Source organism: Urocitellus parryii, chromosome 10 (genome assembly GCF_045843805.1).
Source record: "Urocitellus parryii isolate mUroPar1 chromosome 10, mUroPar1.hap1, whole genome shotgun sequence".
Taxonomy (NCBI): domain Eukaryota; kingdom Metazoa; phylum Chordata; class Mammalia; order Rodentia; family Sciuridae; genus Urocitellus; species Urocitellus parryii.
In genome coordinates this window covers 84,878,128-84,949,451 of record NC_135540.1, presented here as the reverse complement: position 1 = coordinate 84,949,451, position 71,324 = coordinate 84,878,128, and the positions used below count along the sequence as shown (strand labels likewise).

Genomic DNA, 71,324 nt, shown 5'->3' with positions numbered 1-71,324 from the left:
TTGTAAAACTCTGCTGTATACCCATCCGGTCCTGGGCTTTTCTTAGTTGGTAGTCTTTTGATGGTTTCTTCTATTTCCTCTATTGTTATTGGTCTGTTTAGGTTGTCTATATCCTCGTGGCTCAATCTGGGCAGATCATAAGACTCAAGGAATTTATCTATGCCTTCACTATCTTCTATTTTATTGGAGTATAAGGATTCAAAGTAATTTCTGATTATCTTCTGTATTTCTGAAGTGTCAGTTGTGATATTGCCTTTTTCATCCCGTATGCTAGAAGATCCTGGAATAACATATTTCAAACACTGAAAGAAAATGGGCTCCAACCAAGAATCGTGTATCCGGCGAAATTAAGCTTCAGGTTAGAAGATGAAATTAAAACCTTCCACAATAAACAAAAGTTAAAAGAATTTGCAGCTAGAAAACCATCTCTTCAAAAAATCCTTGGCAAAACATTACAGGAAGAGGAAATGGAAAACAACATTGAAAACCAACAATGGGAGGTAGGACAGTAAAGGGGGGAAAGTAGTCAAAGAGGATAACAAATCAGGTTTAGTAACATCAATAAACAAATATGGATAGAAGAACAAACCATATCTCAATAATAACCCTAAATGTTAATGGCTTAAACTCACCAATTAAGAGACACAGGCTAGTAGAATGGATCAAAAAACAAGACCCAACAATATGCTGTCTACAGGAGACGCATTTGATAGGAAAAGATATACATAGACTGAAGGTGAAAGGTTGGGAAAAATCATATCACTCATATGGACCGCGGAAACAAGCAGGAGTGTCCATACTCATATCTAATAAAATAGATTTCAAGCCAAAGCTAATCAAAAGGGATATAGAAGGACACTTCATACTGCTCAAGGGAACCATACACCAACAAGACATAACAATCATAAATTTATATGCCCCAAATAATGGTGCAGCTGTATTCATCAAGCAAACTCTTCTCAAGTTCAAGAGTCTAATAGACCAACATACAATAATCATGGGAGACTTCAACACACCTCTCTCACCACTGGACAGATCTTCCAAACAAAAGTTAAATAAGGAAACTATAGAACTCAATAACACAATTAACAACCTAGACTTAATTGACATATATAGACTATACCACCCAACATCAAGTAGCTACACTTTTTTCTCAGCAGCACATGGAACCTTCTCAAAAATAGACCATATACTATGTCACAGGGCAACTCTTAGACAATACAAAGGGGTAGAGATAATACCATGCATCTTATCTGATCATAATGGAATGAAACTGAAAATCAATGATAAAAGAAGAAAGGAAAAAGCAAGCATCACCTGGAGAATGAACAATAGGTTGCTGAGTGATCAATGGCTTATAGAAGACATCAAGGAGGAAATTAAAAAATTCCTAGAGTTAAATGAAAACACAGACACAACATATCGGAATCTATGGGACACATTGAAAGCAGTTCTAAGAGGAAAATTCATTGCTTGGAGTTCATTCCTCAAAAAAAGAAAAAACCAACAAATAAATGATCTCATACTTCATCTCAAAATCCTAGAAAAAGAAGAGCAAAACAACAGCAAAAGAAGTAGAAGGCAAGAAATAATTAAAATCAGAGCTGAAATTAATGAAATTGAAACAAAAGAAACAATTGAAAAAATTGACAAAACTAAAAGCTGGTTCTTTGAAAAAATAAATAAAATTGACAGACCCTTAGCCATGCTAACGAAGAGAAGAAGAGAGAGAACCCAAATTACCAGCTCAGGTTTAATCTTTATTATTATTATTTCTAAAAATATTCTCTCTCCCTTTAATGTCTTTGCCACACCAAAGTAATTAAAATTATTTTTCCTGGGGTTCTAGTGGCCTAGGGTTGTGATGTTGCTTTCATTGGTTGAGAAAGGAGAACTCTGGATAGATTACACTGTGGTTATTTTCTGCTCTCCCAATTTTATAACTCAAACATTATAATTAACATGATACAATGGAGCACAATAATATTGCTGATTTACAGTAACAATATTTTCTTGTTTTTTTTCAAATCTAGTTGTAATTATGGGAGCTGGAAACAGTCAAACTCTATTGACACAGGCTATTCTGGTGTAGAGTAGTTCACTAAAGCCAATATGGTTCTTTGTTTCTCTTCTAACTTTCCTTTTGATATCAACTATAAATATAATTATATGGTTGTTTCTCTTCTAATTTTCCTTTTGATATGAACTATAAATTCAAATCCCCATCCTCTCATTTATTTCCTTAAATAATTAAATCACAACTTGCTCATCATCATTAGTTAATCTTTCCATGTTACTATAATATTTCTCAACAACTTTCCTCTTTCTCAAACAATGAGTGACTGGGGGAAACCCCCCATGACTCCAGGAACATGTGCTAACTGACATTAACAGTAGAGTTTCATTCATTGCTCTTGAAAGGAGAGTCCCAAATGGGGGACATTCACAGATCATGGCTGGGGAAATGAGCCAATCAGGTTTATTTTGATTTTGTCACAGATTGGGAACCCACTTACCGTAACAAATGAATACAATTTACCATATGCCCATCATGAAGGATACTGATGTACTCAAGCCATGAGAGCCAAGGCAGAATAGGAATGGAATTCAGTAACATAATACATAAACCCTACAAAAGGCAAAAATACATGAATCAAAATCCAACAAGTGATTTTAAGATGATTTCTAGATAAGACCCTTTTCAAGAACCCTACAACTTTCCAAACATTTCTGCTAGGAACAATTCTCTTCAAATTCCTTCCAGTTACTCTAAACAATAATCTTCATTCTTTGAATATGTATACCTCTGAATATCTAACATTGTTTGTGGTATGGAAGGAAGGACCACATACTTATATCTATATTATATATTTTTAATTATTTAGAAGATCCCAAATGATTAAGACCATCTCCTCAACATTCTCTATAACTGCACACAATGGAAGTTTAAAAAGTAGTAATCTGTTGGTATGCAAGGGACATTGGTTGCAGAACCCCAGTCCATAGATACAAAATCTGAAGTTACTCAAGTCCCTTCTTTTTAAATGGTATAGTATTTGCACAAATGTAACTTATGTACTTCCTTTTTGCTTTAAAATCATATCTTGTATATTTCAAATCATTTCTCTATTTCTTAACAATACTTACTACAATGTAAATGCAATATAAATAGTTTATATTGAATACTTTATGGCACAATGACCAAAAAATGACATTAAGAATAATTTGGAGTTCAAAATGCAGGCTTAAATGACCCAAAGTCTAGAACTGATAAACAGAATAATATAATGAAATATAGTAGAAAATGTGGTTAATCCTCCCAATTCAAGCTACTAGAAATAAGTGTCACAATGGAGATGCCAGGAAGGACTTCTCAGAACACAAGGGACAGCTAAATGATATAGTCCTAAGTGATACCAAGTGCACTAGGATAACAAAACAATGACAATGTTATGTGTCTGCACACATTTAGACTTGACCTAACCAAGTCAAGCCTAAAACATACCATCTCTGAGTAAAATGTGGTTTCTTGACTGTGGTTTTAAGGTTCTACAAAGAAACCCTTACCTAATAATCAGCCTAAGCATCCAATAAATCAAAGAAATCATCTGTATTTATTAAAAGATATTTTATTTATTAGATGAAATATAAACAAGGACATCACTTTCCCAATGCAATACATTGTAGTTGACAAAGTCAGAAATGCAAGAATTAAACTATGACAAGAGCTTATGCTAATTATGTATCACTGAAAGATATTTATTATAGAAGAGATGACATGTGCATTGATTGCCTAAGCACTCCTGTTTAGTCCAAGATATGGGGCAAAAATGAGGGAACTCTTTCTGCTCATCTGTTGATTCACCATGTACGTACAAACATTAGGGCCTTGTGAGATTAGAACTAAGTAACCATTATAAAGAAAAGATAAGCAGAAATATTTTATATAAGAGATTCTTAGGAACACAGAAAGGAAGTGGCCTAGTACTATGGACTTTGGAATTTTACAGTATACTTAAAAAACTGCTTTTCAAAATACATGGAGGACCCAGATAAGAAACTCTTTCTCCATGCCACACACTATAACACTTCTCAGGGAGCTTCATGTTTACCTTGGAGAGCAATGAATCCAATTGTTAAACAGCTGGCAGTTCTATATAATGCCAGCATGAAAAGTAGGCAGAAAAACTACTGTTCTTGTTACAAGGCTTTTAAAGTTCAAGATTTTATTATTATCAAGAAGTATCTTTTAAAAATGCATTAGTAAAGAAATTTATACTAACTACATTAGAATAGTGGCAAAATAAGGTTGGATAAATTTGAGAAGGTGAGCTAGAATATTCTCTAGACTGTAGCAATCTATGTCCTCATGAAGCATCCAAATTCCATGTTTAGAATCCTCAAAGTATGTTTTAAATGACAGGAAACGGTGCAGGAAGAACAAGGGGAAATTTCCTTCTCAGAGAAGCACAGTTCTTACTCACCAGTATTAACAGATAATAGGGCTCCATAATTTCTGCTATGGACAAATGTTCATGTGCTCCTATATCTAGTATCAGAAAACTAGTTGAATAGCATACCATCAAAAGAGTAAGCATCATGATTGAGAAAGCTCTTGCCTCCAAGTTCAATCCTTAGAAAGTAAAATATTGTTCAGCCCTGCTACCTGGACAATATGTATTTAAGATCATTTACCATGCAAATGTTAATAATTCAGAGAAATATATACCTGATTGAAAAAAGTTATCCATATCCAACTACTATGGGCCAGCAATTTCAATGTTCACCTGTATATAACTGCATAGAGTTATCATATAGATTTTTTTGGTACACTTAAATACCAAATTACTTTTCCATATAGCACCTGTGTTTGTCTATGTGGAATTATGACTAACTTCAGAACTGCTAAGATGGAGAGATACAGGCAACATAATTGTCCAAATTATATTGATTTTTCCTGTACTTAGACACATTGCTCATGGTTTGTTGTCACTGCATTAGTGAAGAAACAGGGATCAGGTTCCACAACCTTAGTGGATTAATACCTGGGGGAAGGAAAGGTATCTCCATAACCTAAGTCTCCCAGACAAACCATCATATGGCTCTGTGATAGAGAATGGAATAAGATAAGCATCACAAACTACTTTAAAAACTGTAATGAGCTAACACTAGGGTCATACAGTCTAAGGATTTTGGAACAGCTGCAAGAACAGGAGTCTGGGGGTATATATTCCATGACCAATTTTTATAACATCTCTTATTTATAAAATGGAAATTTTACTCTTTATAAGTGGTTCTTATCCTATGGTGTGTTTTCATAAATATATATTTCTGGTGCATGTAAAAGAGAGAGAAACATAAAAATTCAGAAACAATGACCCTGTGGTGAAGGCTGAGAATAATGTAATAATTATCTATGAAACCAATAAACCCCAAAGTCACCATCTTTCTCTCATTAATAAGGAGAGAAGAAAAGAATACATGTGTACACAGATTTCTTATCATTCTGTATATCTCTGTATATGTTATTGATAAGCTTACCAATCAAATTTTATCTGTATATAGAAATATCTGTTGAGAGATAATAGAAAAAATATGAATAGATAGGAAATAAATATCACAGCTCCTCTAGCATAGTCTCAAAGTGTTTTATAAATTCTTTCCATGTTTGAATATGATACATGGCATCTCTGTAAAACATAGTTTTATAATATTGAAAGTTTTGTTTATCAGGGCAAAGGGCACATGTGTACAGCCCCAGTTATTGGTGTGATAAGGCAAGATGATTTAAGACCAGCCTGAGAAGCTTAGAAAGACCCTGTCTGAAGATAAAATCTTAAAAAAACTGCTGGGGTATAGCACAAGGGTAGAGCTTTTTTTTCCTTCTTCTATCATCCATTACACCCACAACAGCATCAAAAATGAAAACAAAAATCTTCACTTGGAAAAGTCTTGCCAATAAAGCTCAAATGAATGGCTATTTTACAGAGTGCACAGTGCATACACACTTTCCTAGATGAGAGAAAGCTCAAATGCTGGGTAAGAAGAAAAACTAAGTATGGTAGCATTCTTTGAAGATAGGAAAAATTTTTGAATTTTTATGGTCAACTTTTGTCTTATGTTTTTCTTATTCAATGAACAGAAAAGCAAAAATCAAAGAGAATCAAAATGGTTTGAAATGTTGTCACCATTTTCAATGATGGTAGGTTATCAAACACAAATCAAATGTATAATGAGAGCAACTCTTCACAAACCAGAGACTGTTTGAAGCCAACAGACAAGAGAAAATTTGGAAACACTTCAGCCAGAAAAATAATTACCTTCTCATGAATACCTAAACCAGAAATGTAAGTAACCAATAAAACCAATCCTTGCTGTCATTTAAAGTAAAAAAAAAAATAATAAAATAAATTTTTAAAAATTAAAAAACTTCAATACTTACTACATTTTATAAAGCTAACAAAGCATAAAACAATGACCTTCTCCTTTGCTGAGATGCACACCACTGAGTCATAGACTCAATGTAAAGTCTTGAGTAGAGGAAACAGTATATTGAGTCTGGAGTCTACTAGATAGAAAAGATAAGCAAGTGGGATTCGGAGCATAGCTCAGTGGCAGAATAATGGCCCAGTGTGCACGAAGCCCTGTGTTTGATCTGTAATACACATTGGAAAAAAAAGAAAGATTGAGAGAAAGAGAGAGGAGGAGGGTGAATTAAACAATAAGGACATAGTACATATACATTCCCACAGTATGTTTGTATATCTATTCAACATGCATGTGGTCAAATCACATTATTTCTACACAAAAATCTTGTCAGCAATTCATGAGTCAGTTTTACTGATGGAATAATTTTTGTCCTAGTTTAGTCAAAAAGAATGAAAGTAGGTGTCAATACATCAGCACAAAGACTAAAACACAAATGCTCACAGTAACTTATTGGTATTAGGCAAAGTCTGTGACGCCTGAGATAGGTCATTAAAGTGGTCTTTTAAAAAGTTCATATACATACTTGATATTTGATAGTAATTTTTTCTCAACTGTTTTCTGCCCAAATAGAAAGCCACTCTTTACTTTTTCCCGATATCAGAGGTTATGGAAACTTAACACAGCCCCTTCAGGAAATGTCTTCAGGTCACTGAAGGTCATCTCAGGGAGGTCAGTGGTATTTCTTTGTAAAAATGGGATAAAGTCCTGGTCATTACTGGAAAACATCTTGACGTATTCTACCTTTCTGTAGAGGGGGAAACAGTAGTAAGTTGATAGTCCATATAAATGTGATTGTAAACACTTGAAAATACATTTAAATCAAGTCTGTTTAAAACTGTGCTGCAGTCGATTCTTTTCTAATGATCAGCCCACATCACTGTGATGAGAACACTTAGAACTTATAATGGGAGGAAAGACAACTTTGAATTCTTGTGCTCAAATTAGATGCCAAATATTTTCCTGATAATTAAAGAGTATACAAGATACTTGAATCTCATACAGGAGGAAAAAAGCAGGGGAGCCTTAGACTTGCCTGGTATAGTACTTGATGTATAGTATGACACAACTTAAGTTTAGGGATGGTCTACAGGATCCTCATGATCATGTGCCACCTGTTTTATTTTTCTTTTCTTTTTTTAGAGAGTATAACATTGTTGTTACAAATACAAGCTTAGTCAAGCAGTCAAGCACATAAAAATTTCTCTGAATTTATAATTTTAGACTTTATATTTCTGGTTGTTATGCACTTTCAGTCGGTTTTAGAAAGTAAACTCCAACATAATTTTTCACAATGGCAAATCATTTCCTTAATGGCCATTTAAATTCAGCAAAATTTTAAATTACATATGAAAATTATTAAGTAAATCAAGCCAATAGTTAAGAAGCTCCATACTTTAAAGCAAAAACTGAATATTACATTCACAAAGTAGATTTAAAACATTTCACTAAAAAATTTGCAAAAGGCTCATTAAAATATTTAATTGGAGTAAGACATTAATGTGAACTAATTTTGTGCAAGAGGTTTGAAATGTTACCTGCAACAAACCTAGCTTCTTTTTTGAAAAGCCAATGTCATCCATGAAAAAATTTCTCTCTGCCCCTGTTTTTTCAAAAATAACAAAATGCTAAAAAAGAAATGAATCAGAAAGTGAGGTAGTACACTCAGTCCTCAAGACAATGGGGTCAGCAAACATTAGGAAACACAGACTGAGAAAAGCAAAATTATAAAGCTCACTATCAGTGATGCACAGGCATATATATTAATATTGTACTTTCCTCTAAAACAGTGGTAAGGCTTATAGAGGATAAAGGCATGTGAAAATTAGTCACTACAATAAACCATGATAACATTTACTTTACTAGCATATTAAAATTATATCACAGAACAGAGACCTAATATGATAATGAGACAGGTAGCCCATGAAGACTACTTCTTCTATGATGAAAAGAGCCCAAGTGGACTCTACCTGTGATGACACCAATGAGTGTCTGGGTGCCATGAACAGGAGCTGAGCACAAAGAAGATTAGAATGACACTTACCCTTGAGCAATGGAGATATGCCACCAGCTTCTGCTTGCAGCGCAGGAGGAGTGGACCCAACCTCTGCTCCACAGGGGAATTACAGCTCTGGGAGTGGGTGTCACCCAATGAGATTGGACTACACCTCCATGAAACCCCATCCCTTGCCTCATTTGGATGGAACTTTATGGTGGGCCTTCCCCTTAATAAATAGGGCTTCAGGCGAGGTCTCTTTTTTGTCTGCCTCTCTTGCTTCTTTTGTGGGAGCTGGGGACAAGGAGCCATCACTGAACCCCAAGAAAAAGGTATTTTCTCTGCCTCTGTGTGATTATTTTGTGCCAACACAATTCACTGGAGTGACTCTGACTGATTTGGTTGTGTCCACCAACAGAAACCATGCCTGCCCTATATATGATATAAAAAAAAATAAAACAAAACAAAAACAACAAACAAAAAATGTATTTCTCTCTTATGGAATTGGCCTGTGAATCCCATTCCCACATGCTGCCTTCTTTATATTACAGCTTAAGAATAAAAGACTCGTTCATGCCAAACAGTATTTCTGCCTGATTTTAGTTTGGGGAAACAAAGGAAACTGCAGTAATGATAACAAAAATGCTGTATACATCAGTTTGAAAATAATAAACATATAACATTAGCAAGTGTTGCAATGCTCCTGTTGTTTCAGAACTGTCTTCTATTAACTAAATGCAATACTTTTCTTCAAGGAAAATAAATGAAATAAATCCCAAAGAATTATATCTGATTTCTAAATAGAATTCATATTATTTTTATTCCTGAACTGAGTTTCATATTTTTGTTTTCAAAATTTCCAATAACAACAGGCCAAAAAAAAAGAGAAAACATAACAAGAACAATTTCAGTAACTAGAACATCTCAGGAAGCCTTAAACCCAGGGCTTTCCTAGAAAAGTCCTAAATACTCCCAAGCATTTATTCCAGTGTTTATATTATGACTCCAACAATTTAGCATTAAAGTGTTCTTCAACTCACGTCACAAGTAAGAACTTATCTTTTGCTTTGGTCTCACCTGTCTCCTCTATGTAAATAAAAGAATAATATTCATAGAAGCATCTCTTTTAGCCTTTTCTTGCAAACAACAATTCTGAAGATCATATTTGCATTTGAAAATTAAATGTAACATTTAATGTTATAATGTCTAGTTATTTCAGTCCTTCAGATCTTCCCATACACTATTTTCAAAGATTCCTATTGAATAAAAGACTGAATCACAATGAAACACAAATCTTACAATCCCTAACAAGAAGTCACTAGCAATAATGTTAAGAATTAGATTTGCAGAACTTCACTAGGGATGTTAGATTCTTGTAGAGTTATTCATCCCAAGTTAAAACAGTATCCAGGAGATGATTTTATTCAGAGGTCAAAGAATGGAGAAGGGAAATATTTACTCACAAATCAGTTTCTCAACTCCCAGGGAGTTGAGAGGTTACAAATGTACATTACAAATAATGAGAAAAGAAGATAGTTTATTAAAAAGAATGAATATGCATGTCTTTATTTTTATGGGAATAGGTAGAGATCTTCAACAAACTCAAGTGCTCCCCATTTTTACTCCTTTTATGAAAACCTCAGGGAAAGTCATTGTTAGAGATCAAGGCCATCTTTGGAGTCAAAGCCACCCTAGATGTCCTTGGTCACTGTTTTTTTTTTTTTTTTTTTTTTGTGTGATCATTCTCTGGAAAGATTTCAGATGAGGTTCTCAGAATAGCTCAGGCATGAGTTTAATAGAAGCAACGGGAAAAAGGAAGACTCTCGAGGGAGACAATGGATTCTCTCAAAGAAGAGAGAGAGGGTGCAGCCCTCCTGACCTCTAAGTTTATTTGGGATCCCAGGGAAGTTTTCAGAGAGTCATACAAGGTCCACCTTTTGACTTTTCGCTGAGAGAAGGATTGCATTCGACTTTCAAGTCGCCACTGCACAGGGTCTTTCCCCATGAGGAGAGATTTCAATATTATAATGACATATTAAAAATTCAAAGCAACTCTGGATCACCTTGGCCCATGCTAATCACTTCTAAATAGAACTTGTTCTATAGATTTTATGGTAGTATACTTTGCTTTTAATTACTCTATCTCATTGGTTTTTGGAATCTGGACTAAATGGACGTCACAAAAGCCCTCCTTCAGAGAACTTGTGTTCTTCTTACCAGCAGGCAGGAGTCTTTGGCCCTGCATTTCTCCTGCAGATAACAGGTTGTTAACTGAGGAATCTTATTACACTTAGGCTAGACAGAACTGCAGGTAAATTGCTTCTAAAAAGAAATCATGTGGAGGTCAGCACAGTTTATAGAATTGCCCCCTGAACCCTATGTTTCCACCACTCACATCTATTATCAATCATCTCGCCCATTCTCTTCTGCTTTCCCAAGTCTGGCCTCACTAATCTGGCAGTGTGACCAGATGACCAACAGCAGAGAGGGGTGGTTACAAAATTTTAGAATCTGGAGATCCAAGGGGAAAACAAGAGGAACAGTCTAAGGTCAATCTGAGTGCTTGAGTTAGAATTTACCAGTAACTTTACAGCATAGGATGTAAAACCCAGTCCTTCTGAAATAGAGAACTCCTGAATTTCACCTGAGAACAAAAACTCCCACAGGCTGAAGATAGATGTCAAGGAAACTAAGACTGACAGATTCTTTGGCTATGTACAGCCTAGGTATATGTACATATGTATATTGCTTACCTCTCTTTTCTATAAATTGTACCCCTTTTTACCTCTCTTTTCTATAAATTGTACACCTTTTGTGGCACCAGCAGAAAAGCCAGCAACCTAGCTCCTTCTCCCCAGTTTTATCAGTTTCTCAACTCCAGGGGAGTAGAGAGGTACAAATATAGTATACAAATAATGAGGAAGTGAAATAGGATAATAAAAAGGAGGACTATCTCTCTCTCTCTCTCTCTCTCTCTCTCTCTCTCTCTCTCTCTCCCTCCCTCTTTTCCTCTCTCTCTCTCTATTTATGGGAATAGGCAGAGATCTTCAACAAACTCAAGAAACAGGCATTTTTCATTCCTTTCATGAAAACCCCAGGGAAGTCATTGTTAGAGACTACAATCTGGAGATCCAAGGGGAAAACAAGAGATTCGGGCTAGTGTACATAAAATTCATTTTTTCATCATTCACTTTTATGTGGGTGAGCAGCCTAATCTGTTCAGCAGAGATCCAGGGAAAATCCCTGGATTGGCTGATTGGTAACATTTCCACACATGTCTCCACATTAAGGTCAACATTCCTGTTTCCTTCCAGTTTATAATTCAATTATCATCATAACCACCACTTATTGTGAACAGAAACTCAGGAGAGAACAACAGCACTATTATCTCAAAATTCTGAGCAGAACTGCAGCAACAAATGTATTTGAACTGAGGGCAGTGATGCACAACTATGAGCCCAGGTGCTTAGGAATGTGAGACAGGAAGCCAGCCTCGGGGATTTAACAAGACCCATACTGAAAATAAAAAAAAAATTGCCCCCCCCAAAAAAAGACTTGATAAAATAACTAACACTTTTTTTATTTCTTAAAATATATGAAACAAGCCTCAGCAATTTAGCAAGATCTAGTCTCAAAACTGAAAATAATAATTTTTTTTAAAAAAAAGAGTGTGGGTAGAACTCAGTGGTAGAGTTGTTTCCTAATATGAATGATGTCCTGGATTGAATCCCTAGCACCACAAAATATTGAAATAATGAAGGAATTCCCATTATAACCCAGTAAACAAAAGTACAAAAGTGTGTGTACACGTGTTTTCTGTGTCTGTATGTGTCTATTGTTCAAGTGCATAAACTCCAGAAAACCGCAGATTGGTCTAAATTATTATATAAGACCCTATAATCTATGAGCAGTGGCATTGTCTCAAATCAAATGGTGTCTCAGTATGTATGCAGGAGTATAGAATTGATAGCATCACTAACATCAATGTATTATGCCTAAGATAAATATGGATTTGAAGTTTAACTGAATTTATTTAGCACTATGCATTCAATCAGCAGATACTAAAATTAAAACTAAAATAGAGGTAGTACTCTAAATATTTTGGATATGAAGGGATATTTTAAGTATGCAAGAAAAGCACAGGAACAAAACCATTGCCTAAAGCTTTTATTTCCAGAATGAGGACGCAGGCTCACAGACTTGCCCTAAGATGACAGGGCTGGGTGGCTGTGGGGTCCAGACATCATAATTCATTTGAGAATTCTTTAAACATTTCAAGGACAGAATGTTTTTTATATTTTCCCTTTAAATACAATTATTTATTAGTCAGCATATAGTTTAATCCAGCTACTAATTAATAAAATATTCTGGCTTTATTACCAGTGACTAATAAGCTGCTCGTGTGTACACTGTTTGTTCTGTAAACACTTAGAAGTCATCATTTGGGATAAACATGGAACTTTTAAAAATTCTTTTTAAGTCCTGCCAAATTTATCTCCTTAACCTTAAAAGACTGAATGTAAATTGCTAATTACAATCAGGTCCTCTCTAGGATATGAAATTTGAGGTAATACCATTCTGTAGAGATATACTTATTAGGTTACAAATCTATTAAACACAAATGTCACAGGGCACAGTCTGAAAGAAGAGATTTTGGTGGAACAATGTGAACAGTGAATCAGATAATATTAATAGTTGATTGTATTCCATATAATAAAATAATCTTCCATGAATCAATACTAGTATAACAGTTTAATAAATGAAGGAGAAGGGAAAAATCTTTCTTCCAGGAAAATTTAAAACTGCATAAAAAATTAACCATTTTTAAAACACCCATCCTTAGATTGACATAACACCAATTACAACATGTTCCAAATGTGGATGTCAAAATTCATCAATACAAATTTAAGAACAAACAGGATATTTGCATAACCCAAGTTTGTCTCCCAAGATATGTCTTAATTACAAAGGGAAAATGATAACTCTACATTGACATCCTGGCAAATATCACCTCCGCCAAGGCTGACATCATTAGCAATGAAATGCACCAACATCACACACCCCTGATACCATGCACTGAATAGGCCCTTTACTGCTGTGATATTTTTCTCAGAAGGCAGGACTTCAATGTAATCAGGAGAAAACACCAAACAAATATAATGAGATGCATTACACAAATAAACTGATTGGTATCTTCAATGGTGTCAAGATTATGAGGAAAAAAAGTCCAATAATAATATTACAGGAAGGAGGAAACTAGATATACAGCAGTGAATTGCAATGTGAGAACCTGGATTGGACCCGAACAGAAAAAAGGTAGTGGAAAAACTATAATCTTGGAATAAAGTAGGTAACTAATAGTATTTCAAATAATTTAATTAGTAATATTAATCTAATAATAATACTATAGTAGTCTGCAATATGTTTTATTAGTTTTGATGGTTGTACTCGAATTATGCAAGATATTATGTAGCCTCTCAACTTTTTTTAAACCTTTTCATTAAGTCAACAATTGTTTCAAAACTAAATAAAGACAAGGGAAGAAATAACCCAAACAACATATGGGGCAAGGACCTCAGTAGACACTTCTCAGGAGCCTGAGGATGAGAGGTCCTGAAGTTGGGACCTAATGAGCACAGAAGGGGAGGGTTTAGTGACTAAAGAGAGAAAAACCCAGAGCAAATCAGAGAGACCAGGATTGGGAAGCTCCAGGCAGGAGAGGGAGAGGATACTGGGGGGCTCAAGTCTTCTCACCCTGGTTAAGACAACTCCACCTTCTGGAAGAGAAGAGAAGCAGAAAAGAAATGGAATTCTAAGAGCTTTTGGTTTTTTTTGTTGTTGTTGTTATTTTCCTCCTTATTCTTCCTCCTCTACCCTTCTATCCTCTGGTCCTCATAACCCCAACATATGTGAAACCAAGAACTTTACTTGGAATAGAACTATGAGAACTGAGTCACATGAATAATATAATATAGATGAATTGAATAAGGCCCCTCTTTTTTTAATTCTCTTTTCTTTTTTTCTCTTTCTCCTCTCCCTTTTTTCTTTCGCTCTCTCTCTCTCTCTTTCTTTCCCTTTTTTCTTCTTTCTTCTTTTTGTATCCTCCAAATTATACTATTTTAACAGTCTGTAATTTTCTAAATACACATGTGTGTCTATTTTTATGTACTCTACTGTCCTCCCAAGTACTTGTCTACTCTTAATTACCTCCTGTCTATTCCTTTGCTTCTAACCCTCTTCATTGGAGTTCTCCTTTAAATTTCCTAAGTTATATTAACCCCATACCCTCACATCTTTCCCCCTTAGCATATAGTCCTATGCCTGACCCCAGTTTCATTGTCCACCACCAGAAACTGTACACCTTTTATGAAACTATTGATTATATTTTAAATAATAATTGAACCCAACATTTCTGGACATTGAGACCACTATAAATGTCTTAATAACAATAATTTGTTCATAGGTGATGTACTGTTGATACTAGGATCTGTTAACATTGTCCTTTCCTACAAAGGGAGGATCTTGGAACCATATAAGAGCACTACAAATCTATAGGGTAAAAACAATAACACATCAGTCTAATAGAATTGGAAAAAAACACACACACAACATGAAAAGACAAGGGAAGAAATAACCCAAACAACTTATGGGCCAAGGACCTCAGTGGACACTTCTCAGAAGACGGTATACAATCAATCAATAAATATATGAAAAAATGCTCATCATCTCCAGCAATCAGAGAAATGCAAATCAAAACCACTCTAAGATATCATCTCACTCCAGTCAGAATGGCAGCTATTAAGAAGACAAACAACTATAAGTGTTGGTGAGGGTGTGGGGGAAAAGGTACACTCATATATTGCTGGTGAAACTGCAAGTTGGTGCTGCCAATTTGGAAAGCAGTATGGAGATTCTTTGGAAAACTGGGTACAAAGGGGAGACCGCTCCAACCTAGGTGCGGGGGCGGCCATATACCACCGCTTGCAGGGTAGAGGAGACTCCCACCTCCAGGAAGGAGACCCTTCCAACTTGGATATTGGGGGGAGCACCCAGGGTAGAGGGGAGTCCCCCTTCCAGGGGGGAGACCCCTCCAACTTATGTGTAAGGGGGAGCTCTGAATACCACCACACCCAGGATAGAGGGGACCCCCTCCAGAAAGGAGACCTTCCTACCTGGGTCTCAGGGGGAGCTCCTTATACCATCGCACCTAGGGTAGAGGGGAGTCCCTCTCCAGGGGGGAGTCCCCCCAACCTGTGTATAATGGGGAATTCCATATACCATTGCACCCAGAGTAGAGGGGACTCACCCCAACAGGGGGAATACCCCTACAACTTGGGTGTCAGGTGGAGCACCATATATCATAGCACCCAGGGTAGAGTGGGTTCCCCCCTCTAGGGGGAGACCCTTCCAGCCTGGATGTCTAAGGGAGCTCTGTATACCATCGCACCAAGGGTAAAGTGGATTTCCTATTCCAGGGGAGAGATCCCTCTACCCTGGTTTTTCGAGGGAGCTCCAAACCACACCAAGGGTAGAAGGGACTCAGCTTCTGGGTGGAGGCCCCTCTATCCTGCGTGTCAGGGGGAGATCCCCACTGCACCCAGGGTAGAGGGCACTCCGCCCTTCAGAGAAGGACCGCTCCAACCTGGGTATCAGGAGGAGCTCCTTATACAACCATACCAGGGTAGAGGGAACTCTGCTCTGTAGAGGGAGACCTCTCCAACCTGAGTACCTGGAGAGATCCAGATACCACCTGACCCAAGGTAGAAGGGACTCTGCCCTCTAGTGGGGAGAACCCTCAAACCTGGGTGCCAGGGGAGCTCCATGTACCACTGCACCCAGAGTAGAGGTGAATCCCTGTTCCAGGCGGGGGACTCCTGCAATCTGGGAGGTGGGGGGGAGATCTCCAAATATCACTGAACCCAGGGTAGAAGGAACTCCCCACTCTATTGGGGAGAACCATGCAACCTGAGTGCGGGGGGCGGGGGGGGGGAGCTCCGAATACCACAGCAAAAACCAGAGAGGGAACTCCCCCCCTCCAGAGGGAAGACCCCTCTAACCACCAGCGTGTTGGGGGAGCTCTGTATACCACCGCACCCAGGGTGGGGAGCCTCCGCCCTCCAGGTGGAAGACCCCTCTAACCTGGGTATCAGGGGGAGCTCCATATACCATTGCACCTAGGGTAGAAGGGAGTCCCCCCTCCAGAGAGAAGACTCCTCCACCCAGTGTGTAAGGGGGAGCTCCATATACCATGGCACCCAGGGTAGAGGGGACTCCCCTATAAAGGGGGGAGACCTCTTCAACCTGGGTGTCTAGGGGAGCTCTGTATACTATAGCACCAAGGGTTGAGGGGACTTCCTCTTCCAGAGGAGAGATCTCTCTACCCTGGGTCTCTGGGAAGCGCCCACCACAACAAGGGTAGAAGGGAATCTGCCTTCCAGGGGGAGACCTCTCCAAACTGGGGGACAGGAAAAGCTCCTTATACCACCATACCCAGAGTAGAAAGGACTCCCCCCTCCAGGGGGAAGACCCCTCCAACCTGGGCTCCAGGGTGGTCTCCGCATGCTGCCACAGCCAGGGTGGAGGGTAATCCCCCTCCAGGGGGGAGACCCCTCAACCCTGGGAGTGGGGAGGGGGAGCTCCAAACTCCACAGCAGCCAGAGTCGAGGGCACTCCCTTCTCCAGGGGTGAGTCCCCAAAAATCTGGGTGCCCGAGGAGCTCCCAATGCCAGAGCAGCCAGGGTGGAGGGCACTCTCTTCTCCATGGGCCAGCTCCACAAGCCTCCATAGCCAAAGTCAAGGGCACTTTCCCCTCCAGGGGTGAGACCCCTCCAACCTGGTGCCAGGGTGAGCTCTGCACTTCACCTCAGCCAGGGTCAAAGGCACTTTCCCCTCTAGGGGGGAGACCCCTCCAACCTGGGTTCCCAGGGAAGCAAGCCACTGCACCCTGGGTCGAGGGCACTCCCCCCTCCAGGGTCCAGACTCCTCCACCCTGGGTGCTGGGAGAAGCTCCTTACTCCTCCCCAGCCAGGGTTAAGGGCATGCCCCCCTCCAGAGGAGAGACTCATCCATCCTGGGTGCCTGGGGGAGCTCCACACACTGCTGCACCCAGACTCAAGGGGACTCCCCCCTCCTCCGGGTGCAAGATCATTCCACCCTGAGTGTCAGGGGGAGCTCCACATGCTGCTGCAGCAAGGGTACAGGGTACTCCCTTCTCCAGGGGCAAGACACCTCCAATTTCCATGCCATCTGGAGTTCCCCACGCTGCAGCAGGCAAACTCTAGGGGACTCCCATTACTAGTGGAGAGACCCTTCCACCCTGGGTGCCAGGGTGAGCTCTGCACACTGCTGCAGCCAGGGTCCAGGGCACTCCCTTCTCCAGGGGCGAGACCTTTCCAACTTGGGTACCTGGGGGAGCTACAACCTGCCTCAACCAGGGTCTAGGGCACTCCCCACTCCAGGGGCGAGACCCCTCCACCCTGGGTGCTTGGGAGAGCTCCACAGGCCTCCGCATCCAGGATAGAGGAGACTCCCCACTTAAGGGCGACACCCCTCCACCTTAGGTCCCAGGGGAGCTCTGCACGCTGCTAAAACTAGGGTAAGGGTACTCCCCTGTCCAGGTTCCAGACCCCTCCATTCTGGGTGCCAGGGGTAGCTCCGCATACCCCTGCATCCAGGGTCGAGGAGACTCCCCCATCCAGGGGCGAGACCCCTCCACCCTGGGTGCCTGGAGGAGCTCCTTACTTTGCCCCAGAAAGGGTCCAGGGAACTTTCCCCTCAAAGGATGTGACCCCTCTACCCTGTGTGCAGGTGGTAGTTCTGCATGTCACCACACCCAATCTTGAGGAAACTCCCCCCTCAAGATCAGAGATCCCTCCACCCTGGGTGCCAGGGTGAGCTCCGCATGCTGCTGCAGCCAGGTTTGAAGGGACCCCCCATTCTAGGGGTGAAACCCCTCCAATCTGGGTGCCAGTGGGGGCTCTGGACACTTCCCCAAACAAGGTGGAGGCACTCCCCTCTCCAGTGGGGAGACCCCTGGAAAATGGGTGCGCAGAGGGAGGGGGAGCTCCGCATGCCGCCCTCAAGGGGGAAGACCCCTCCAACCTGGGTACGGGGGGGGGCTCCTCATGTAGCCACAGCCAGAGTAGAGGGCACTCCTCCCTTCCAGAGGGGAGACCCACGTGACCTGGTGCGCGGGGTGGGGGGGTGGGGGGGAGTGGAGCTCCCCACACCACCGCAGCCAGGGTGGAGAGCAATCCTCTCTCCAGGGAGGAGACCCCTGGAACTGGGTGCCTGGGGGAATTCTGCATGCCGCCCTCCAGGGGAGGAGACCCCTCCAAACTGGGCTGGGGGAAAGGCTCCGCATGCCACCTCAGCCAGGGTCCAGGGTACTCCCCCCTCCAGGGGGGAGACCCCTCAACCCTGGGTGTCAAGGGGAAGTCCGAAATTCATTGCATCCAGGGTCGAGGACACTCCCTTCTCCAGAGATGTGACCCCTGAAACCTGGTTGCCTGGGGGGAGCTCCAAAAGCCAGAGCAGCCAGGGTGGAGGGCACTCCCTTCTCCATGGTCAAGAAACCTCCAACCTGGGTGCAGGTGGCAGCTACACAAGCCGCCACAGACAAGGTCCAGGGCACTTCCCCCAAAGGGGGAGACCCCTCCAACCTGGTGCCAGGGTGAGCTCTGCACTTCACCTCAGCCAGGGTCAAAGAAACTTTCCCCTTCAGTGGGGAGACCCACTCCAACCGGGGTTCCCAGGGGAGCCCTCCAAGCAACTGCACCCAGGGTGGAGGACACTCCCCCCTCCAGGGTCCAGACTCCTCCACCCTGGAGAGAAGCTCCTTACTCCGCCCCAGCCAGGATTGAGGACACTTCCTCCTCCAGAGGGGAGACCCATCTATCCTGGGTGCCAGGAGGAGCTCCACACACTGCCGCACCCAGGCTCAAGGGGACTCCCCCTTCCTCCTGGCGCAAGATCACTCCACCCTGAGGGCCAGGGGGAGCTCCACATGCTGCTGCAGCAAGGGTACAGGGCACACCCTTCTCCAGGGGCAAGACACCTCCAACTTCCATGCCATCTGGAGTTCTGCACACTGCTGGAGGCAATCTGTAGGGGACTCCCATTACCAGGGGAGAGACCCCTCCACGCTGGGTGCCGAGCGGGGGGGGGGACCTCCTCACCTAGCTGCAGCCAGGCTTGAGGGGAATCCCACCTCCAGGTGCAAAACCTCTCCACCCTGGGTGCCGGAGGACCTCCGCACACCACTGCACCCAGACTCCAGAGGACTCCCTCCTCAAGGAGCGAGACCCCTCTACCCAGAGTGCCTGGGGTGGCACCTCAGCTGCTGCAGCCGGGGTTGAGGGCACTCCCGCCTCCAGGGGCAAGACCCCTCCATCCTGGATGCCAGGGTGAGCTCTGCATGCCACAGCACCCAGGCTCCAAAGGCCTCCCCACTGCAGGGTCGAAACCCCTCCACCCTGGTGCTGGGGGGACCTCAGCTTGATGGTTCACCCAGACCCAAGGGGACTCCACCCTCCAGGGCGAAAACTCTCTAACTTGATATCCAGGGGGAGCTCAGCTTGCCTGCAGCCAGGGTGGATGGCACTCCCCCTTGAGGGTGGAGACCCCTCCGACCTAGGTACCAGGGGGAGCTCCCCATGATGGTGCAGCGAGGGCACTCCCCCTCCAGGGGCGTGACCCCTCCACCCTGGGTGCTTGGGGGAGCTCCACACATCACTGAAACCAGGGTCAAAGGGACTGCTCCTTCTAGGGGCGAGACTCCTCCACATTGGGTGCCAGGAGGAGCTCCACACTTCACACCAACCAGGGTCGAGGGCACTTCCCCCTCCAGGGGCAAGACCCCTCCACCCTGGGAGCTGGGAGAAGCTTCTTACTTGGCCCCAGTCAAGGTAGAGGGCACTTTCTCCTTTAGGGACAGGACCCCTTCCCCCTGAGTGCCAGGGAGAGCTCTGCATGCCACCAGACCCAGGCTAGAGGGGACTTCCTTTTCCAGGAACAGGAACCTGCCACCCTGGGTGCCAGGAGAGCCCACAGGATGTCCCACCCGAGCTCCAGGGGACTCCCCCCTCCATGGGCGAGACCCCTCCACCCTGGGTGCCAGTGGAAGCTCCCCAGGCCTCAGCACCCAGTCTCCAAGAAACTCTCCTCTCAAGGGGTGAGACCCCTCCACCCTGAGTGCCAGGGGGAGCTTTGCACATTGCTGCATCCAGGGTCAAGGGCACTCCCCCCACAGGGGCGAGACCCCTCCACCCTGGGTGCCATGGGTAGCTGAGCACACCACAGCAGCCATAGTCAAGGGCATTCCCCCCTCCAGGGGTGAGACCCCTCCACCCTGGGTGCCAGGGGTAGCTCCACACGCCACTGCATCCAGGGTCAAGGGGATTGCCTCCTCCAGGGGCGAGACCCTTCCACCCTGAAAGCCACCACAGCCAGGGTCTAGGGGACTCCCCCTTTCAGGGGCCAGACCCCTCCACTCTAGGTGCTGGTGAAAGCTCTGCATGACTCTGCATCCAGGGTCCAGGGGACTCCCCCCTCCAGTGGCAATACCCCTCCACACTGGGTGCCTTGAGGAGCTCCTTACTCTGCCCCAGCCAGGGTTGAGGGCACTCCCCCTCCAAGAGGAGATCCCTCCACCCTGGGTCCTGGGAATAGCTCCACAAGCTGCTGCAACCAGGGTCCAGGGAAGTCCCCTCTCCAGGGGTGGGACCCAACCACCCTAGGTGCCAGGGAGCTCTACAAGCCGCTGCACCCAGGCTTGAGGGGACTCACCCCTCCAGGCTGGAGACCCCTCCACCCTAGAAGCCTGGGGAGCTCTGCATGCTGCTGCAGCCAGGGTGGAGAGCACTGCCCCCTCCAGGGGTGTGACCTCTCCACCCTGGGTGCTGGGGGTGGCTCCACAGGCCGCTGCAGCCAGGGTCCAGGGGACTTCCCCCTTCATGGGTGGGACCCCTGCAACCTAGTTGCCAGGGAAAGCTCTGCAAGAGTGACCAGGCTCCAGGGCACTCCCCCCTTCAGGCTTGAGACCCTCCACCCTGGGTGCCTGGGGTCGCTCCACAGCCACTTCAGCCAGGGTTGAGGGGACTCTCTTCTCCAGAGGCAGGACCCCTCCACCCTGAGAGTCTGGGAGGTGGGTGGAGCTCCGCAGGGCTCCTCATCCAGGCTCTAGGATACTCCCCCCTCAAGGGGCAAACCCCCTCAACAGTGGATACCAGGGGGAGCTCTGTTTGCCACCCCAGCCAGGGTGGAGGACACTTTCTCCTCCAGGGATGGTACCCCTCCACTCTAGGAGCAGGGGGGAGCTCTGCAGGCTGCTGCAACAAGATTCTAGGGGTCTCAAGGGAGCCCTTCACCCTGGGTGATAGAGGGAGCTCCACAGGTAGCCTCAGCTAGGGTCCAGGGGAATCCTTCTTCCAGGGGCAAGACCTTTCCTTCCTAGGTGCAGGGGGTCTCTCCACACGCCACTGCAGCCAGAGTCAAGGGGACTTCCCCATACAGAATAGAGACCCCTCCAACCTAAAATCCCTGGAGAGCACCTCAAGCCAATGCAGCCAGGGTCCAGGACACTTCCCGCTACATGTTCTAGACCTCTCCTCCCTGGGTTCCAGGGGAATCTCCCCAAGCCACTGCAGCCAGGGTTGAGGGCACTCTACCCTCCAGGGTGGAGACCCCTCCACCCTGGGTGATGGGGGAGCTCCACACGCCGCTACCACATCCAGGCTCCAGGGGACTCCCTCCTCCAGGGGCGGGACTCCTCTACCCTGGGGTCTTGGGGTCGCTCAGCATGCCAGTGCAACCAGAGTCCAGGGGACTCTCCAGGGGCGAGATCCTTCCACCCTGGGTCCAGGGAAGCCCCAAATGCCACAGCAGCCAGAGTCGAGGGCACTCCCCCCTCCAAGGGAGAGACCCCCCCACCCTGGGTGCCAGGGTGAGCTTGGCATGCCGCTGAAGCCAGGGTTGAGGGGACTCCCCACTCCAGTTACCAGACCCCTCCACCCTGGTTACCTGGGGAAGCTCCTAATGCCACTGCAGCCAGGGTCGAGGGGACTTCCCCTTCCAGGGCGGGACCCTCCAACCTAGGTGCCAGCACAAGCTCTGCAAGGGCACTCCCCCCTCCAGGCTTGAGACCCCTCCACCCTGAGTGCCTGGGGTCGCTCAGCAGCCATTTCAGCAGGGTCGAGGGGACGCCCTTCTCCAGAGGCAGACCCCTCCACCCTGGGTGCCAAGGGGGTACTCCTCAGGCCAAGGTACCCAAGCTAGAGGAGACTCCTCCCTCAAGGGGCAAAAGCTCTCCACCCTTGCTGGGGGGAGCTCCCTTCATCGCCCCAGCCAGGGTGGAGGGCACTTTCTGCTCCAGGGGCCAGATCCCTCCTCTCTAGGTGTAGGGGGGAGCTCTGCATGCTGCTGAAGCAAGATTCCAGGGGACTCCCTTCTCCAGGGGCGGGACCCCTCCACCCTTGGTGCCTGAAGGAGCTCCAAATGCTGCTGCAGCCAGGAGGACAGTCCCCTCTCTAGGGGGGAGAACCCTCCAACCTGGGTGCCAGGATGAGCTCCACACCACTGCAGCCAGGGTTGAGGGCACTTTACCCTTCAGGGGTTAGACCCCTGCACCCTGGGTGTTGGGGGGAGCTTTGCATGCAGCCGCACCCAGGCTCCAAGGGACTCTCCCCTTCAGGGAGGAGACCCCTCCAACCTGGGTGTCAAGGGGAGATCAGCTCGATGCTGCAGCCAGGTTCAAAGGGACTCCCCCATCCAGGGCCTGACACCTCCATGCTGGGTTCCAGGAGGAGCCCCTTACTCTGCCCAAGCCAGGTTCCAGGGTACACCCCCCCCTGTGAGACTGCTCCATCTTGGGTGCCAGGGTAGCTCATCCCCTGGCACACCGCACACCGCTGTAGCCAGGGTGGAGGGGACTCCCCCATCCAGGGGCAAGACCCCTCCACCCTGCATGCTGAGGGGAGCTCCTTACTCTGCCTTAGCCAGGGTCAAGGACACTCCCCAATCCAGGAATGAGACCCCTCCCCCTGGGTGCCTGGGGTAGCTCCACACACCACTGCAGCCAGAGTCCAGGGGACTCCCCCATACAGGAGGGAGACCCATGCAGCCTGTGTGCCCAGAGGAGCTCCTTACTCTGCCCCAGTCAGGGTCAAGGGCACTCCCTCTTCCAGGGACAAGACCCTCTCCAACCCTTGGTGCCTGAGGTAGGGAGCTCTGCAAGGTGCTGCAGCCAGGATGGAAGGGACTCCCCCCTCCAGGAGCGAGACCCCTCCACCCTGGGAGCAGGGGGTAGCTACCCATGCTGATGCAGCCAGGGTCTAGGGCACTCCCTTCTCCAGGGGTGAGAAGAGACTCCAACCTGTGTGCCAGGGGAAGCTCCTCAGACCTCTGCAGCCAGCCTCAAGGGGATTCCCATCTCCAGGGGCGAGATCACTTCATCCTGGGTGCCAAGGGGAGCTCTGCATGCTGCTGCAGCCAGGGTCTAGGGGACTTCCCCCACCAGTTGCGAGACCCCTCCACCCTGGGTGAGGTGGAAGCTCCACACTCCACTGCACCCAGTGGAGAAAAATTCCCCGTCAAGGGGCGAGATCCCTCCACCCTGGTTGCCAGGGGTAGATCCACACACCACTGCACCCAGGTAGAGGAGACTCTCCCCTCCAGGGGCTAGACCCCTCCACCCTGGGTGCAGGGGGAAGCTATGCATGCTGCTGCTGCCAGGGTCCAGAGCACTCCCTTCTCCAGGGGCAAGAAGACTCCAACCTGAGTGCCAGGAGAAGCTCCTCAAGCCTCTGCAGACAGACTCAAGGGGACTCCCATCTCCAGGGGCGGGACCACTCCACCCTGAGTGCCAGGGGTAGCTCTGCATGCTGCTGCACCCAGGGTTGAGAGCACTCCCCTCTCAGGGAAGACCCCTCTACCCTGGGTGCCTGGTGAAGCTCCACACACTGCTGCAGCCAGGGTCTAGGAGACTCCCCCCTCTAAGGGTGAAACCCCTCAACCCTGGGTACAGGGGAGATCTCCAGATGCAGCGCACCCTGGCTGGAGGGGACTGCCTTCTCCAAAAATGGGACCCCCGCCACCCTGAGTGCCAGGGGGGGCTCCACATGATGCTTCACCTAGGCTCCAGGGGACTTCCCCCTCCAAGATCAAGACCCCATTTACTCAGGGTGCCCTAGGGAAGCTCCACAGGCCGCTACTCCCAGTCTCCAGGAAACTCTTCCCTCAAGGGGTGAGTCGCCTCCACCTTGGGTGCCAGGGGTAGCTCCACACATAACATCATCCAGGGTTGAGGGGACTCCCCCCTCCATGGCATGATCCCTCCTCCCTTGGGGCTGGAATGAGCTCCTTTCTCCGCCCCAGCCAGGGTCTAGGGCACTCAATGCTCCAACTTTGGTGCCCTAGAGAGCCTTGAACATGCTGCCACATGCTGCAACCAGGCTCCAGGTGACTCCCCCTTCTATGGGCGAAACCTCTCCACCCTGGGTGCTTGGAGTAGCACAGCACACTGCTGTAGCCAGGGTGGAGGGGACTCCCCCCTCCAGGGGCGAGACCCCTTCACTCTGGTTGCCTGGTGGAGCTCCGCATGCAGCGCAGCCAGGCTGAGGGGACTTTCTCCTCCAGTGGCGAGACCCCCTCCACCCTTAGTGGTAGGGTGTGCTCCACAGGCCGCTGCACCCAGGCTTTAGAAGACTCCCCTATCAAGGGGCGAGACCCCTCCACTCTGGGTTTGAGGAGAGCTCTGCATACTGCTGCTGCCAGGGTTGTGTGGACTCCACTTCCAGCAGCAAGACCCCTCCAACTTTGGTGCCCTAGAGAGCCTCGCACATGCTGCCACATGCTGCAACCAGGCTCCAGGGGACTCCCCTTCTATGGGCGAAACCTCTCCACCCTGGGGGCTGGGGGGAGCTCTGCATAATGCTGCAGCCAGACTCCAGGGGACACCCTTCTCCAGGGGCAGGACTCCTCCACTCTGGGTGCTAGGGGGAGCTCAGCACACTGCTGAAGTCAGGGTCAAGGGAACTCTCTTCTCTAGGGACAAGTCCCTTCTAACCTGGGTCCCAGGGGGAGGTCCACACACCCGAACTGCAGAAGCCAGGGTCCAGGGTACTCCTCCCTCCAGGGGCGGGTCCCCTATGCCCTGGGTGCAGGAAGGAGCTCCACATGCTGCAGTAGCCAGTGTCCAGGGGTATTCCCTCCTTCAGTTACCCAAGCCATGATGGAGTGAACACTTCAATCCAGGGACAAGACCCCTTCACCCTGGGGTCTTGCCATGGACCCTGCTGCAGCCAGGGTCCATGGCACTTCCCCCTCCAGGGGAGAGACCCCTTCACCCTGGGTGCCAGGGGGAGCTCAGCACGCTGCTGCAGCCAGGGTCAAGGGACTTCCCCCTCCAGGCACTGGAAGTCTCCAACCTACATGTCCAGAGAATCTGTGCATGCTGCCTAGCCAGAATGGAGAAGACTCTCTTCTCCAGGGACAGGAACCCTCCACCCTGGGTGCCAGAGGGGAGTTCCATAAGATTCTGCACCCAGGCTCAGTGGACTTCCGCCTCCAGGGTGGAGACCCCTGAACCCTAGGTGCTAGGGGTTGCTCTGCACGCTGCTGCAGCCAGGGCCTAGGGCCCTCCCTACTCTAGGGGCGATACCCCCCCCACCTTGGGTGCAGGGGAAAGCTCCTCAGCCGCTGCACCCAGGCTTCCGGGGAATCCCCCCTCCAGGGGTGAGACCCCTCCACCCTGGGTGCCAGGGGAGCTCCACACGCAGATGCTTCCAGGGTCAGAGGGGTCTCCCTCCTCCAATCAATGGACCCCCCACCCTAGGTGCAATGGGGAGCTCTGCATGCTGCTGCAGCCAGACTCCAGGGGACTCCCTTCTTCAGGGGCGGGACCCCTCCACCCTGGGTGCCAAGGGGAACTCAGCACGCTGCTGCAGCCAGTGTAGAAGGAACTTTCTTCTCCACAGGTGAGACCCCTCCAACCTGAGTGCCAGATGGATCTCCACACGCCACTACATTCAGGGTCCTGAGTATTACCCCTTCCAAGGGCGAGACCCCTCCAGCTTAGGTGCAGGGGGAGCTCTGCATGAGGCCACAGCCAGACTGGAGGAAACTCCCTTCTCCAGGAGAGGGACCCCTCCACCCTGGGTGCCAGGCGGGAGCTCCACAGGATGATGCACCCAGGGTCAAGTAGACTCCCGCCTCCATAGGCGAGACCTCTCCACCTTGGGTTCTAGGCAGAGCTCTGCATGCTGTTGCAGCCAGGGTCTATGGGACTCCTCTGTCCAGGCAAGACCACTCCACTCTGTAGGATGCTGCAGCCAGACACCAGGGGACTTCCTTCTCCAGGGGCGGGACCGCTCCACACTGGGTGCCAGAAGGAGCTCCACATCACCCTGCTGCAGCCAGGATCTAGGTCATTCTCCCTTCCAGGGTAGAGACCCCTCAATCCTGGGTGCCAGGGGAAGCTCCCCACGCCACTGTAGGCAGGTTGAGGGCACTTTCCCCTCCAGGGGGAGACATCCCCACCCTGGGTGTTGAGAGGAGCTCCGCACTCAGCTGCAGCCAGGTTTAAGTGGACACCCCATTCCAGAAGCGAGACCCCCTCACACACACCCAGTGTGTCTGGAGTCACTCCGCAAGCCACTGCAGCCAGGGTTGAGGGGACTTTCCCCTCCATGGGCACGAACCCTCCACTCTGGGTGGTGGGGGAGCCCTGCACGCCCTGCTCCATGGGTGAGACCCCTGGGTGCCAGGGGGAACTCTGCACCCCACTGCACCCAGGCTCAAGAGGACTCCCCCCTCCAGGGGTGAAACCTCTCTACCCTGTGTGCTGGGGCAGGAGCTCTGCATGCTGCTGCAGCCAAACTCCAGGGGATGCTCTTCTCCAGGGGCAGGACTCCTCCACCCTGGGTGCAGGAAGGAGCTCCACATGCTGCAGTAGCCAGAGTCAAGGGGACTCCCTCCTCCAGGTGAGAAACCCTTCTAACCTGGGTGCCAGGGAGAGCTTCCTCATGCCACTGCACCCAGGCTCGAGGGGAGTCTGTGTTCCATGGGCGAGACCCCTCCACCCTGGTTGCCTGAGGGAGCTTATTACGTTATACCAGCATTGGTGGAGTTTACAGCCCAGTCCAGGAGCAAGACCTCTTCACCCTGGGAGCCAGGGGAGCTCTTCATGCTGCAGCCAAGGTCCATGGCACTTCCCCCTCCAGGGGGGAGACCCCTCCACCCTGAATGTCTGGTGAGGTATGCAGGTTGCTGCACCCAGGGTCAGGGGCACTCTCCACTCCAAGGGCAAGATCCCTTCACCCTGGGTTCCAAGGGGAGCTCAGCATGCTGCAGCAGCCAGGGTTGAAGGGACTTCCCCCTCCAGGGGTGGTACCCCTTCACCCTGTGTGCCTGGGGAGATCTGCTGTTGGAGCCAGACTCCAGGAGATTCCCTTCTACAGGGGCGGGATCCTTCTACTCTGGGTGCCAGGGGGAGCTCCGCAAGCTGTGGCACACAGGCTCCAGGAGACTTCTCTCTCAAGAGGCGATATCCCTTCGCCCTGGGTGCCAGGGGGAGCTCCAGAGGCTGCTGAAGCCAGGGTCAAGAGCACTCCCTTCTCCAGGGGCGAGACCACTCCAACCTGGGTCCCCAGAGGAGGCCACAAGCCATAGAAGCCAGGGTCAAGGGTACTCCTTCCACCAGGGGCGTGTCCATTCCACCCTGGGTGTAGGAGGGAGCACTACACACTGTAGCAGCCAGGAACAAGGGGAATCCCCCCTCCAGGTGAGATACCCCTCCATCCTGGGTGCTGTCCACATGCTGCTGCACCCAGGTTCCAGGGGACTCCCTCTTCCAGGGGCAAGACCCCTCCACCCTGGGTGCCTGAGGGAGCTTCTTATGCAGCCCCAGCCAGGGTGGAGTGCACTTCCCCATCCAGGAGCCAGGGGAGACAGGGGAGCTCTGCATGCTGCAGCCAGGGTCCCTGGCACTTCCACTTCCAGGGTGCAAGGGGAACTCAGCATGCTGCCACAGCCAGGGTCAAAGGACTTCCCCCTCCAGGGGCGGGACCTCTTCACCCTAGGTACCTGTGGGAGCTCTGCTTGCTGCTGCAGCCAGACTCCAGGAGACTTCCTTCTCCAGGGGCAGGATTCCTCCACCTTGGGTGCCAGGGGTGGGTGGGAGGCTCTGCAGGCTGTGGCACACAGGCTCAAAGAGACTCCTCCCTCAAGGGGCGAGATCCCTTCACCCTGGATATCAGGGGAAGCTCCAAACGCCTCTGCAGCCAGGGTTGAGGGGACTTCTGCCTCCAGGGGCGAGACCCCTCCAACTTGGGTGACAGCGGGGAGATCTGGAGGCCTCTGAAGCCAGGGTTGAGGGGATTTGCCCCTCCAGGAGCGGGATCCCTCCAACCTAGGTGCCCAGGGAATCTATTCATGATGCCCTGGCCAGATTGGAGGAGACTCCCTTCTCCAGGGGCGGAACCCCTCCATCCTAGGTGCCAGTTCCGCATGATTCTGCATCAGGCTCAGGGGACTCCCCCCTCCAAGGATGAGAACTCTCTACCCTGGGTGACTGAGGGAGCTCAGCAGGCCACTGCACCCAGCCTCTAGGAAACTTCTCCACTCCAGGGGCGAGGCCCCTAAACCCTGGGTGCCAGGTGGAGCTCTGCTCAATGCTGCAGCCAGTGACTAGGGGACTCCTCCGTCCAGGGGTGGAACCCCTCCACCCTAGGTGCAGCCAAACTCCAGGGCATTCCCGTCTCCAGGGGCAGGACCCAGCCACCCTGGGTGCCAGAAAGAGCTCTGTACCATGATGCTGTAACTAGGATCCAGGGCATTCCCCCATCCAGAGGGGAGACCCCTCAAACCTGGGTGCCAGAGGGAGCTCCGCATGCCACTGCAGGCAGGGTTGAGGGCACTTTCCCCTCCAAGGGAAGACACCCCCACCCTGGGTGTCTGGGGGTGCTCCACAGCCAGCTGCAGCCAGGGTTGAGTGGACTCCCTTCTCCAGTAGAGAGACGCCTCCACCCAGGGTGCCTGTGTCCCTCCGTAGGCCACTGCAGCCAGGGTCAAGGGGACTCCCCCCTCCAGGGGCGAGACCCCTTCACCCTGGGTGCCAGGGCAAGCTCTATATGCCACTGCACCCAGTTTCGAGGAAACTGCCCCCTCCACGGGTGAAACCTCTCCATCCTGGTTGCTGGGGGGGAGCTCTGCATGCTGCTGCAGACAGAATCCAGGGGATGCCCTTCTCCAGGGGAAGGACTCCTCCACCCTTGGGGACCAGGGGGTGCTTTGCATGCTGCTGAAGCCAGGGTCAAGGGCACTCCCTTCTCCAGGGACGACACCCTTCCATCCTGGGTCCCAGGCGGAGGTCCACACGCCACAGAAGCCAGGGTTGAGGGTACTCCTCCCTCCAGGGGTGGGTCCCCTCCACCCTAAATGCAGGAAGGAGCTCCACATGCTTCAGCAGCCAGGGTCAAGGAATCCCCTATCTAGGTGAGATACCCCTCCAACCTGGGTGCCGGGGAGAGCTCCGAATGAAGTTGCACCCAGGCTCAAGGGAACTCCCTCTTCCAGAGGAGAGACACCTCCACCCTGGGTGCCTGAGGGAGCTTCTTACATCGCCCCAGCCAGGGTGGATTGCACTCCATACTCCAGGGGCGGGGCGAGACCCCCTTCACCCTGGGAGCCAGGGGAGCTCTGTATGCTGCAGCCAGGATCCATGGCACTTCCCCCTCCAGGGGCGAGACCCCTCCACCCTGAATGCCTAGTGAGGTCTGCAGGTTGCTGTACCCAGGGTCCAGGGCACTCCCTTCTCCAGGTGTGAGATCCCTCCACCCTGGGTGTCTGGGGGAGCTCCAAACACCACTGCAGCCAGGGTTGAAGGGACTCCCATTTCCAGGGGGGAGACTCCTCCAACCTGAGTGCCAGGGGGAGCCCCACACTCTGCTGCAGCCAGGGTTGAGGGGACTCCCTCCTTCCGGGGCAGGACCCTACCAACCTAGGTGCCAGTGCAAGCTCTGCACGTTGCCACAACCAGGCTCCAGGAGACTCACCCTCCAGGCTCTGAGGCCCCTCCACCCTGGGTGCCTGGGATAGCTCAGCAGCTGCTTCAGCCAGGGTCGAGGGGGAACTCCATTCTCCAGTGGCAGGACCCATCCACCCTGGGTGAGGGGGTCAAGGTACCCAGGCTCTGAGACTCCCCCCTCAAGATGTGAAACCCCTCCACGCTGCCCCAGCCAGGGTACAGGGCACTTTCTCCTTCAGGGGTGGTACCCCTCCACTCTAGGGGCAGGGGGGAGCTCTGCACACTGCTGCAGCAAGATTCCAGGGGACTCTCTTCTCCAGTGGTGGGACCCTTCCACCCTGAGTGCCTGAAGGAGCTTAGCACACTGCTGCAGTAAAGATCCAGAGCACTCCCCTTCCAGGGGGAAGACCCCTCCAACCTGGGTGCAAGGGGGAGCTCCACAAATCACTGCAGCCAGGGTTGAGGGCACTTTCCCCTCCAGAGGGTAGACCCCCTCCACCCTGGGTGCCACTGCACCCAGGGTCCAGAGGAACCTCTCTACCCTAGGTGCCTGGAAGAGATCCCCACCCAGCTGCAACCAGGCTCCAGGGGACTCCCCGCTGCAGGCTAGAGACCCCCTTCACCCTGGGTGAAGGGGGGAGCTCCACAGGCCTCTTCAACAAGGCTTCAGGGGACTCCCTCTTACTAGGGCGAGACCCCTCCACCCTGGGTACCTGGGGTCGCTCCACAGCCGCTTCAGCAGGATCCAGTGGACTCCCCCATCTGGGGGCGAAACCTCTTCACCCTAGGCGCCTTGGAGAGCTCTACATAGTGCTACAGCCAGACTCAAGGGGACTCCCTCTACAAGTGCAGGACCCCTCCACCCTGGGTGCAGGGTGGGAGCTCTGCAGGCCACAGCACCCAGGCTCCAGGATATTCCCCCCTCAAGGGGCGAGAACCCTCCACCCTTGGTGTCAGGGGGACCTCCGCATGCTGCCCCAGCAGGGTTGAGGGCATTCCCTCTCCTGGGGCAAGGCCCCTTCACGCTGGGTGCCAGGGGGAGCTTCGTACACTGCCCTGCCAGGATTAAGGGCACTTTCTCCTCCAAGAACTAAACCCCTCCACCCTGGGTGCAGGGGAGAGCTCCACACACCTTCACAACCAAAGTCCAGGGCACTCCCCCCTCCAGGGGCAAGACTCCTACACCCTGCCTGCCTGGGGTCACTCCGCAGCCCCTTCAGTAAGAGTTGAGTGAAATTCTCCCCTCCAGGGGTGATATCTCTCCAACCTGGGTGCCAGGGGAAGTTCCCTATGCTGCCCCAGCCTGAGTGGAGGGCACTCCCCCCTCCAGAGGCAAGACCCCTCTACCATGGGAGCCAGGGAGCTCTACATGCACAGGGTTGAGGGCACTCCCCTTTCAGGGCGAAACTCCTCCACCCTGGGTGCTGGGGGAGCTCCGCATGCCTCTGCACCCAGGCTCCAGGAGATTCCCCCCTCAAGGGGCAAGATCCTTCCAACCTGGGTGCAGGGGGAGCTCAGCATGCCACTGCAGCCAGGGTTGAGGGTACTTTCCCCTCTATGGGCAAGACCCCTCCAACCTGTGTGCCCAGAAAAGCTGGGCATGCTGCCACACCCAGGGTCTAAGGGACTCCCCCCTCCAGGAGGATATGCCTCCACCCTGGATGCTGTGGGGGGAAGCTCCATATGCCACCTGAGCCAGGAGTAGGACCCCTCCACCCTGGGAGCTGGGGGAAGCACCCCACGCTGCTGCAGCCAAGGTCCAGGGCACTGCCCCCTACAGGGGCAAGACCCCTCACTCTAGGTGCCTGGGGGAAGCTCCACACACCATGGCAGCCAGAGTCAAGGGGACACACCCTCCAGGGGCCAGACCCTCCAACCTGAGTGCCAAGAGGAGCTCAGCATGCCATTGCAGCCAGGGTTGAGGGCATTTTTCTCTCCAAGGGGGAGACTCCTCCAAACTGGGTGCTGGGGTTGGCTCTGCGTACTGCTTCAGGAAGGATCAAAAGGAATCCCCCTTCCATTGGTGGGACCCCTTCTCCCTAGCTGCCTGGGGAGCTCCATAAGCTGCTGATCCCAGTCTCCATGGGACTCCCCCATTCAGGCGTGAGATCCCTTCACCCTGGAAGCCTAGGGAGCTCTGCATGCTGCTGCAGCCAGGTTGGAGGGCACTCCGCCCTCTAGGGGCGAGACCCCTCCACCCTGTGTGCCCAAGAAAGCTCTGCAGCCATCAAACCCAGGGTCGAGGACACTCCCCCCTCCAGTGGAGAGCCCCTTCCACCCTGGTAGCCAGGGGGAGCACTCCAGCACTCCTCTCTGCTGCAGCCAGGGTCGAGGGCACACCCCTCTACAGGGGCTAGACCTCTCCACCCTAGATGCCTGGGGGAGCTCCACACACCATGGCAGCCAGAGTCCAGGGGACTCTTCCCTCCAGGAGGGAAATCCCTCCACCCTTGGTGCCTGGAGGAGCTCCTTACTCCACCTCAGCAAGGGTCCAGGGCACTCCCTCCTCTGTTGGCAAGACCCCACCACCCTTGGTGCCAGGGGGAGCTCCACACACCTCCACAGCCAGGTTCCAGTGCACTCCCCCTTCCAGGGGGGAGACCACTCCACACTGAGTGACAGGGGGAGCTCTCCACACTTAGCCTCAGCCAGGTTCCATGGGACTCACCCCGCAGGGGCGAGACATTTCCACCTTAGGTGCTGGGGGTCTCTCTGCATGCCACTGAAGCCAGGGTCAAGGGAATTTCCCCCTACAGGGGCGAGACCCCACCACCCTAGAAGCCTGGGGGAGCATCCCACGCCACTACAGCTCGGATCCAGGAGACTCCCCAGGTCCAGGGTGCAGGACGGAGCTCTGAATGCTACTGCAGCCATGGTCTAGCGCACCCCCCCCCCGGCCAAAGGAAGACACCCTTTCAACTTGGGGGAACTCTGCACGCCACAGCAGCCAGGGTTGATGGTACTTTCCCCTCGAGGGGGGAGACCCCTAGACCTGGGTGCTTGGGGAGCTCCCTGGAGGAGACTCCTCACTCCAGGGTTGAGACCCCTCCACCCTTGGTGCTGGAGGGAGCTCAGCACACTCTGCAGCCAGGGTCAAGGGGACTCCCCCCTCCAGGGGCAATACCCCTCCACAATGATTGCCTGCAGGAGCTCCTTACTCTGCTCCAGCCAGGGTTGAGGGCACTCCCCACTCCACGTGGGTGATCCCTCCACCCTGGGTGCTGGGAGTCAATCCACAAGCCGCTGCAGCCAGGGGGAGGACTCCTCCCCTCCAGGAGGGTGACCCCTCCACCCTGGGTGCCTGGAGGACCTCCTTACTCTGCCCCAGCCAGGGTCGAGGGCACCCCCTTCTCCAGGTGCGGGACCACTCCACCCTGGGTGCCTAGGGAAGCTCCAAACACCACTGCAGCCTGTGTGGAGGGGACTCCCATTTCCACAGGGTGCTGCACCCAGGCTTGTGGAGACTCCCCCCTCAAGGGGTGAGACTCGTCCACCCTGGTGCCAGGGGAGCTCCTCTTGCCGCTGCAGCCAGGTTTGAAGGGAATTTCCCCTCCAGGGGCGAGACCCCTCCAACCTGGGGTCTGCAACCAGGGTGGAGGGCACTCCCTCCTCCAGGGTGGAGACCCCTCCAACCTAGGTGCGGGGGGAGCTCTGCACGCTGCTGCAGCCAGTTTGGAGGGCACTCCACCCTCTAGGGACAAGACCCTCCACTCTGGGTGCCAGGGGGAGCTCCGCATACTGCTACAGCCAGGGTCCAGAACACTCCGTTCTCCAGGGGTGAGACCCCTTCAACCTGGGTATCTGGAGAAATTCAGCTCGCTGGCAGCCAGGGTGGAGGGCACTCCCCTCTCCAGGGTGGAGACCCCTCCATCCTTGGTGCCAGGGGGAACTCTGTAGGCTGCCACATCCAGGCTCAACTCCCCCCACCAGGGGTGGGACCCCTTCACTCTGGGTGCCAGGGGAGGCCCTCAAGCCACTGCAGCAAGGGTCAAGGGGTCTTCCCCCTCCAAGTCCGGGACCCTTACACCCTGGATGTCCGGGGGAGCTCCACATACAGCTTCAGCCAGGGTCAAGGGGACTCTCCCCTCCAGGGGAGAGACTCCTCCACCCTTGGTGCCTGGGGTTGCTCTGCATCCCACTGCAGCCAGGGTCGAAGGGAATCCCCCCAGCAGGGGCAAAATCCCTCCACCATAAGTGCCTGGGGGAGCTCCCCATACCTATGCACCCAAGCTCGAGGGGATCCCCCCCTCCAGGGGCGAAACCTCTCCACCCTGGGTGCTGGCAGGAGCTCTGCATGCTGCTGCAGCCAGACTCCAGCAGACTTCCTTCTCCAGGAGCGAGACCCCTCCACCCTGGGTGCCAGGGGGAGCCCCACATGCCTTACATGCCTCCGCAGCCAGGAATGAGGGAAATCCCCTTTCCAGAAGCAAGACTCCTCCACCCTGGGTGTCATGGGTGTAGCTCTGCCTGCTGCTGCAGCCAGGGTCGAGGGGACTCCCCCATCCAGGGTCGGAACCCCTCCAACCTAGGTGCCCAGGGTAGCTCTGCAAGCTGCTGCAGACAGACTAGAGGAGAGTCCCTCCTCCACAGGCGAGACCCCTCCAACCTGTGTGCCAGTGGGAGCTCCTCAGGCTGTTTCAGCCAGGCTCCAGAGAAATCCCCTCTTCAGAGGTGAGACTCCTCCACCCTGGGTGCCTGGGGGAGCTACAAATGCTGCAGCAGCCAGGGTCCAGTGCACTTTCTTCTCCAGAAGTGAGACCTCTGGAACTGGGTGCCAGGGGCAGCTCTGCAAGCCCCTGTAGCCAGGGTCGAGGGCACACCACCCTCCTGAAGGGAGACCCCTTCAACCTGCATGCTGGAGGGAGGTCTGCATGCTGCTGCAGCCAGGGTCCAGGGCACTCCCCAATCCAGGGGCTAGATCCCTTCACCCTGGGTAGGGGGGTGCTCCACAGGCCGCTGCACCCAGGCTCCAGGGGACTCCCCTCTCCAGGGGCTAAACCTCCCCACCCTGGGTGCTGGCAGGAGCTCTGTATGCTGCTGCAGCCAGACTCCAGGGGACTTTCTTCTCCAGGGGCTGGACTCCTCCACCCTGGGTACCAGGGGGAGCTCAGCACACTGCTGCACCCAGGGACAAGGGCACTCCCTTCTCCAGGAGCGGGACCACTCCACCCTGGGTGCAGGAAGGAAGGAGTCCACATGCTGCTGCTGCCAGGGTCAAGGAGACTCCCTGCACCAGGGGAGAGACCCCCTTCAACCTGTGTGCCAGGGAAAACTCCACATGCCACTGCACCCAGCCTCAAGGGGACTCCCTCTTCCAGGCAGGAGACCCCTCCATGCTGGGAGCCTGGAGAGCTCTGCATGATGCACCCAGGGAGGAGGGCACTCCCCCATCAAGGGGCAAGACCCCTCCACCCTGGGTTCCCAGGTGAGCTCAGCATACCACAGGAGCCAGGGTCAAGGGGACTCCTCCCTCCAGGGGCGGAAACCCTCCACCCTAGGTGCCTGAGGGAGCTCCCCACACCGCTGCACCCAGGCTGGAGGGGACTCCCCCCCTACAGGCAGGAGACACCTCCACCTAGGATACTGGGTGGAGCTCCACAAGCTGCTGCAACCTGGCTTGAGGAGACTCCCCCCTCCAGGGGCGAGACTCCTCCACCCTGGGTGCCTGGGGTCGCTACACAGCTGCTCAACCAGGATCCAGTGGACTCCCCCCTCTTGGGGCGGTACCCCTCCACCCTAGGTAACCTGGGAAGTTCTGCATGTTGCCACAGCCAGATTCTAGGGAACTTTCTTCTAGAGGTGCGGGACCCCCACCATCCTGGGTGCCAGGGGGAGCTCCGCAGGCAGCAGCACCAAGGTTCGAGGAGACTCCCGCCTCCAGGGGGGAGATACCTCCACCCTGGGTGCCAAGGAGGAGCCCCTTACTATGTCCAAGCCAAGATCAAGGGTACTACCCCCTCCAGAGGCGACACACCTCCACCTTGGGTGGCCTGGGGAGATCCTCGCGCCTCCGCAGCCAAGCTTGATGGGACTCCTCCCTCCAGAAGCGAGACCCCTCCAACCTGGGTGCCAGGGTGAGATCCACAGGGTGCTGCACCCAGGCTCGAGGAGATTCCCCCCACCAGGGGCGAGACCCCTCCACCCTGGGTGAGGTGGAAGCTCCACACTCCACTGCACCCAGTGGAGAAAAATTCCCCGTCAAGGGGCGAGATCCCTCCACCCTGGTTGCCAGGGGTAGATCCACACACCACTGCACCCAGGTAGAGGAGACTCTCCCCTCCAGGGGCTAGACCCCTCCACCCTGGGTGCAGGGGGAAGCTATGCATGCTGCTGCTGCCAGGGTCCAGAGCACTCGCTTCTCCAGGGGCAAGAAGACTCCAACCTGAGTGCCAGGAGAAGCTCCTCAAGCCTCTGCAGACAGACTCAAGGGGACTCCCATCTCCAGGGGCGGGACCACTCCACCCTGAGTGCCAGGGGTAGCTCTGCATGCTGCTGCACCCAGGGTTGAGGGCACTCCCCTCTCAGGGAAGACCCCTCTACCCTGGGTGCCTGGTGAAGCTCCACACACTGCTGCAGCCAGGGTCTAGGAGACTCCCCCCTCTAGGGGTGAAACCCCTCAACCCTGGGTACAGGGGAGATCTCCAGATGCTCCACACCCTGGCTGGAGGGGACTACCTTCTCCAAAAATGGGACCCCGGCCACCCTGGGTGCCAGGGGGAGCTCCACATGATGCTTCACCTAGGTTCCAGGGGACTTCCCCCTCCAAGATCAAGACCCCATTTACTTCGGGTGCCCTAGGGAAGCTCCACAGACCGCTACTCCCAGTCTCCAGGAAACTCTCCTCTCAAGGGGTAAGTCTCCTCCACCTTGGGTGCCAGGGGTAGCTCCACACATAACATCATCCAGGGTTGAGGGGACTCCCCCCTCCATGGCATGATCCCTCCTCCCTGGGGGCTGGAATGAGCTCCTTACTCCGCCCCAGCCAGGGTCTAGGGCACTCCCTGCTCCAACTTTGGTGCTCTAGAGAGCCTTGAACATGCTGCCACATGCTGCAACCAGGCTCCAGGTGACTCCCCCTTCTATGGGCGAAACCTCTCCACCCTGGGTGCTTGGGGTAGCACAGAATACTGCTGTAGCCAGGGTGGAGGGGACTCCCCCCTCCAGGGGCGAGACCCCTTCACTCTGGTTGCCTGGTGGAGCTCGCATGCAGTGCAGCCAGGCTGAGGGGACTTAATCCTCCAGTGGTGAGACCCCTCCACCCTGAGTGGTAGGGTGCGCTCCACAGGCCACTGCACCCAGGCTCTAGAAGACTCCCCTATCAAGAAGCAAGACCCCTCCACTCTGGGTTTGAGGAGAGCTCTGCATGCTGCTGCTGCCAGGGTTGTGTGGACTCCCCTTCCAGTAGCAAGACCCCTCCAACTTTGGTGCCCTAGAGAGCCTCGCACATGCTGCCACATGCTGCAACCAGGCTCCAGGGGACTCCCCTTCTATGGGTGAAACCTCTCCACCCTGGGGGCTGGGGGGAGCTCTGCATAATGCTGCAGCCAGACTCCAGGGGACACCCTTCTCCAGGGGCAGGACTCCTCCACTCTGGGTGCTAGGGGAAGCTCAGCACACTGCTGAAGTCAGGGTCAAGGGAACTCTCTTCTCTAGGTTTGAGACCCCTCTCACCTGGGTCCCAGGGGGAGGGCCACACACCACAGAAGCCAGGGTCCAGGGTACTCCTCCCTCCAGGGGCGGGTCCCCTATGCCCTAGGTTCAGGAAGGAGCTCCACATGCTGCAGTAGCCAGGGTCCAGGGGGATTCCCTCCTCCAGTTACCCAAGCCATGATGGAGTGAACACCTCAGTCCAGGGACCACACCCCTTCACCCTGGGAGCCAGGGTAGCTCTGCATGCTGCAGCCAGGGTCCATGGCACTTCCCCCTCCAGGGGAGATACCCCTTCACCCTGGGTGCCAGGGTGAGCTCAGCACGCTGCTGCAGCCAGGGTCAAGGGACTTCCCCCTCCAGGCACTGGACCCCTCCAACCTACCTGTCCAGAGAATCTGTGCATGCTGCCTAGCCAGAATGAAGAAGACTCTCTTCTCCAGGGGCAGGACCCCTCCACCCTGGGTGCCAGAGGGGAGTCCCATAAGATTCTGCACCCAGGCTCAGGGGACTCCCGCCTCCAGGGACGAGACCCCTGAACCCTAGGAGCTAGGGGTTGCTCTGCACGCTGCTGCATCCAGGGCCTAGGGCCCTCCCTACTCTAGGGGCGATACCCCTCCACCTTGGGTGCAGGGGAAAGCTCCTCAGCTGCTCCACCCAGGCTTCAGGGAATCCCCCCTCCAGGGGTGAGACCCCTCCACCCTGGGTGCCAGCGGAGCTCCACTTGCAGATGCATCCAGGGTCAGAGGGGTCTCCCTCCTCCAATCAATGGACCCCCCACCCTAGGTGCAATGGGGAGCTCTGCATGCTGCTGCAGCCAGACTCCAGGGGACTCCCTTCTTCAGGGGCGGGACCCCTCCACCCTGGGTGCCAAGGGGAACTCAGCACGCTGCTGCAGCCAGTGTAGAAGGAACTTTCTTCTCCACAGGTGAGACCCCTCCAACCTGAGTGCCAGATGGATCTCCACACGCCACTACATTCAGGGTCCTGAGTATTACCCCTTCCAAGGGCGAGACCCCTCCAGCTTAGGTGCAGGGGGCACTCTGCATGAGGCCACATCCAGACTGGAGGAGACTCCCTTCTCCAGGGGCGGGACCCCTCCTCCCTGGGTGCCAGGCGGGAGCTCTACAGGATGCTGCACCCAGGGTCAAGTAGACTCCCCCCCTCTAGAGGCGAGACCTCTCCACCTTGGGTTCCAGGCAGAGCTCTGCATGCTGTTGCAGCCAGGGTCTAGGGGACTCCTTTGTCCAGGCAAGACCACTCCACTCTGTAGGATGCTGCAGCCAGACACCAGGGGACTCTCTTCTCCAGGGGTGGGACCCCTCCAAACTGGGTGCCAGAAGGAGCTCCACATCACGCTGCTGCAGCCAGGATCTAGGTCATTCTCCCTTCCAGGGTAGAGACCCCTCAATCCTGGGTGCCAGGGGAAGCTCCCCACGCCACTGTAGGCAGGGTTGAGGGCACTTTCCCCTCCAGGGGGAGACATCCCTACCCTGGGTGTCCTGAGGAGCTCCGCACTCAGCTGCATCCAGGTTCAAGTGGACTCCCCATTCCAGAAGCTAGAACCCCCCACACCCAGCGTGTATGGGGTCGCTCCGCAAGCCACTGCAGCCAGGGTTGAGGGGACTTCCCCCTCCAGGGGCAAGACCCCTCCACCCTGGGTGGTGGGGGAGCCCTGCACGCCCTGCTCCATGGGTGAGACCCCTGGGTGCCAGGGGGAACTCTGCACGCCGCTGCACCCAGGCTCAAGGGGACTCCCCCCTCCAGGGGTGAAACCTCTCTACCCTGGGTGCTGGGGCAGGAGCTCTGCATGCTGCTGAAGCCAGACTCCAGGGGATGCTCTTCTCCAGGGGCAGGACTCCTCTGCCCTGGGTGCAGGAAGGAGCTCCACATGCTGCAGTAGCCAGGGTCAAGGGGACTTCCTCCTCCAGGTGAGAAATGCCTCTAACCTGGGTGCCAGGGAGAGCTTCCTCATGCCACTGCACCCAGGCTCCTGGAGGGGAGTCTGTGTTCCATGGGTGAGACCATTCCACCCTGGTTGCCTGAGGGAGCTTATTATGTTATCCCAGTAATGGTGGAGTTTACAGCCCAGTCCAGGAGCAAGACCTCTTCACCCTGGGAGCCAAGGGAGCTCTTCATGCTGCAGCCAAGGTCCATGGCACTTCCCCCTCCAGGGGGGAGATCCCTCCACCCTGAATGTCTGGTGAGGTCTGCAGGTTGCTGAACCCAGGGTCACGGGCACTCCCCACTCCAAGGGCAAGATCCCTTCACCCTGGGTTCCAAGGGGAGCTCAGCATGCTGCAGCAGCCAGGGTTGAAGGGACTTCCCCCTCCAGGGGTGGTACCCCTTCACCCTATGTGCCTGGGGAGATCTGCTGTTGGAGCCAGACTCCAGGAGACTCCCTTCTACAGGGGCGGGATCCTTCTATTCTGGGTGCCAGGGGGAGCTCCGCAAGCTGTGGCACACAGGCTCCAGGAGACTTCTCTCTCAAGAGGCAATATCCCTTCACCCTGGGTGCCAAGGGGAGCTCCAGAGGCTGCTGAAGCCAGGGTCAAGAGCACTCCCTTCTCCAGGAGCAAGACCACTCCAACCTGGGCCCCAGAGGAGGCCACAAGCCACAGAATCCAGGGTCTAGAGTACTCCTTCCACCAGGGGCGTGTCCATTCCACCCTGGGTGTGTCCATTTCACCCTGGGTGTAGGAGGGAGCGCCACACACTGTAGCACCCAGGAACAAGGGGAATCCCCCCTCCAGGTGAGATACCCCTCCATCCTGGGTGCTGTCCACATGCTGCTGCACCCAGGTTCCAGGGGACTCCCTCTTCCAGGGGCGAGACCCCTCCACCCTGGGTGCCTGAGGGAGCTTCTTATGCAGCCCCAGCCAGAGTGGGGAGACAGGGGAGCTCTGCATGCTGCAGTCAGGGTCCCTGGCACTTCCACTTCCAGGGTGCAAGGGGAACTCAGCATGCTGCCACAGCCAGGGTCAAAGGACTTCCCCCTCCAGGGGCGGGACCTCTTCACCCTAGGTACCTGGGGAGCTCTGCTTGCTGCTGCAGCCAGACTCCAGGAGACTTCCTTCTCCAAGGGCAGTATTCCTCCACCTTGGGTGCCAAGGGTGGGTGGGAGGCTCTGCAGGCTGTGGCACACAGGCTCAAAGAGACTCCTCCCTCAAGGGGCGAGATCCCTTCACCCCGGACGTCAGGGGAAGCTCCAAACGCCTCTGCAGCCAGGGTTGAGGGGACTTCTGCCTCCAGGGGCGAGACCCCTCCAACCTGGGTGACAGCCTGGAGATCTGGAGGCCTCTGAAGCCAGGGTCGAGTGGATTTGCCCCTCCAGGAGCAGGACCCCTCCAACCTAGGTGCCCAGGGAATCTATTCATGATGCCCTGGCCAGATTGGAGGAGACTCCCTTCTCCAGGGACGGGACCCCCCTATCCTGGGTGCCAGTTCGGCATGATTCTGCACCAGGCTCAGGGGACTCCCTCCTCTAAGGACGAGAACTCTTGACCCTGGGTGACTGAGGGAGCTCCGCAGGCCACTGCACCCAGCCTCTAGGAAACTTCTCCACTCTAGGGGCTAGGCCACTAAACCCTGGGTGCCAGGTGGAGCTCTGCTCAATGCTGCGGCCAGTGACTAGGGGACTCCTCCGTCCAGGGGTGGAACCCCTCCACCCTAGGTGTAGCCAGACTCCAGGGCATTCCCTTCTCCAGGGGCGGGACCCCGCCACCCTGGGTGCCAGAAAGAGCTCTGTACCATGATGCTGTAACTAGGATCTAGGGCATTCCCCCATCCAGAGTGGAGACCCCTCAAACCTGGGTGCCAGGGGGAGCTCCATATGCCACTGCAGACAGTGTTGAGGGCACTTTCCCCTCCAAGGGAAGACACCCCCACCCTGGGTGTCTGGGGGTGCTCCACAGCCAGCTGCAGCCAGAATTGAGTGGACTTCCTTCTCCAGTAGCAAGACCCCTCCACCCAGGGTGCCTGTGCTCCCTCCGCAGGCCACTGCAGCCAGGGTCAAGGGGACTCCCTTCTCCAGGGGCGAGACCCCTTCACCCTGGGTGCCAGGGCAAGCTCTGCATGCCGTTGCACCCAGTGTCTGAGGAAACTCCCCCCTCCACGGGTGAAACCTCTCCACCCTGGTTGCTGGGGGGAGCTCTGCATGCTGCTGCAGACAGAATCCAGGGGATGCCCTTCTCCAGGGGCAGTACTCCTCCACCCTTGGGGGCCAGGGGGTGCTTTGCATGCTGCTGAAGCCAGGGTCAAGGGCACTCCCTTCTCCAGGGAGGACACCCTTCCAACCTGGGTCCCAGATGGAGGTCCACACGCCACAGAAGCCAGGGTTGAGGGTACTCCTCCCTCCAGGGGTGGGTCCCCTCCACCCTGGATGCAGGAAGGAGCTCCACATGCTGCAGCAACCAGGGTCAAGGAATCCCCCATCTAGGTGAGGTACCCCTCCAACCTGGGTGCTGGGGAGAGCTCCGAATGAAGTTGCACCCAGGCTCAAGGGGACTCCCTCTTCCAGAGGAGAGACACCTCCGCCCTGGGTGCCTGAGGGAGCTTCTTACATCACCCCAGCCAGGGTGGATTGCACTCCATACTCCAGGGGCGGGGCAAGACCCCCTTCACCCGGGGAGCCAGGGGAGCTCTGTATGCTGCAGCCAGGATCCATGGCACTACCCCCTCCAGGGGCGAGACCCCTCCACCCTGAATGCCTAGTGAGGTCTGCAGGTTGCTGTACCCAGGGTCCAGGGCACTCCCTTCTCCAGGTGTGAGATCCCTCCACCCTGGGTGCCTGGGGGAGCTCCAAACACCACTGCAGCCAGGGTTGAAGGGACTCCCATTTCCAGGGGGGAGACTCCTCCAACCTGAGTGCCAGGGGGAGCCCCACACTCTGCTGCAGTCAGGGTTGAGGGGACTCCCTCCTTCCGGGGCAGGACCCTACCAACCTAGGTGCCAGGGCAAGCTCTGCACACTGCCACAACCAGGCTCCAGGAGACTTACCCTCCAGGCTCTGAGGCCCCTCCACCCTGGGTGCCTGGGATAGCTCAGCAGCTGCTTCAGCCAGGGTCGAGGGGGAACTCCATTTTCCAGTGGCAAGACCCATCCACTCTGGGTGCAGGGGTCCAGGTACCCAGGCTCTGAGACTCCCCCCTCAAGGTGCGAAACCCCTCCACCCCTTCGCCACCCCAGCCAGGGTACAGGACACTTTCTCCTCCAGGGGTGTTACCCCTCCACTCTAGGGGCAGGGGGAGCTCTGCACACTGCTGCAGCAAGATTCCAGGGGACTCTCTTCTCCAGTGGCGGGACTCTTCCACCCTGAGTGCCTGAAGGAGCTTAGCACACTGCTGCAGTAAAGATCCAGGGCACAACCCTTCCAGGGGGAAGACCCCTCCAACCTGGGTGCAAGGGGGAGCTCCACAAATCACTGCAGCCAGGGTTGAGGGCACTTTCCCCTCCAGAGTGTAGACCCCCTCCACCCTGGGTGCCACTGCACCCAGGGTCCAGGGGAATCCCCCTTCCAGGGAGGAACCTCTCTACCCTAGGTGCCTGGAAGAGCTCCCCACGCAGCTGCAACCAGGCTCCAGGGGACTCCCCGCTGCAGGCTAGAGCCCCCTTCACCCTGGGTGAAGGGGGGAGCTCCACAAGCCGCTTCAACTAGGCTTCAGGGGACTCCCTCTTACTAGGGCGAGACCCCTCCACCCTGGGTACCTGGGGTCGCTCCACAGCCGCTTCAGCAGGATCCAGTGGACTCCCCCATCTGGGGGTGAAACCTCTTCACCCTAGGCGCCTTGGAGAGCTCTGCATAGTGCTACAGCCAGACTCAAGGGGACTCCCTGGGTGCAGGGTGGGAGCTCCGCAGGCCGCGACACCCAGGCTCCAGGAGATTTCCCCCCTCAAGGGGCGAGACCCCTCCACTCTGGGTGTCAGGGGGAGCTCCGCATGCTGCCCCAGCCAGGGTTGAGGGCATTCCCTCTCCTGGGGCAAGGCCCCTTCACGCTGGGTGCCAGGGGGAGCTTCATACACTGCCCTGCCAGGATTAAGGGCACTTTCTCCTCCAAGAAGGAAACCCCTCCACCCTGGGTGCAGGGGAGAGCTCCACACACCTCCACAGCCAAAGTCAAGGGCACTCCCCCCTCCAGGGGCAAGACCCCTACACCCTGAGGGCCTGGGGTCGCTCCGCAGCCCCTTCAGTAAGAGTTGAGTGCAATTCTCCCCTCCAGGGGTGATATCCCTCCAACCTGGGTGCCAGGGGTAGTTCCCTATGCTGCTCCAGCCTGGGTGGAGGGCACTCCCCCCTCCAGGGCGAGACTATTCCACCCTGGGTGCAGGAGGGAACTGCATACACCTCCCCAGCCAGAGTGGAGGGTACTCCCCCTTCCAGAGGCAAGACCCCTCTACCCTGGGAGCCAGGGAACTCTACATGCTGCAGCCAGGGTTGAGGGCACTCCCCTTTCAGGGCGAGACCCCTCCACCCTGGGTGCTGGGGGAGCTCCACATGCCTCTGCACTCAGGCTTCAGGAGATTCCCACCGCAAGGGACCAGATCCTTCCAACCTGGGTGCCAGGGGGAACTCAGCATGCCACTGCAGCCAGGGTTGAGGGTACTTTCCCCTCTATGGGCAAGACCCCTCCAACCTGTGTGCCCAGAAAAGCTGGGCATGCTGCCACACCCAGGGTCTAAGGGACTCCCCTCTCCAGGGGGATATGCCTCCACCCTGGATGCTGTGGGGGGAAGCTCCATATGCCACCGGAGCCAGGGTCCAGGGAACTCCCTCCTCCAGGAGTGGGACCCCTCCACCCTGGGAGCTGGGGGAAGCACCCCATGCTGCTGCAGCCAAGGTCCAAGGCACTCCCCCTACAGGGGCAAGACCCCTCCACTCTAGGTACCTGGGGGAAGCTCCACACACCATGGCAGCCAGAGTCAAGGGGACACACCCTCCAGGGGCCAGACCCTCCAACCTGAGTGCCAAGAGGAGCTCAGCATGCCATTACAGCCAGGGTTGAGGGCATTTTTCCCTCCAGGGGGGAGACTCCTCCAAACTGGGTGCTGGGGTTGGCTCTGCGTGCTGCTTCAGCTAGGATCAAAAGGAATCCCCCTTCCATTGGTGGGACCCCTTCTCCCTAGCTGCCTGGGGAGCTCCATAAGCTGCTGATCCCAGGCTCCATGGGACTCCCCCATCCAGGCTTGAGATCCCTTCACCCTGGAAGCCTAGGGAGCTCTGCATGCTGCTGCAGCCAGGTTGGAGGGCACTCCGCCCTCTAGGGGCGAGACCCCTCCACCCTATGTGCCCAAGAAAGCTCTGCAGCCATCAAACCCAGGGTCGAGGGCACTCCCCCCTCCAGTGGAGAGACCCTTCAACCCTGGCAGCCAGGGGGAGCACTCCTCTCTGCTGCAGCCAGGGTCCAGGGCACACCCCTCTACAGGGGCGAGACCTCTCCACCCTAGATGCCTGGGGGAGCTCCACACACCATGGCAGCCAGGATCCAGGGGACTCTTCCCTCCAGGAGGGAGACCCCTCCACCCTGGGTGCCTGGAGGAGCTCCTTACTCCACCTCAGCAAGGGTCGAGGGCACTCCCTCCTCTGTTGGCAAGACCCCACCACCCTTGGTGCCAGGGGGAGCTCCACACACCTCCACAGCCAGGGTCCAGTGCACTCCCCCTTCCAGGGGGGGAGACCACTCCACACTAGGTGACAGGGGGAGCTCTCCACACTTAGCCTCAGCCAGGTTCCATGGGACTCACCCCGCAGGGGTGAGACATTTCCACCTTAGGTGCTGGGGGTCTCTCTGCATGCCACTGAAGCCAGGGTCAAGGGAACTTCCCCCTACAGGGGTGAGACCCCACCACCCTAGAAGCCTGGGGGAGCATCCCACGCCACTGCAGACCGGATCCGGAAGACTCCCCCGTCCAGGGTGCAGGAAGGAGCTCTGCATGCTACTGCGGCCATGGTCTAGTGCACCCCCGCCCCAAAGGAAGAGGTCCTTTCAACTTGGGGGAGCCACAGCAGCCAAGGTTGATGGTACTTTCCCCTCGAGGGAGGAGACCCCTAGACCTGGGTGCTCGGGGAGCTCCCTGGAGGAGACTCCTCACTCCAGGGTTGAGACCCCTCCACCATTGGTGCTGGAGGGAGCTCGGCACACTCTGCAGCCAGGGTCAAGGGGACTCCCCCCTCCAGGGGCAATACCCCTCCACAATGGGTGCCTGCAGGAGCTCCTTACTCTGCTCCAGCCAGGGTTGAGGGCACCCCCGCCTCCACGTGGGCGATCCCTCCACCCTGGGTGCTGGGAGTCTATCCACATGCCTCTGCAGCCAGGGGGAGGACTCCTCCCCTCCAGGAGGGTGACCCCTCCACCCTGGGTGCCTGGAGGACCTCCTTACTTTGCCCCAGCCAGGGTTGAGGGCACCCCCTTCTCCAGGTGCGGGACTACTCCACCCTGGGTGCCTAGGGGAGCTCCAAACACCACTGCAGCCTGTGTGGAGGGGACTCCCATTTCCACAGAGTGCTGCACCCAGGCTTGAGGAGACTCCCCCCTCAAGGGGTGAGACTCCTTCACCCTGGTGCCAGGGGAGCTCCTCTTGCCACTGCAGCCAGGTTTGAGGGGAATTTCCCCTCCAGGGGCGAGACCCCTCCAACCTGGGGTCTGCAACCAGGGTGGAGGGCACTCCCTCCTCCAGGGTGGAGACCCCTCCAACCTAGGTGCGGGGGGAGCTCTGCAGGCTGCTGCAGCCAGTTTCGAGGGCACTCCACCCTCTAGGGACAAGACCCTCTTTCTGGGTGCCAGGGGGAGCTCCCCATACTGCTGCAGCCAGGGTCCAGGACACTCCGTTCTCCAGGGGCGAGACCCCATCAACCTGGGTATCTGGAGAAATTCAGCTCGCCTGCAGCCAGGGTGGAGGGCACTTCCCTCTCCAGGGTGGAGACCCCTCCATCCTTGGTGCCAGGGGGAACTCTGCATGCCGCCACATCGAGGCTCAACTCCCCCCACCAGGGGTGGGACCCCTTCACTCTGGGTGCCAGGGGAGGCCCTCAAGCCGCTCAGCAAGGGTCAAGGGGTCTTCCCCCTCCAAGTCCAGGACCCTTACACCCTGGGTGTCCAGGGGAGCTCCACACGCAGCTTCAGGCAGGGTCAAGTGGACTCTCCCCTCCAGGGGAGAGACTCCTCCACCCTTGGTGCCTGGGGTTGCTCCGCATCCCACTGCAGCCAGGGTCAAGGGGAATCCTCCCAGCAGGGGCAAAATCCCTCCACCATAAGTGCCTGGGGGAGCTCCCCATGCCTATGTACCCAAGCTCGAGGGGATCCCCCCCTCCAGGGGCGAAATCTCTCCACCCTGGGTGCTGGCAGGAGCTCTGCATGCTGCTGCAGCCAGACTTCAGGGGACTTCCTTCTCCAGGAGCCAGGAGCGAGACCCCTCCACCCTGGGTGCCAGGGGGAGCCCCACATGCCTCACATGCCTCCGCAGCCAGGAATGAGGGGAATCCCCCCTCCAGAAGCAAGATTCCTCCACCCTGATTGTCACGGGTGTAGCTCTGCCTGCTGCTGCAGCCAGGGTCGAGGGGACTCCCCCATCCAGGGTCGGAACCCCTCCAACCTAGGTGCCCAGGGTAGCTCTGCAAGCTGCTGCAGACAGACTAGAGGAGAGTCCCTTCTCCACAGGGGAGACCCCTCCAACCTGTGTGCCAGTGGGAGCTCCTCAGGCTGTTGCGGCCAGGCTCCAGAGAATTCCCCTCTTCAGAGGTGAGACTCCTCCACCCTGGGTGCCTGGGGGAGCTACAAACGCTGCAGCAGCCAGGGTCCAGTGCACTTTCTTCTCCAGAAGTGAGACCTCTGAAACTGGGTGCCAGGGGCAGCTCTGCAAGCCCCTGTAGCCAGGGTCGAGGGCAAACCCCCCCTCCTGAAGGGAGACCCCTTCAACCTGCATGCTGGAGGGAGGTCTGCATGCTGCTGCAGCCAGGGTCCAGGGCACTCCCCAATCCAGGGGCTAGATCCCTGCACCCTGGGTAGGGGGGTGCTCCACAGGCCGCTGCACCCAGGCTCCAGGGGACTCCCCTCTCCAGGGGCTAAACCTCCCCACCCTGGGTGCTGGCAGGAGCTCTGTGTGCTGCTGCAGCCAGACTCCAGGGGACTTTCTTCTCCAGGGGCTGTACTCTTCCACCCTGGGTACCAGGGGGAGCTCAGCACACTGCTGCACCCAGGGTCAAGAGCACTCCCTTCTCCAGGAGCAGGACCCCTCCACCCTGGGTGCGGGAAGGAAGGAGTCCACATGCTGCTGCAGCCAGGGTCAAGGAGACTCCCCGCCCCAGAGGAGAGACCCCCTTCAACCTGTGTGCCAGGGAAAACTCCACATGCCACTGCACCCAGCCTCAAGGGGACTCCCTCTTCCAGGTGCGAGACCCTTCCATGCTGGGAGCCTGGAGAGCTCTGCATGATGCACCCAGGGAGGAGGGCACTCCCCCATCAAGGGGCAAGACCCCTCCACCCTGGGTTCCCAGGTGATCTCAGCATACCACAGGAGCCAGGGTCAAGGGGACTCCTCCCTCCAGGGGCGGAAACCCTCCACCCTAGTTGCCTGGGGGAGCTCACCACACCGCTGCACCCAGGCTGGAGGAGACTCCCCACTACAGGCAGAAGACACCTCCACCTAGGATACTGGATGGAGCTCCACAAGCTTCTGCAACCTGGCTTGAGGAGACTCCCCCCTCCAGGGGCGAGACTCCTCCACCCTGGGTGCCTGGGGTCGCTACACAGCTGCTCAACCAGGATCCAGTGGACTCCCCCTTCTTGGGGCTGTACCCCTCCACCCTAGGTAACCTGGGAAGTTCTGCATGTTGCAGAAGCCAGACTCTAGGGAACTTTCTTCTAGAGGTGCGGGACCCCCACCACCCTGGGTGCCAGGGGGAGCTCCGCAGGCCGCAGCACCGAGGCTCCAGGAGACTCCCGCCTCCAGGGGGGAGATACCTCCACCCTGGGGGCAAAGGAGGAGCCCCTTACTCTGTCGAAGCCGAGATCAAGGGTACTCCCTGCTCCAGGAGCGACACACCTCCACCTTGGGTGGCCTGGGGAGATCCTCGCGCCTCCGCAGCCAAGCTTGATGGGACTCCTCCCTCCAGAAGTGAGACCCCTCCAACCTGGGTGCCAGGGTGAGATCCACAGGGTGCTGCACCCCGGCTCGAGAAGATTCCCCCCCCCCCCAGGGGCTAGAACCCTCCACCCTGGGTGCCAGGGGAGCTCCTCACGCTGCTGCAGCTAGGGTTGAGGGGACTTTCCCCTCCAGGGCCAAGACCTCTCCAACCTGGGTTGCAGGGAGGGGGGAGCTCAGCATGCCTGCAGCCATGGTGGATAGGACTCCTGCATCCAGGGTGGAGACCTCTTCCTGCTGCAGCCAGGGTCCAGGGCACTCCCTTCTCCAGGAGCAACACCACTCCACCCAGGGTCCCTGTGGGAGCTCGAAAGCCATTGCAGACAGTCTTCGCAGACAATGTCGAGGTGATTCCTTCCTCCCGGGGTGAGACTCCTCCACCCTGGGTGCCAGGGGGAGCTCCTCATGCTGCTGCAGCCAGTGTTGAGTGGATTCCCCTGCAGTGAGACTCCTATACCCTGTGTACCTGGGGAGCTCCACATGCCAATGCAGCCAGGGTCCAGGGGACTCCCTCCTCCAGTGGCAACCCCTCCACCCTGGGTGCTCATGCTGCTGCAGCCAGGGTCTAGAGGACTCCCCCAGGCTCAAGGGGACTCCCCCCTCCTCTGGGGGCCAGATAAGTCCACCCTGAATGCCAGGGGGAGCTCCACATGCTGCTGTAGCAAGGGTACAGGGCACTTCCTTCTCCAGGGGCAAGAGGTCTCCAACTCCCATCTGGAGTTCTGCACACTGTAGGAGGCAGACTGCAGGGGACTCCCATTACCAGGGGAGAGATCCCTCCACCCTGGGTGCCAGGGGTGGGAGGAGCTCCTCACCCCGCTACAGCCAGGTTTGAGGGGAATTTCCCCTCCAGGGGGGAGACCACTCCACCCTGGGTGCCAGGAGAAGCTCCTCACGCCACTGCAGCCAGGATCAAGGCAACTCCCCACTCCAGATGCCAGACCCTTCCACCCTGGGTGCCAGGGGATCTCCACACACCACTGCACCCAGACTCCAGAGGACTCCCTCCTCAAGGAGCGAGACTCCTCTACCCAGAGTGCCTGGGGTCGCACCTCAGCTGCTGCAGCCAGGGTCCAGGGGACTCCTCCTCCAGTGGCAGGACCCATCCACCCTAGGTGCTAGGGGGAGCTCTGCATGGCACCGCAGCCAGACTAGAGGCGACTCCATTCTCCAGGAATGGGACCCTGCCACCCTGAGTGCGAGGGGGAGCTCCACAGGATGTTTTACCCAGGCTCGAGGTCCAGGGGGAGACCTCTCCACCCTGGGAGCTTGGGAAAGCTCTGCATGCTGCTGCAGCCAGGATCTAGGGCACTCCCACCTCCAGGGGCAAGACCCCTCCATCCTGGATGCCTGGGGGAGCTCCAAATGCCACAGCACCCAGGCTCCAAAGGCCTCCCCCCTCCAAGGGCAAAACCCCTCCACCTTGGGGCTGGGAGGACCTCAGCATGATGTTTCACCCAGGCTCAAGGGGACTCCACCCTCCAGGGCGAAAACCCTCCAACCTGGTATCCAGGGGGAGCTCAGCATGCCTGCAGCCAGGGTGGATGACACTCCCCCCTCCAGGGTAGAGACCCCTCCAACCTAGTTACCAGGGGGAGCTCCCCAGGACCAGCAGCCAGGGTCGAGGGCACTCCCCCCTCCAGGGGCCAGACCCCTCCACCCTGGGTACTTGGGGGAGCATGGAGCTCAGTGATGTGTGGACATCACTGAAGAAAGGGTCAAAGGGACTGCCCCCTCTAGGGGGGGGGCCCTCCACACCGGGTGCCAGGAGGAGCTCCATACTTCACACCAACCAGGGTCTAGGGCACTCCCTCCTCCAGGGGCAAGACCCCTCCACTCTGGGAGCTGGGTAAAGCTTCTTACTTGGATCCAGCCAAGGTAGAGGGCACTTTCTCCTTTAGGGATTGGACCCCTCCCCGCTGAGTGCCAGGGAGAGCTCTGCAGGCCACCAGACCCAGGCTAGAGGGGACTTCCTTTTCCAGGAACAGGAACCTGCCACTCTGGTTGCCGGGAGAGCCCACAGGATGCTTCAACCAGGCTCAAGGGGACTCCCCCATCCATGGGTGAGACCCCTCCACCCTGGGTGCCATGGGTAGCTCAGCACAACTCAGCAGCCATGGTCAAGGGCACTCCCCCCTCCAGGGGAGAGACCCCTCCACCCTGAGTGCCTGGGGGAGCTCCACACACCACTGAAGCCAGGGTCAAGGGGACTGCCCCTTCTAGAGGCCCCTCCACACTGGGTGGCAGGAGGAGCTCCATATTCCACCCCAGCCAGGGTCGAGGGCACTCCCTCTTCCAGGGGAGAGACCCCTCCACCCTGAGTGCCTGGGGGAGCTCCACACACCACTGAAGCCAGGGTCAAGGGGACTGCCCCTTCTAGAGGCCCCTCCACACTGGGTGGCAGGAGGAGCTCCATATTCCACCCCAGCCAGGGTCGAGGGCACTCCCTCTTCCAGGGGAGAGACCCCTCCACCCTGGGTGCCAGGGGTAGCTCAGCACACCACTGCAGTCAGGGTTGAGGGGACTCCTTCATCCAGGGGCGAGACCCCTCCACCCTGGGTGCTGAAAGGAGCTCCATACTCCTCCCCAGCCAGGGTCGAGGGGACTCCCCCTTCCAGGGGCAAAACCTCTCCACCCTGGGTGTCAGTAGGAGTTCCTTACTCTGCCCCAGCCAAGGTCAAGGAAACTCCCTTCACTAAGTGCAAGACCCCTCCACCCTGGGTGCCTGGGTCAAGGGGATTGCCTCCTCCAAGGGTGAGACCCTTCCACCCTGAAAGCCACCGCAGCCAGGGTCAAGGGGAATCCCCCTTTTAGGGGCCGGACCACTCCACTCTAGGTGCCAGGGGAAGTTCTGCATGACTCTGCAGTCAGGTCAGGGGACTCCTCCCTCCAGGGGCATTACCTCTCCACATTGGGTGCCAGGGGAGCTCCTCACTCTGCTGCAGCCAGGGTTGAGGGCACTCCCCCCTCCAAAAGCTAGATCCCTCCACCCTGGGACCTGGAGGTTGCTCGAAAGCTTCTGCAGCCAGGGTCCAGGGGACTCCCCTCTCCAGGGGTGGGACCTCTCCACCCTAGGTGCCAGGAAGCTCTGCAAGCCGCTGCACCCATGCTTGAGGGGACTTGCCCTCCAGGTGCGAGACCCCTCCACCCTGGCAGCCTAAGGAGCTCTGTATGCTGCTGCAGCCAGGGTGGAGGGCACTGCCCCCTCCAGGGGCGAGACCTCTCCACCCTGGGTGCTGGGGGTGGCTCCACACGCTGCTGCAGCCAGGGTCGAGGGGACTCCCCCCTCCATGGGTGGGACCGCTCCAACCTAGGTGCCAGGGCAAGCTCTGCAAGCTGCTACAACCAGGCTCCAGGGCACTCCCCACTCTAGGCTTGAGACCCCTCCACCCTGAGTGTCTGGGAGAGGGGGGGAGTGTCGCAGGCCTCATCATCCAGGCTCTAGGATACTCCCCCCCTCAAGGGGCGAAACCCCTCCACCATGGGTGCCAGGGGGAGCTCCATTCGTTGCCCCAGCCAGGGTGGAGGGCACTTTCTCCTCCAGGGGCCAGATCCCTCCTCTTTAGGTGTGGGGGGAGCTCTGCATGCTGCTGCAGCAAGATTCCAGGGGACTCCCTTCTCCAGGGGTGGGACCCCTCCACCCTGGGTGCCTGAAGGAGCTCCACACACCACTGCAGCCAGGGTTGAGGGCACTTTCCCTCCAGGTAGACCTCTCCATCCTGGGTGTCTGGGGAGCTCCTCATGCAGCTGCAGGCTTGGTTGAAGGGACTCCTCCCTCCAAGGGCCAGACATCTCCACCCTAGGGGCAGGGGGGAGCTCTGCATGCTGCTGTAGCCAGACTCAAGGAGATACCCTTCTCTAGGGACAGGACCCCTCCACCCTGGGTGCAGGAAGGAGCTCTGCATGCTACTGCAGCCAGGATCCAGGGCACTCCGCCCTCAAAGGGAAAGACCTCTCCAACCTGGGTGCCAAGGGGAGCTCTGCACGCCACAGCAGCCAGGGTTGAGGGTACTTTCCCCTCCAGGAGTGAGACCTCTAGACCTGGGTGCCAAGGGAGCTAAGCAAGCCACTGCAGCCAGGGTTGCGGAGATTCTCCCCTGCAGGGGCAAGACCCCTCCACCCTTGCTGCCGAAGGGAGCTCCTCAAGCCCCTGCAGCCAGGGTCAAGGGGACTCGCCCCTCCAGGGGCTATACCCCTCCACACTGGGTGCCTGGAGGAGCTCCTTACTTCACCTCAGCCAGGGTCGAGGGCACTCCCTTCTCCATTGGCGAGACCCCTCCATGTTTGGTGCCAGGAGGAGCTCTGCAAGCCTCCACAGCCAGGGTCCAGTGCACACCTCCCTCCAGGGGGAAGACCCCTTTACCCTGGGTGACAAAGGGAGCTCCACAAGTAGCCTCAGCTAGGGTCCAGGGGACTCCCCCCTCCATGGGCGAGACCTTTCCTCCCTGGGTGCAGGGGGTCTCTCAGCAGGCCACTGCAGCCAGAGTCAAGAGGACTTCCCCATACAGAGGAGAGACCACCTCCACACTAGACGCTGTTGGGAGCACCTCACGCCAATGCAGCCAGGGTCCAGGGCACTCCCTGCTCCATGTTCCAGACCTCTGCACCCTGGGTTCCAGGGGGATCCCCTCAAGCCGCTGCAGCCAGTGTTAAGGGCACTTTACCCTCCAGGGGTGATACCCCTCCACCCAGGGTGATGGGGGAGCTCTGCACGCAAGCAGCCATCACATTCAGCCTCCAGGGGACTCCCTCCTCCAGAGACCGAACCCCTCTATCCTGGGGTCTTATGGTCGCTCAGCATGCCACTGCAACCAGGATCCAGGGGAATCTCCCCTCCAGGGGCAAGATCCTTCCACCCTGGGTCCAGGGGAGCCCTAAACGCCACAGCAGCCAGGGTCCAGGGCACTCCCTGCTCCAGGGGCGAGACCCCTCCACCCTGGGTGCCAGGGTGAGCTCTGCACGCCACTGAAGTCAGGATTGAGGGGACTCCCCACTCCAGAGACCAGAGCCCTCCACCCTGGTACCTGGGGGAGTTCCGCATGCCACTGCAGCCAGGGTCCAGGGGACTCCTTCCTCCAGGTGCAAGAGCCCTCCACCATGGTGCCAGGGGTAGCTCCGCACACAGCTGCAGCCAGGGTCGAGGGAACTCCCCACTCCAGGGGCGAGACCCCTCCACCCGGGTGCTAGTGGTCGCTCTGCATGCCACTTCAGCCAGGGTCCAGGGGACTTCCCCCTCCAGGACAGGACCCCTCCAACCTAGGTGCCAGGACAGGCTCTGCAAGGGCACTCCCCCCTCCAGGCTTGAGACCCCTCCACCCTGAGTGCCTGGGTTCGCTCAGCAGCCATTTCAGCAGGGTCAAGGGGACTCCCTTCTCCAGGGGCAGACCTCTCTACCCTGGGTGCCAAGGGGGTGCTTCACAAGCCAAGGCACCAAAGCTAGAGGAGACTCCTCCCTCAAGGGGCGAAAGCCCTCCATCCTTCCTGGGGGGAGCTCCATTTGTGGACCCAGCCAGGGTGGAGGGCACTTTCTCCTCCAGGGGCGGGACCCTTCCTCTCTAGGTGTGGGGGGGGGAGCTCTGCAGGACCCCTCCACCCTGGGTGCCTGAATGAGCTCCACATGCTGCTGCAGCCAAGATCGAGGACACTCCCCCCTCTAGGGGGTAGAACCCTCCAACCTGGGTACCAGGGTGAGCTCCACACCACTGCAGCCAGGATTGAGGGCACTTTACCCTTCAGGGGTTAGACCCCTGCACCTTGGGTGTTGGGGGGAGCTCTGCATGCAGCCGCACCCAAGCTCCAAGGGACTCTCCCCTTCAGGGAGAAGACCCCTCCAACCTGGGTGTCAGAGGGAGCTCCCCAGGCTGCTGCAGCCAGGTTCAAAGGGACTCTCCCATCCAGGGCCTGACACCCCCATGCTGGGTTCCAGGAGGAGCCCCTTACTCTGCCCAAGCCAGATTTCAGGGTACTCCCCGCCCCCGCCCTGAGACTGCTCCACCTTGGGTGCCAGGGGTAGCTCTGCACACTGCACACAGCACACCGCTGTAGCCAGGGTGGAGGGGACTCCCCCATCTAGGTGCAAGACCCCTCCACCCTGCATGCTGAGGGGAGCTCCTTACTCTGCCTTAGCCAGGGTCAAGGGCACTCCCCAATCCAGGTGTGAGACCCCTCCCCCCTGGGTGCCTGGGGTAGCTCCACACACCACTGCAGCCAGGGTCCAGGGGACTCCCCCATTCAGGAGGTAGACCCATCCAACCTGTGTGCCCAGAGGAGCTCCTTACTCTGCCCCAGTCAGGGTCAAGGGCACTCCCTCTTCCAGGGGCAAGACCTCCCCCCCCCCACCCTTGGTGCCTGAGGTAGGGAGCTCCACAATCTGCTGCAGCCAGAGTGGAAGGGACTCCCTCCTCCAGGAGCGAGAACCCTCCACCCTGGGAGAAGGGGGGAGCTACTCATGCTGATGCAGCCAGAATCTAGGGCACTCCCTTCTCCAGGGGCGAGAAGAGACTCCAACCTGTGTGCCAGGGGAAGCTCCTCAGGCCTCTGCAGCCAGCCTCAAGGGGATTCCCATCTCCAGGGGTGGGATCACTTCACCCTGGCTGCCAAGGGGAGCTTTGCATGCTGCTGCACCCAGGGTTGAGGGCACTCCCCTCTCCAGGGCTCCACATACTGCTGCAGCCAGGGTCCAGGAGACTTCCCCCTCTAGGGGTGAAACCCCTCAAACCTGTGTACAGGGGAGATCTCCACACAGCTGCTGCACCCTGGCTGGAGGGGACTGCCTTCTCCAAAAATGGGACCCTGCCAGCCACCCTGGGTGCTGGTGGGAGCTCCACATGATGCTTCACCCAGGCTCGAGGGGACTCCCCCCTCCAAGAGCTAGACCCCTTCACCCTGGGTGCCCTGGGGTAGCTCCACAGGCCGCTACTCCCAGTCTCCAGGAAACTCTCCTCTCAAGGGGTAAGTCTCCTCAACCTTGGGTGCCAGGGGTAGCTCCACACACAGCTTCATCCAGAGTTGAGGGGACTCCCCCCTCCATGGCATGACCCCTCCTCCCTGGGTGCTGGAATGAGTTCCTTACTCCGCCCCAGCCAGGGTCTGGGGCACTCCCCTCTACAGGGGCTAGACCTCTCCGCCCTGAGTGCTTGGGGTAGCTCAGCACACTGCAGTAGCCAGGGTGGAGGGGACTCCCCCCTCCAGGGTCGATACACTTCCACTGTAGGTGCCTGGAGGAGCTCCTTATTCTTCCCAAGCCAGATTGGAGTGTACTCCCCCCTCCAGGGGCGAGACCCCTTCACCCTGGTTGTCTGGTGGAGCTCCGCAGGCAGCGCAGCCAGGCTGAGGGGACTTTCTCCTCCAGCAGAGAGACCCCTCCATCCTGGATGGCAGGGTGCGCTCCAAAGGCCCCTGCACCCAGGCTCTAGAAGACTCCCCCATCAAGGGGCGAGACCCCTCCACTCTGGGTTTGAGGGGAGCTCCGCATATTGCTGTTGCCAGGGTTATGGGGACTCCCCCTCCAGTGGCAAGACCCCCTCCAACTTCGGTGCCTGGGGATCGCTCCACATGTCACTGCAGCCAGGGTCCAGTGGACTCCCTCGTCCAGGGGCGAGACCCCTCAACCCTGAGTGATGGGAGAGCCCTGCACGCCATTGCAGCCAGGGTCCAGGGCACTCCGGGCACCAGGGGCAAGATTCCTTCACCAGGTGCCCTAGGAAGACCCCACATGCTACAACCAGGCTCCAAGGGACTCCCCCTTCCATGGGCGAAACCTCTCCACCCTGGGGGCTAGGGGGAGCTCTGCATGCTGCTGCAGCCAGACTCCAGGGGACACCCTTCTCCAGGCGCAGGACTCTTCCACCCTGGGTGCCAGGGTAAGCTCAGCATGCTGCTGAAGCCAGGGTCAAGGGCAATCTCTTCTCTAGGTTTGAGACCCCTCTCACCTGGGTCCCAGGGGGAGGTCCACACACCACAGAAACCAGGGTGCAGGGTACTTCTCCCTCCAGGGGCGGGTTCCCTCCACCCTGGGTGCAGGAAGGAGCTCCACATGCTGCAGTAGCCAGGGTCAAGGGGATTCCCTCCTCCAGTTGAGAAACCCCTCTAACCTGGGTGCCAGGGAGAGCTTCCTCATGCCCCTGCTTCCAGGCTCCAGGGGACTCCCTGTTCCAGGAGTGAGACCCCTCCACCCTGGTTGCCTGAGGGAGCTTCTTACATCATCCAAGCCATGATGGAGTGAACACCGGAGTCCAGGGACAAGAACCCTTCACACTGGCAGCCAGGGGAGCTCTGCATGCTGCAGCTAGGGTCCATGGCACTTCCCCCTCCAGGGGCAAGACCCCTTCACCCTGGGTGCCAGGGGGAGCTCAGCACGCTGCTGCATCCAGGGTCCAAAGGATTCCCCCTCCAGGCAAGGGACCCCTCCAACCTATGTGTCCAGGGAATCTGTGCATGCTGCCTAGCCAGACTGGAGAAGACTCTCTTCTCCAGAGGCAGGACCCCTCCACCCTGGGTGCCAGAGGGGAGTTCCATATGATTCTGCACCCAGGCTCAGTGGACTTCAGTGGCGAGACCCCTGAACCCTAGGTGCTGGGGGTTGCTCTGCAAGCTGCTGCAGCCAGGGCCGAGGGCCCTCCCTACTCTAGGGGAGATACCCCTCCACCTTGGGTGCAGGGGAAAGCTCCTCAGCCGCTGCACCCAGGCTCCAGGGAATCCCCCATCCAAGGGTGAGAATCCTCCACCCTGGGTGCAGGAGGAGCTCCACTTGCAGATGCATCCAGGGTCAGAGGGGTCTCCCTCCTCCAATCACTGGACCCCTCCACCCTAGGTGCAGCTCTGCATGCTGCTGCAGCTAGACTCCAGGGGATTCCCTTCTCCAGGGGCGGGACCCCTTCACCCTGGGTGCCAAGGGGAGTTCAGCACGCTGCTGCAGCCAGTGTGGAAGGCACTTCCTTCTCCAGGGGTGAGACCCCTCCAACCTGGGTGCCAGATGGAGCTCCACACGCCACTACATCCAGGGTACAGAGTACTCCCCCTTCCAAGGGCGAGACTCCTCCAGCTTAGGTGCAGGGGGCACTCTGCATGAGGCCACATCCAGACTGGAGGAGACTCACTTCTCCAGGGGTAGGACCCCTCCACCCTGGGTGCCAGGCGGGAGCTCCCTAGGATGAAGAAAGGATGCTCACAATTATTGCAAGGCATGAACTCAATGCACTCCACTCAAAAATCCTCTCACCCTAGTTTCAATTCTTGTGAAGGAAGTGCCGAAGTATTTGAACAATACCCCGGTGAAATGACTGCAGAGCACGGGAAAGTCCGGCACACAGAAAGGAAGTGTCTCACATCCATCCACTTTGGAGTCAAAGGCCTGGAGATCCTAGGCTCTGGCAGAAGAGTGCACTGGTGTGTGTCCTCCATGGGACTTTCTGGGCTTTGCGTGCCAAGGGTCCCCCTTGGTGGCTGCTATGCCATCCTGGCTGCTGTCGACATACTTGCGGGTGTCACAGGACAGGCGGACTGACAGCCCAATGACGTCACCGTGTGCCAGTCATCCTAGGGGCTTCCTGACCTGGTGGCATCCCAGGAAGATCCAACACAAGCAGCAGCTCAGTGGTCACGTTAGGAGGGGAGACCTTAGGACCGAACCCCATGAGGGCATGTTCTTTTCAGCACAAGCGGCCCCAACTCCTTCAGCCCCTGCAAGTGTGCAGAGTGGTTCTGCTGGTAGCCTGTCTAATGTGCCCTCTGGGCACTCCTGCTCCTTCCAGGGCCCTGGACCCAGCTGTCACTAGCCTGCCAGCACCACCCTGCAGTACCGCTAGGCGGCGCTGCCTGCAGTTGGTCGCACCAGGCAGGCCTAGTGCCAGAACACCCTGCCTCCTGGCGCCAGCCCACTCTGGACTCTGCAGGTGCAGCGAACCTGGGAGGGCTGGAGGGCTGGCGAGCACTAGGAGGACGCGAGGATCAACACAGGTAGCACCAGCCCCAGCGGCATTGCCCTCCCATCCTGTTCCTCCAGGTCCTGGCCCCACTGAAAGTTGGCCCAGTCAGCGAATTTGCCTGGGTTCCCAGCAGCCCTAGGGAGCAGCCACTGTGGACATATGAGGGCAGTGGAATATCCAAAGCAGCTGGGCGGGTTATGGGAACTTTGAGCTCCACCACCTCCTTCCACCGGGTGCCCCTCCATTCCTAGAAAGCCAAATCTGGAGATCATTGCAACCTGGTCAGAATGAAGGCTAAGGGCAGGTGGGTGGATCTGTTGCTTTTTGGTGAGGGCAGCAGGGAGAGAGTACCTGAACATGGGCGACAGAGGGAAGGAGCAAGAGAGCAAGGGAGCTTCCAGCATGGTGCACCCTCTGCACCAGCCAGGCCCACTTTGGTGGCTGCAGCCGCTGCTGCTGTTGCTGCTACTTTTGCCACTGCCTGGCACCAAGTCCAGTCCAGAAATCCTCTGGGCCCAACTATCCAAGGGTCCCTTCCATTTACCTGCAGCTGCAGAGATATCTAGCCAGTCGGGATGAACCTGAGGCTTCCTCCTCTTGGCCTGACTCTAGTCTCTCAGAAACAAAGCCCTCTGAGACAATGCCCCAGGTTCTTGGGGCAACCCCTGGAGGAAGAGATTTCACTGGAGTGTCACAGCCCCTGCCACAATGATGCTCCAAAAAGTCTGTGGGATGAGTGAACCAAGTGCCTGATTGTAACCTGATAATCAGGCTCAACCAGTGCTGCCTGTCAATTTCACACATCAGCCTTGCTAGAGGAGTGGAAATGTAGAAGTTTCTAAAGTTGGATATTAGTAAAAGGGGGAGAGCTCAAAACTTTTCTGTGGAGCACTAAATCCAGAAAGGAGTTGGTAATGAGAGGATGGTGTTTATTTCACAGACACTGAAAGAAATGTAGCTGGTACTGATTTGCCTCTGACAAATAGCAGTAGCATCACCAGCTTCAAGATATCATAAGCAAGAAGCACAGGTGGAAGATTCTGAAGCAAAAAAAGAACGGAAAGAATTCAACTTCCATAGAACATAAGGCTCTTGCAGGTTCTGAACCATTTCTTGCTGATTGCAGCACACAGCAGGTCACACATGTGCTAATTTTGCTTCTCTAGTGGAAGACCTAAGAGGGAAGACTTTCCTGACAGAGTAGAACCTTCACCCAACTGTAAAATAATAAATCAACTATTCAATTAGTCAGCTTCCCATGACTTCAATGAAATACCAGAGATAACTGGCATTTATAGACAAAATGTTGATTTTTCTTATGATTCTGGATGTTCTAACCCAAGAACTAAGGACCCCTGTTTTGCCCCTCTAGAAAGGGAATCACATTATGATGTAAGCACATGGCAGAGCAAGCTGCTCACATCATGGGCTAGGAAACACTAGAGCACAGGCCCGGCCTACAATCTCCTCTGGGGAAATGTACTGTGACCTGAGAACTTCCCATTACCCTGACCTCTCAAAACTTGCACTGCCTCACAATCACACTGCCCTGTGGACCAAACCTTTAACATATGTGCCTTGAGATACTTCAACATCCTAACCACAGCTACCTTTCACTGAGTGTTGTTGATTAATCATGAAGCCCTGTTCCTAGGGAAGAGAAAGTAAATCCCACTGTGACAGTTTTCTACTAGTAGGTGTCTTCAACTCTATGTATTTCAACGTTCATTATTATGTTGTCAAATGGAAGTCCTGGAGAATGTTCTGGAGATTTTGTGAAATTGTTTTCATTAACTCAGAAAAGAGAAGTAAATAAATGTATTTGAAATGTGGAACATTAGTGTAATGTTGTACTCTCAGTTGGAATCTGGCTCATTAAGCTTTTTGGTTTATAACAGAGTTCTTTGAAAATACTGTGGGATACTATCTGCAATTCTGATTTTCTCTATTATTTTTTTAGTTCTATCTACTTAGTCCTCCTAAAAGTATGTGTAATTTCTTTTTTCAAATATCTGTGTTCTTCTAAGGATAGGCGTTCCTATGCTCATTTAAAAGAATACAAACTAATAACCAAAGTGAAAGTAACTGCAAAGGCATAAGAATATTATTTTTGCTTCTAATTTTAATATTTATTACTTTGTCCTTGATAAATGTTGACATGTGCCAAGGCATAACTGATCCAAGTTAAGTATATTCTGAATTTTCATTAATAATAATGTTTATGAAATTATGGTCATACATTTGGTACTACTATGTAAACTATTTAATTTATTTGATACAGGAAAGACAGAAAATAAAAATAATTATTAAAAACTACGACGCCGACGACTACCCAGCAGGCAGGTCAGACGAGGAAAAGCGGCTCACGAGGCCCGCATACAGGTGCCTGAGGAGGCCGGGAGGCCGGTGGCGGGGCTCTGGGGACAGCCAGGGGCTCCGAAGCCGGAGACTGTCCGGGATGGAGGGAGAAAGGGGCTTTCTTCCCTGGGGCGGGCTCTGGGAGAGAACGCACCACGCGCACTTTGGGGGGGGGGGGTGGGGGTAGCCGAGAAAGCAGCTTGGATCTCCCACCTGGCGGGACTCCGAGTGCAGGAGAGGTCCCAGGGTCTGGGTGGAAGCCAGAGCTGTGTGCACGGGGTCTCTAGCCAGGACAGCTCTTCCCTTTCTCCCTCCAACCCCGCGCTGGCTGCCTGGGGAGGCGGAGCAGTCGGCCTCGCCCACCGGGCGGGAAGGCTGCCTGGCTCCCCGCGCCCTGCACGGTGCCCGCTTGCCTGACGCCCTGTCCGCAGCTACATCGCGCTGATCGCAATGGCCATCCAGCAGAGCCCCACGGGCAGGGTGACCCTGTCCGGCATCTATGACTTCACCATGCGCAGGTTCCCTTACTACCGCGCCAACCAGCGTGCCTGGCAGAACTCCATCCGCCACAACCTGTCGCTCAACAGCTGCTTCGTCAAGGTGCCCAGGACCGAGGACCATGAGAAGGGAAAGGGCAAGTACTGGACGTTTGCAGGCGGCTGCGAGTCCCTGCTGGACCTCTTTGAGAACGGCAACTTCCGCCGCCGGCGCCGGCGACGCGGCCCCAAGCGAGAGGGCCCGAGGGCACTACGCACTGAGGCCGCTGAGGGGTCCCTGGGTCCATCTGAACTCGCCGCGCGCGGGTCTCCGGCCCCAGACGGAGCGCCTGCCCTGGGCCACGAGGCCCTGGCCCCCGCCCGCCCTGGCGCCCTGGGAAAAGAGGGCCACAAAGACATCAAGTTCAGCATCGACTACATCCTGTCCTCTCCAGACCCTTTTCCAGGGCTCAGGGCTCCATGTCTTGTGCAGGAGGGGAGCTTCCCCCGTTGGAGCCCCAGCAAATAAACCTCCACTTCCGAGGCAGTGAAAGATGAGACTGAGGTTGCTTCCTGGTGGCCACTACAGAATTAGCCTGGGGTCTGGGGTTAGTTTCTCTCCAGGAAGCAGGTCTCAGCCCCACCTTGAGCCATGAAGCCCCCTGATTGCGTATTGCCATGAACTTTGAACTTTCTCCCCAGTCGGACCCTGAGTTCCTGGGTTGGAGGCAAAGGCGGAAGACCGCCTTAGAAGAGCTGCTTACTGTGAAGTGACTTTATCCATTCCGAGAAAAGTTCCCCAGCAGGAACAACCATCTTGGGTCCAGTTTGACTTTGGAGTTTGCTTGTGGATTTTTCAGATTTCAGTTCCACGGGAAGAATGCAAGGAACATTCCCTGGAGCCACATAGCAGTTCATGCCTGGTGAGGTGAGAAAGACTCATGGACAGCCGTGTTCCAGAGCTGGTGTGTGCTCAGCAAGCAGTCAGTGAAGTTGGCTAACACCTCCCTGTAGGTTAAAAAATAATAAGGTAAAAAAGATGAAGACAGACATTTACTGATCCTCGTGAACAATAATGACCCCACATTCCTGATGCCCTGTGTTTGGGTTAATAGGATCAGAAGTAACAGATGTGTCTTGTGTTGTCAGCAATGTTTTGATGATGGTTTAAAATGCCCCTTGCACAAATACAAATATGGGAAAGAAGAAAGGAAGCGTGGGAGGGGCCCAAATTTGGGAGGGCACTGGGCAAAGCCAGTTCTTCTGAGCAGGCATCCACTCCTGCTCTGGCACCAGCTGGCTTCCCAGAAATGCAGGCTTGGACTGCAAACTGTTGGTAGAGCCCCAAACACGGAGGTGCAGAGCCAAGCATCCGAGCTGGGCACACTCCATTTGAAATGTAAATGATTTAATTACTGTGTAGAGACAAGCAGTTTTAAAAACACAATTATGCACAGTGAAACTATTTGACCAACCTTATCATTTTTCACCAGCCCATTTTCGCAGAGTTAATTGCTTTCTGTGACTTAATTTGAACATTAGTATGGATTACACCTAATCGGATTCGCTAGGTGACAATGATTGGCTAATTTTGTGAACGGCAAAAAAACACACCCAAAGAGGCTGGCTGTCTGGATTGCGAATTATAGTCTTGTATTATCGGGACTCTCTTAAAAATGGGCTCTGAGTAATGAAGGCAGGCAGGCTGCTGAGGCAGACCCGAGCCATGTGTGAGGCCCGCCTGGACCTGACTGTGTTTCTGTTCAGAGGCCTGACATTTTGTTAATTCCAAGTACTCCTTTGCTCACCTCCCTGTAAATAGAGACTGTGTACGCCTTTGTTTAGGGAAGAGGGGAAAGTGTTCCTGACAGATGTTGTGAAAGGCCCTGGCTCCTACTCTACATTGAAAACTAGTGAGTTGCTGGCTCCTTTGGTCACCAGGCCCTGCCAATGGCAGCCTGAGCCCAGGAGCCTCCCTCGGCCCAGCAGGAAGAGAGGGAGCCAGCCTCAAATGCCCTTTCCTGAAAGCATAAACAAGACCTGGGAATGAGGCCTCTCCTCTGCAAATGCTACTGCTATTCCCAGACCTCTGCTGGCTTACACATGAGGCTCCCCAGCCTGCCAGGATGACCTCAGCCAGGACACGCCACCTCCCGGCATCTCCCAGGCCCTGGGAGCTCCCTGGGAACTGCAGCACAGTCATGAAGCCCCCTGCTGGCCCCTTCCTCTGCACTGTCTGGTCTGGGTTGTCAGAAGGGCCATGTGCACATGTGTGTTACTGGTATGTGTCCTGTGTCTGTCTGCATTCCTGTTATTTATATCCCTTTGTCGGATGTGCTAAAAGAATTGATTTAAATTATACTAGATATAATTTAGATGGTGATAAGGCACAGATGGTACTATACATAGTGTATGGCATAGAGAGTATCTGAAGATATATTTTTCTGTAACCAACTGAATAAAATTTGCATTTTATCTTTTAAAAAATTATTAAAGCTTCATATAGAGAAGACTATAAAAAATCAATGACTTCCATAATTGCCTTATTAAGATGAAGAGTAGATGCCGTATTTATAGAACTAAGATAAATTTGCAGCCAGGAGGCAATATGAAGGAGATTTCTTTATGAAAGGAACGTGACCATAACACTCAAAGTGACCAAGATATCTTTATTGCAGCAGTGCAAAAGAGGAGATAAAGAGATACAGAGAAAGACTGGGGAAAGAGAGAAGAAAGAGGGGAGAGCAATGAGAGAGAGAGAGAGAGAGAGAGAGAGAGAGAGAGAAGAGAAGAGAAGAGGAGAGGAGAGGAGAGGAGAGGAGAGGAGAGGAGAGGAGAGGAGAGGAGAGGAGAGGAGAGGAGAGGAGAGGGTGAGAGGTAAAGTGAAAGCCAGAGAAGAAAGGGAGAGCAAGAGCAAGAGAGAGTGAGAGAGATAGAGACAGAGAGACAGAGCGAGAACAAGAAAGCATGAGAGAGAGGCCCAGCAGGAGGGAGTTTTTATAGCCTAAATCTAATAATGTCTCTGGGTCTGCAAGCTGCCTTCTTGGCACAAGTTGGGGTTAAGTGTTCGGCCTTGAGTGGGAGATTGAGTGCTCAGCCTTGAGTGGGGTTGAGTGTTCAGGTGATAAAGGACCAGATAGATGGGGGTTTGGGTGCATGGGTTATCCTGCAGCTAAAGTTTGTTCAGCCTGCCCTGCAGACAACTTAGTTTAGCCTGACCTGCACCTAACATTTCTCCCTTTTTGTTTTTCTAGTTGACATGGGGATGGTGTAAAATCATCTGGCTACTTACTGCTTAATGATGGGAGGTGTGGGACCTAGGAGGGAAAGTGGAGGAATGTCCAGGGGACAGGTCTGGAACACCAGGGCAGCTAGAAATAACATCCAGTGGCTATAGACAGTTATCTCAGAAGGGGCAAAGTCCATAAAGGTCCCTTGAAGCCATAGGTTGTCAACAGCATCAAACCATTTCTGAGTGGAGGAGATCTTCGGTATCAGCCATTGGTCCCATTGTAGGGACTTTAGGAAGTATTGGAGGTGGCTTGGTTGAATCCAGTATTGTTAATGGTGACAGCCTGATTGCAGCCAGTGGAAGGGCAATCACCTTGACCCATAAACTGAGAGTGGGTGGTGTCATCCTGGTACCATGTCGCTTGGATGTTAAAGCGCCATCTGTGGTTGGGATAACCCACTTGAATCAAACTGTGAAATATGATGTATTAAGTACTATGTAATGTTTTGAATGACCAACAATAAAAAAAAGAAACTTGAATGAGATTAATGATTAGTAAAAAAGCAGAGAATTAGCAAAAAATCTTGAGTTTGGTGGGTGTGGTGGGAGTCCAGGACTGGACATTTGGAACAGGTGCCTTTTTAAGGTGAGAGACATGTTACCAGGGAGAGTGGTCCAAAAGCTTGGCCATCATTGGGGTAGTACCTATGACTGTATGGGGTCCCATCCAGTGAGGTTCCAACGATTGAGGATGCAGTTCCCGAAGTAATACTGCGTCATCCAGTTGAAGAGCATCCAATTCAGTTCCTGGTTGTGTTGGGATTGCGGCACTGAATGGCGCAAGAAGGCATCAGTCTGCGTGTTCCCTTAGGAGTTTGTGTAGAAGTGTGAGATAGGACAGATAGGATACAAGAGGAGGAGGAGTGATTGGAAAGCTTTGGGTGGTTAAGAAAGGGCACCCATAGAGTTGCTCAAAGGGAATAAGGCCTGAGGGATCTCTGGGGGCTGCCTGAATTCAGGTGAGGGTCAATGGCAGGAGATTGGGCCAGGACAGCCTGAGTTCAATAGCATGTTTAATGAGATGATCCTTGATAATGCTGTTAAGCCTCTCAACCTTACCGGAGGATTGGGGTTGGTGGGGGATGTGGAGCCTCCAAGTGATGTTGAGGCATTTGGAGAATAGTTGAAAAACCTGAGAAGTGAAGTCTGGACTGTTGTCTGACTGAATGGAGGCAGGAAGTCCAAACCTGGGAATGACCTCCTCAATGAGGGTAGAGGTGACAATGTTAGCAATTTACCTGGAGGTAGGGAAGGCTTATATCCAACCTGAAAAAATATCAACCAAAGTAAGTAGGTAGTGAAGCTTTTTGTGCCTAGGCATGTGAGTGAAGTTGATCTACCAGTCTTTGCCTGGGTGGTGGCTCCTCATCTGATGTGTGGGGAATTTAGGTTTGTTGCTTCTTTGTGGGGATGCTGTAGAGCAGACAGAACAAGCAGAGTGGACCTTCCAAAGAGTAGTTCTCATTCCTAGGAAGTGAAAGAGGAGTTGTAAAATCTGGAAAAGGGTTTAGGGAGGGTTTTAGGTGGAGGCAGAGTCTCTGGAACTGGAGGAGTTGGTCATGAATCATAGGTCTCTGTCTTGGGCATCAGGGGCTGGTAGTCTTAAAGAAGTAGTTGATTGGCTGACTGGCTGGTGAATTTGTGTATCTGATCTTTCAGGAAATTTTGTCAGCAATTTAACAGACATGGTCCTATTAGGAGAAAGATAAAGAGGAAAAATAGGGGTCTTGCAAGGGGAAGAAGCCAAGGCCATACTTGACTGAACCTTTCCCTTGGAGACCATTGGCCTAGTTGCTGTCTCCTCTTTTCTAGCTGTTCTTGTCCTTCATTACTCCTAGGAATGACTGTGTTTTGGCTTAACTATTTTTGGTAGGTGTTTAAGATCAAGCTGTCAAAATTGACTTTGTTTCTATCTATTGTTAAGAGTCAGCCTCAGCCGAGTTCCCGTAGGGTTCACTTGTGGAGGAACTTGAGAGCAGCTTCTTAGTTCTGCTAGTGCCATTTACGCTAAGATGGGTCCAGATCTTGCTTGACAAGGTGGCTTCCCTTGGAAGCATCAGGAATGACTCCTGACTCCAATGACCCTCGTATTCACGTATTCACAGCAAGTGCACTAATTGGCTTTTCATTCTCCAGTGGTCTCATTAATCTCCCTGATCAGGAGGTTATGTGACCCAGAGCTGCAAAGCTCTTTAGAGAGTTCTCTGTTCCCTAGATTCAGACTGACTCAGAGGGTAAGAGCCAAATATTGGTTTTCTTGGCCATTTTAATTTAATTTTAATTTTAAGTTTTGATCTTAAACATCTAGCAAAGTCATTCTGACATTTAGTAACATGGGAGGCAGAGCTTTATCTCACATAAGGCGAGGCTCTTTATAGATCTTAGGTAAAGTGTTCTAGTATTGAAGCTGATCTTTGTTTTTAAATATCATTTTATAAAGTTTCCATATATTGTTGCTTGATGTCACATGAATACTAGGTAACACAATATGATATTACATTTAAATTGTACCCCAGTTTATAGAACTTTATATTAATCTTATTGATAACAGTTCCAGTTATAGAAAATTAATGATATAAATAAATCTCCAATATGTTATTTTTATAAGCCTAAGATTACTATGCAACCTTTTGGAGAACATCAGCTTGATGTAATTTTTTTTAAAGCTTCTATCTTAAAGACTTATATACCTGGAATATATGAATACATTTAATATACAAAAAAGAGTAATAGTACCACAATTACATTGATGTTTTTATATTAATCAAGTTCAGATCTTAAAGAAATAACAGATTATAATATTGCAAAATAACAGTTGTTGTTAACCATAGTTGTATAATCCTTAATTTCATCAAGATTACTTGCTCAAAAAACTTACATATGTAAGCAACTTACACAGACCTTCTTTATCACTTGCTTAAACCCTCTTATTTATTTAATCACATAGACTCTCTAATCCAGAAACACATTTTTCTTCTATTAAATCCATATTTAGAACCTTCTAATTACTCTTTATCATCTGTTAACTCCTTCTTTATTTACTCTTTGAAACAATCCTTGTAAATTTCTAAATTTAGGCAAGTTATTCCATTTTAATAAGGGATATTTTGTTATTTGAGGTACACAATTAATCACATCTATTTACCACTTCATAAAAACATAAACAATGTTTAAGTGTATAGAATTATGTTGTTGAACGGATGAGCAAGGCAAGGCACATAAGATAGCATGGGAGATAGAGAAACAGTTTTATTTAGTTGCAGCCAGATTCAGAGGGCAAAGCTTCTGCTGTAATCAATTTATCCCTTGAACCCCAAATTTTGGTAGTTTCAGAATTTTTCACACAGCATGTAAGGGGAGGGGCTCAGAAGTTCACAGTCTTCAGAAGTTCACAAAAAAAGCATTTTCTTCTCTCTCTGTTTTGGGCAAGTTAACCCTTCAAGGACACCTGAGAAGGGGAGAGCTTCTTCTTCCCTTTCTTCCCTCCACCTGCCAGCTGTTACCATGGAGCCCAGTTGGTAAATCCCTTATCTTAGAAATGTAGCCATCACTGTGAAGCCCCAACTCAAGGCCAGAGGCCTTGTTTACATTTTTTGTGAAAACACTAGTAAGGGGGTGTCCAGAACCTGGAGTGCTGATTTTTTTCCAGCCAGTGGCCAAGTAAAACAGGGCAACACGAAAAGAGGAAATTTATCTCCATTGAACTTTTCTATAGGGACTCTTTGCTGACAATCCTAAAATCAGCCATGGTACAGATTCTGTAGAAGGTCAGTTATGACTTTTCTGTGGGACTGGATAGGAAGGGGGAAGATGGGAAGGTGGGGCTGAGAGCATCTCCCATGGATCTGAGAATGAGGAAGGAGATGTAAAAGAATAATTAAAAAGGGGCTTGGGATTTTCCCTAGCAAGGAAAACTTGAGCAGTAGAACAGGTAGAGCAGAGGGGAAGTTGGGAGTGAATATATCAAAAAGCCTGTAAGGGACTTTAATTCTTAGTAACCTTGTTTTTAGTGATGATAAAGCAACTTTAAAGGCCATTTTCATCAGATTTTGGATAGGGGTCCGAGGGTTCTCCTCAGCTAGTTTGAGCTTTGGGTTAGCTGGTAAGAGGACCTGGTTGGACCCAGTGTGGGCACTGACAGGAGAAGAGAGGAGTGAGTAGGTGGAGGGATAACTTCAGTACCTTCTACCTCAGCAAGGGGGCTACAGTTTGAGGAAGGGTGGTAGTTTGGGTTTTGGATCTAGTAAAGGGAGGGGAGAAAGCAGGTTATTGAGGCAGGGGAGATGGCAATTTAACAGACATGGTCCTATTAGGAGAAAGATAAAGAGGACAAATAGGGGTCCTGCAAGGGGAAGGAGCCAAGGCCATACTTGACTGAACATTTCCCTTGGAGACCATTGGTCTAGTTGCTGTCTCCTCTTTTGGTGACAGGGTGCAGGTGATAGATTCATCAGGAAGGTCAAAAGTAGTGGACGAGTCTGGAGGAGGAGAAGATTGGGGATTGGTGGTTGTAGGGGCTAGTTTGCAAGCGAAAAAATCTGTAGAGGTTTGCAAGAGGTGCAGAGAGCAGGATTGAATCAGAGCAAGAAAAAAGCTTGGAAATAGTGATCTCTACCATTTTTTTCAAATGCTCATGGTAATTGTAGAGATCCCTTAGAATGGAGGGATCCAGGGACCCAAAAGAGGGCCAATTTCTTTGGTTGTCTAAGGGATAAGTGGGCCAGGCATGAATGATATATTTGATCAATTTTGGGGGTTCGATGTCTGGTGTCAAGGAGAGGGTTTGAGGTTATCCAGGAGGCATTGTAGGGGAGCGTCAACAGGCAGAGAGGACCCATTATCCATGTGGCAAATGCAGTATAAGGAGGTGGGAAGAGGATTGCAAACACAGTATAGGGTAGAAGGAAGGAGACACAAACATAAGGGGAGAGGGAAGGAGATGCAAAGATAGTATAAGAGAGAAGGAGCAAACTGATTTATTGGCAAAAGGGGTATACCCCCTAGAGCCAAAAATCAGGAGTGCCTAGTGGCAGGTTTGAGCTACAAAGATTGGTCATCAAAGAATCCTTACAGTCAAGGAGGCTTTCATCCTGGTTGGAGCTGGGCCATGGGACACCTTGGCCAAGGCTTTTCAGGACCTCTCCTGGAGAGGCGGAGACTCCCAGGGCCCGAAAGAGGGGAGAGAGAGAGGCAGGAGAAGAGAGAGGAAGGGGAGGGTAAGCCTCCATCTAATGGCTGTGTCTTAAAGGTGCGAGGACTAGGACTTTATGAGAGCCACCAAAACCGTGAAGGTCTGGGTGGGGTGTGATGTACAGTTATCTGTTAAGTGTTCTGAGAGGTTACACAGTCCTTTGAGGGAGACCTACAAAGCCTACGCTGGTAAACTACCAGCTGGGAAGGGGATGGGAAATAATTTTGAACACAAGAGTCAAATCTGCCTGAGGAAGGAGTCCCTCAGGGCCACCATGGCCTTAAAGGCTGTGGTGGGGGGTTTTCCTCCCCACAGGTGGGTGAAGAGTTTTGCCAGACAATCAGTGGTCAAATCCTCCTGATACCACAATTGGGTATAGGACTCCAGGAAGGGGAAACTCACCAATCAAAGGCCTGTGGTGGATGGAGTTCTGTTGGTAGAGAAAATGGGTTCAGGCCATCCAGTGAGTGGCACTTCTGAATGAAGAGGGATCCAAAAGTGGGTTTTAACCCTCTTCCTGGTTTTCGGCACCAATGAAAGGAAAGTAACCACAACACTTGGAGCGACCAAGAGATCTTTATTGCAGCAGTGCAACAGAGGAGAAAAGAGAGAAAGAAAAGTGGGGGGGGGCTGGCAGGGGAAGGCTTTTATAGACCTTCTGCTGTGCTGCCTAAATCTAACAGGGTCTCTGGGTTTGCAAGCATTCAGCCTTGAGTGGGGGCTTGAAGCAAACAGGAGATAAAGAACCAGACAGAGGTTGAGTGGTCAGGTCGGCCTGCAGCTAACTTTGTTTGG

At 54.1% G+C, this 71,324-nt stretch overlaps 1 pseudogene; it reads left to right on the top strand.

Annotated features, from left to right (window-relative positions):
* Window positions 1-59,569: 59,569 nt before the first annotated feature.
* Window positions 59,570-62,604, top strand: LOC144257176 (forkhead box protein L3 pseudogene; annotated as a pseudogene).
* Window positions 62,605-71,324: the final 8,720 nt, after the last annotated feature.